This window comes from Argopecten irradians, chromosome 11, assembly GCF_041381155.1.
Source record: "Argopecten irradians isolate NY chromosome 11, Ai_NY, whole genome shotgun sequence".
Taxonomy (NCBI): Eukaryota; Metazoa; Mollusca; class Bivalvia; order Pectinida; family Pectinidae; genus Argopecten; species Argopecten irradians.
In genome coordinates this window covers 19313454-19385542 of record NC_091144.1, presented here as the reverse complement: position 1 = coordinate 19385542, position 72089 = coordinate 19313454, and the positions used below count along the sequence as shown (strand labels likewise).

Sequence of the window (72089 nt, the reverse complement as noted above, 5' to 3'; positions counted from 1 at the left end):
TAAAATTTCAAGGAATGCCGACTTCCGCCAGGTTGTTCTGTAATAAAAATTAACTTTTGGAAGTCACGCATGCATGAAGAGTTGCGTTGATACTGACATCTGTTTCCGTGTATTGAATCACTCTTACATTTCTACGAGACGTTTGGTGGCGCGGACGATAACCCATGCCTTGTCCGATAGAACGTCGACCACCTCTTTATTCTTGGTGTACAAAAATCGCCCCAGGTGCCAAAAATAAGACTGGCTGCCGGCGGGAATATCAATACCTGTAAAACAAGCAGAGGTCACGACAGGTGGGTTTAAACAGGCCAGGAACACGTGTTCATGTGAACTCTACTCAACATAGAACACGAAAAAGTTCATAAAGATCGCGGAAAACGGATATTTATGATCTGAGAAGTTGTACAATGTGGACATTCGCCTTGTACAGACATCAGTGGGAACATAGAAAAGACGTCACCGTAGATAATCTTATCTGGTGTGTTTGATGTGTTTCACCAGATCTGTTGATGATATATCCTTTTAAACAACGGGAAATGAGATTTATTTTAAGGTTTTATCTTTAAACCAATCAAACATCTAGTGAATCAGTATTTTTTAATACTTTTACTAATTGACAACAGGGATTTCTAGATATTATAGCCAAAACTAAAGATACAAATATTTCATGTATGATAAAAAAATTATATTTAAAAATACACCTTAACAAAATTATTAAAATTCATTTATCTCAAATTTGAATACTATAAATTCGAAAATAATTCAAAGTAATGACAAAAACCCAGATGGTAAAACATTCAAAATAAAATATTTCACACCAACTGTTAAAAGATGTGTGTATAAAAGAGCTACACGATTCTGTATAGGTGTCGATACTCGCGTGGGTTTTAATTTCGCAAAACTTGCGGATTAATCCTATCTCTCGAAATTTAAAACCTCGCGAAAATATTCAAAATCATGGCTTTACATAACACATCATTTTACGTGAATGACGCTTTTAAAAAAATGCTTAAAGGTGATTCACGAAAATAAACCACCAAGAATAAGCAGTAAATCGCGAAATGTTCACCCACGAAATCGAACAACTATACAGTATACCATGTTTACCTTGCTCTAACATCAATCTATCCAGATTTTTCTGATAAAGTAACTCAGCATTAGCCTCCGTAAGGGCCTGTGTGATATACCCCGCCAGACGAGGGTCATTTGCTTGTCTTTTCTCCCTGGCTCCCTCGGGCTCTGTTTCCACACCCTCGGTGTAAGGTATCGGACTGGCAGGGAAGGCAAAGGACAGAAACACTGCCACCTGAAGGACGTTCGTCATCATCCTAAAATATAAACTCACAATTATTGTTCATTCTATTATTATGCAATTTACTCAAGAATTGATGTCATTATTTTTAATGTTATCCACATATGAGAGAAATTTTAATTTGCAAAGTGTGTGAAATTCTCAAATAGGTTTTCAAACAATTTATTTCATAACCCGATGAAATAAAAACATAGTGATATCAATGCTTATACATTTGTAATTAATTGTCCATATGCTTGATAAGTAAGATAAAATATGTTTACATGTACGATTCCATTGATTATTTTTCCAAGTCAATGTCTCTATTGTGACGTCACGATAAAGTAAATTGGTGTACGTCTTGCTGTCTGCATTGCACGATGAAATAACTCTACCCCAGTATCATATCGGCATGTGATGATTGGGATGATTATGACGACTGATTTGTCCGTTGCCAGTATGTGGCGTGTTGGATGACTTTAGTGGCATGGTTTAATGATCAGTATAAATGCCAAGAGTTACGCTATTACAAGGGGACACCACTAATTATACTGCAGCCTCCCAAAACAGAGATTCAGACACACAACTCCTCGCATATGTCATTAAATGGCCTTAGATGTTAATAGGACGGTATTAGGACCTTAAGCTTAAACAAACAACCAACCGATCCATTTGTGCTAATCGCTTAACCGTACCTGCTGTCCCCATTGTATGATCGTAAAAGGCAACTAAATTTAGGATCTGATCTTTTCTCGTCTTCCTTACTGACTTTGTTCTTCCTAGCGTCTCTCTTAACACCACCTCACTTTTAGCCTTTTGTTGAGCGCTCGCACGTGTGAGGTAGGCCCTGGGTTCTGTCCCTTGCCAAGACACCGAAGTCTATAAAACGGGAAGTTTCTACTCAAGCTTAGCGTTCAGCATACAGGTAGTAGGACGACTGGTTCGGCCGTTGTCAGTAGAAGGGGGGGGGGTTTGTTCATTCATATAGAACTTTAAAATGGGCAACAGTTCCACTATACAAGAAGACACAACACGAACATACCGCAGTATCACAAAACATGCACCTCGCACTTCACACACGCTACACACCGCATACATTGAAGACCGTTCTTACATGACCATGGGTGTTAATGGGCGTGTCTGGGCCAGGGGAAATAACTCAAAAGCCTTCCACACAAGGGCAAACGTACAACTCAAGGCCAAAAGAGAGACGGCGTCAAGAGAAACGTTAGGAAGAATAAAGTCAATTAGGAATAAGATCCGAATTTAGTCGCCTTTTCGAATATGTAATGGGTATTCTAACGCTTTACCTATAGGGAGAATAATGAATGATTTTACATTTACCCATTGGATAACATATACTTATACTTTACATGTCAAATGATATCATTCTCAATTAAATATTTCCCCCTTCCTAAGTACTGTGCGTATTTATACAATTCCACTTTTTTATTTTTGTAAATAACTTGTTGGGAAGTGATGTAACAAATGTATTCAACTAATATCTCTCTAATGTGGTGTTGAGACTTGTCATATCTTGAACAGATGTTTTATATTCTGAAACAATTAAGTACTAGTATGCAGCTACATCGATTTGAGAAAATAGACGAACATGTTTTATTTCGTACTGTAAGCTTATTTCCGCGGCGAGGTAAGTTCGCGTTATCATACCTGAGGACTTTTTCACGGTGATTTGATTTCGCGAGAAAGATTCTCAATGTTCTACATATACTGAACTATTTCCGCGGCAATTGATTTTCGTGATTTCTAATAGAGCGCGAAATCAATCACATGGAAAAGTGTAATATAACTTTCCATAGCGTATATATTACTCTCAAAGGTCATCAAATGTGATTATCAAAATGTTACAGATTTTTGCACTTTAACAGAATTTAATAAATTAATAGATATAACACAAAATATCTTTTACAGTTGTTATGATATATGTAAATGTTTTATGTTTTTGCAAAAGCTTGTGAGCAAAATTAAATTCAAAAGCTTAATAAATGAAATTCTATTCTATGTACATGTTTCTGTAATGAATAGAAAATGTCTTCTCAAAATTATTACATAAAAATCATATATATTGACAAAATGCAAAGCTCCTATTTTCTTACCTGTACTATTTGGTGGCACGATGTTAGGCAGTAAATCCCCAACAATGGATGATAGAACTTCTGACTTTGGAAGACGGGGGCGTCGACGTCCGGAGCGCCGCACGTATACGGGATGTGGAGGTCGTAACGTCAGATGTAAAAAGTAACTGGAAGTTCTTACCTTGACAAATACACGGCAAACATCAAAGGACAAACATGTACAGGTGAAATCGACTACTCGTAAATGTTGTGTCGAAATCTAATTCCTCATTACGCATTAGATTATTTTTAGATTATGAAAATGTTTCGTGTGTTTCATGAAGTTTTAAAAGTAATTCACTGTCTAAAGAATGAGTACGATAATGTCTATGTGATTTGTAATCACGAAAAAAATATGATACTACTAAATTTTCAAGAAAAATATCTAGAGTTCAAAACTTATCAAAATAGAATGTATTATATATCCTATATTTAATTTACATGTAAATAATCTTCATCTTGTAATATATAAAAGAGAGTAGATATCCATTTTAATTAATTCTTTGAGGACCATAATATGAAAAACAGCATAGTAGTTTAAGTATAAATACAAAATTTCAAATTTCTTTATTGTACAATGTATATGTACTTTTAACGGACAAATATATAAATCTCACCATGACAGAAGGTACTATACATAGATTGATATCAGAATTCTCCAGAACGAAGGTAGTGTAATGCTGTGATTGACATTTATTGTTTATATCGATTATCTAACAAGAATCACACAGGCATTAACGGTGTCAACTGACTACATAGATACATATAAGTAGTATTTTTGTTAATGATCATCCACCTGTTAACAGCTAAGGTCACTTTTAGCACGCCATCCTCTCTACTCTATGTAGAATGCATTTGTTTTCCCTCTGATTCACAAGTTAATGATAAAGAAGAATCAATATAGATTTACTTTATGAAATTTCCTGATCAATTCATTATCAATCATTCCAAATCTGATATGGCTTGGCCATGATTTTGCTTGATTTGGTTCGATTGCTACTTCAGTAACAGCCAGGGATTTGAAAAGTTCTGGTTGATTAGATATGATGTCCTCTCAACAGCTAATGTCATTTAAGGACCTGTATGTATTGTTTTGCACGTGTGAATGTCTATATGTTTTGGAATGTTTAACAAACCGAATAAAACAAAACAATCGAGAAACTGTGGTATTTTCATCTTGTGTTTTTTGTAATTTTGGGACTCTTGCACTTTTATAGTGTTACAATTATCTCACTGAAGCATGCCGTCAAGGGCGTGTTCAGGATCGAGCGCTCGGTTTACAAGATATTTCCTGAGCGGCAGGTTTGCTTGGACACGCATTTGCTCTGGCACTATTATCAGAATATCATATTCCGTTCATGTCCGCCCGCGAACGCTCGTCATCCTAAAACACACCTCCGGTCATATTATCCACTCCTTTGATGCTGAGCACCAAGCAGAAGCAGACGCTACCACTTTATAGACTAAGGTTTGTTTCGTCAATTGGACAGGATACATTGCCTCATTTACAGGCGCGGTGTTAATGGAAACGCTCGGAAGAAAGTCAGAAAGAGAAGTGAAAATATAATGTGCCAACCCAACAACAACAACAACGTGAGGTTCACGAAAAACAAGAGGCCCAAGGGTGTCCCCTTAACGGTCCATCTATACTAGAAGTAAACAATACAAACATAAGTTCCGTTTAAAAGAGTATTAATTGCCTAAATTGAAACCTAATTGTGACCTTGAATGACAGGTCAAAGGGTAAGAATTTCATATAGTATGAAGACACTGGTAGTACCCCTTTCATCCCAGCAAAGTGCTCAACATGGCTTCAACTATTGCAGATACCATGTGTGGCCACTCTGGTTATTCTTTGAGAAGAGGTCATATTAAAAGATCATTAGTCTTTTAGGCCGAGCCGCAATGTACGCTAAAAAGAACGAATCAAGGTCAATTCATTTTGAATAAACTTGATAAGGCCCTTCATCCCAGCATGCTACAGCCCAATATGAAACAGGATACTATGTGCCTTCTGGGTCTTGAAAATTAAGTTGTTTAAAGATTTTATCCTTTTTGACCCCCATTGACCTTGAATAAAGATCAAGGCCATTCATTTGAACAAATTTGATGATAGCCCTTCATCCAAGCATGTCAAAGGCCCAATATCAGGTCTCTAGGCCTCTTAGTTATTCACAAGAAATTGTTTAAAGGATTTTATATGAAGGTCAAGGTCCTTTATTCGAACAAAACTTGGTAGCCCTTCATCCCCAGCACGCTGTAGGCCCAATATGAGTATCCTGGGCCATTTAGTTCTTGAGAAGAAGTCATTTAAAGATTTTAGCCTATCTGGACCCCTGTTTACCTTGAATGAAGATCAAGGTCATTCATTTGAATAAAATTGATAGCCCTCCATCCAAGCATGCTACATGCCCAATATCAGTACCCTTGGCCTTCTAGTTCTTGAGAAAAAGTCATTTAAAGATTTTTAGCCTATTTGACCCCTGTGACCTTGAATGAAGATCAAGGTCATTCATTGGAACAAACTTGGTAGCACTTCATCCCAGCATGCCACAGGTCCAATATCAGGTCTCTAGGCCTCTTAGTTATTCACAAGATGTTGTTTAAATGGTTATAGCCTAATTGACCCCTGTGACCTTGAATGACGGTCAAGGTCATTTATTTTGAACAAACTTGGTAGCCTTTCATCCCAGCATCCTACGGGCCCAATATCAGTACCCTGGGCCGTCTGGTTCTTGAGAAGAAAGTTGTTTAAAGATTTTTAGCCTTTTTGACCCCCGTGACCTTGAATGTAGGTCAGTACCCTGGGCCTTCCGGTTATTGAGAAGAAGTCGTTTGAATGAATGAAAGTTTACGCACGGCGCACGGCGCCGTCACGGCGCACACGGTGCATGATGGACAATAGGTCATCCTGACCCTTCGGGTCAGATGACCTAAAAATAGGCAGACCTGTCGTCACAGTCTTTTTATTTTAGACTATGGAGGTACCAACCAATGGGAGAGTTAGAATTATACCCGGTTGCCCCCATTGTATGATAGTAAATGGCGACTAAAGGATTTTAGCTCTCGTTTTCCTTTCTTACGTCTTCCTCATTTTGTCCTATTGATCGAGCGTTTACCGCTGTAATAACAAACGCCTCCCCAAATACTCTAGTCAGTACTTCATAAAGTACAGTGTAGACAGACGAGACCGTTCTTGAATGGCCCAAGATGTTAATATGAAATGTTACGCAAAAAGGCCAAAACTGAAGCAGTGTCGAGGGAGGCATGTGAAAAATCTCGCTTTTTACAAACAAAGAAGTAGGCCAGTGTACATGCAAATTCCAACACTCAAACTGCATGAATGCTACATGTGACAACACAAGTTGACACTATAATTAATAGATGGGCTACCGTAAATTGTAAGTTACTTGCCAAAGCAAATTTTTACTATTCGTCTTCATTTGTATATTTCCAAGAGACCCACGGTTAACCACGAGAAGGGATATTTCCCTAATATAGTTAAGGTACTCCAGAAATACAACCTTCTTGCTTATTTGGAGTCTTATCTACGATCTTACACTTTTCCTTCCAATATCCAATGGAAACGTATAATAAATTCCAATATCAGATTACGTGAAAATTCGGCGCTCGAGGATCGTATGGCAAACGATAATGACTTATCCTTTTTTAAAACTGACATTCCTCATACGGACCCATATATACTGTGGCTTGCTGCTGAATCTTTGTCCGATATTAAGTATCCATCTACTGATTTATGTAAAGTTTTGGCAGTACCGAGAGTGTTTGCCGGGTAACCAGTGGTCCGCTCCTGCTCTCTGACTTTTGACAACGCTGTAGTTCATCTTTGTTCTGAATGTACATTCTACGACACCCTAAGACAAACTTTCATGGAAGATATTCAATCTGAACTTGACCTTTCTTTTTTCAATTTCATTGAAAATTTGGATCATTCCTCCTTCACCCGTAGCCTTTTAGGAGCCAGTACAGGATCCCCTTCACCAAGTGTTGCAGACCAAAGACAATTCTTTATAAAGTCAATTCAATATGTTGTACGCGTTACGCGATGCCTTTTGTGAACTATTGAAGTTATCCAACGTTACTGAAACCGCGCGGCTATATAACTTATCCATAAGTTGTATATTCCAGCAGCGAGCTCCGTGACCTATTTAACTTTTATTTTTCATTACTCTTTTCTTTATTTTTGTGTGGATTTGATTGTATTCAATATTCCTCTAACGGGGGAAATAAAGCTTGATGATGATGATAATTATACCGAATGAAAATTACTTAAATGAAGCAGCAAATTAGTCATACAGACCTCATCATAAGCTCAGAGCAAATACTATTATAATGATATTATCAACTGATGAAACGGAATATTAAAGAAAGGAAATCGATATGTTTCGGTTATCTTGTACTGGAGAAATTGACGTATTTTGTGTTTTTATAAGAGTCAGGCAAGGATATTTGGTATAACAAGTTCCACTGGTAGGTTTCGAAATCAAATATAGAGGTGGAGGGTTAGTGGTAGAGTGTCGATTACTTTAGACACCAATCTGATTGAAATACAGATCCTTATAACCACTCCGTTAAATAAAGGATCTGACAATATCCCATAGGGAGTCACGTCCAGATGACCTTTACACCACGTGGTCTTCATATCAGATACATTTTCTACACTTGTCACATCAATTAAAAACGTAGTGATAATAAGGATCTGTATTTTAATCAGATTGTTTAGACACCTGACCATCGCGGCTAAACAGATTGCTCTGTCTTATCAAGAGCAAGATAAGGTTGTTCATATTTATGATTTTTGTTTAGCTGGTGTTCATAAGTATAATATTGCAGCTGTGCAGCACTATGGATTAGGAAAGTGTTTCTGCTGTACCCGTAACGTTAACGTTCTCAAACATCTGTGTGTAGTCTGTTGATAGCACAGCAAAGCCAGGCAGCATGAACAACTTTTTTAAGGATAAATAACACATAGAAACTAGGTACAAATGGTAAATTTCACATGAATATCTCCAATGGTACATGTGCCGATATAGTTTTACCGCAATACACGTTTGTACAAATCAAAGGGAGTTATACAGGGCTCATAATTTCGTCCATAACTAATATCGATTTTTGTTAATTTTATTTCATGTTCCATATTTGGTGTAGTTATGCAAGGCTCTTTACTTGGAAATACTTTTTCTTTTTCTAACTTCTTGCTATTCTGGGAGTCAACAGGTCTCATGACTATCCTTATTGGTCTTTACAATGTATTAACTATTATGATCTGCAGTTATAAATGTATGTGTATTGTTTTAGGATCTTTTGCTGAAAACATATAAATATTAGAAGTTTGACAAGAATCTCCAATATAGTTAATGTTATTTTCGGTGAACTTTAGAAGTACTACACTGATAATGTTAATGTTATTTTTGTCGAATACATTCGCTCTGTATACTGTAGCCAAGCACAATCCAATTATTAATAGTTAACCAGTTTTGCCAATACATTTCAACTATACAATCACGGCAATGACTCTTGAATATTGATTATATTTCAAAAGCTTTTCTGGTCTGCTTTAATACATACCGAATAGTCAGAAACAACACCAAGACAAATAACAGCAAATAGTATAATTTAATGTTTAGAACATCAAGCAATGGCATCCTTATCTATACAAATGTATGAATGTTTTTGTGATTCATTTACTTTCAATATCTATGCTTATTTAAGGATTTTCCAGGATTTAGCAGTGTTGTTAGCAGAGGCTCCCATTAAATAAAGACGCACTGTTTTAGTGAGGATTCGCATTAGCCACCTTAACCAATTGTTCGCCATTCTCCATTTAAAAGCTAATTGTTATAAAAAAAGCAGCATGTGTACATCTCAATTATTCTTAAACGCAATTGTACATCTCAATTATTCTTAAACGCAACTTTGAATTCTTTGGTTTAGCTATAAATAATTTCTTCTAAGTTCATGTGTCAAATAACCTGTCGTGCACATAACTAATGTCTATTGCACAAGTGCCTGGATAACATACTAATTTTGACATTACAATTGTTATGTGTAGGATATTTGCTGCAATGTAATGTCATAGAAAACAGTGTCCTAAAAAGGGAAACCAAAGAGAAAGAAGCATAACATTTCCAGCAGATACAAATGTACATATATAAAAAAAATAATAATTTTTCATAAACTGCATGGGCATAACAGATAAGAGATTTTCCTCCCTAACTTCAAATTTAAATTAAGAAAACTCTCAGCACTATGAACGATCTTATAAACAGCTATACAACCATTTAAGACAACCTCTACTACAACTTCGCTAGCAAAGGGTATTTAGTAGCAGAGAATCGGCTAAATACCCTTGGCTAGCGAAGTATCCTCTACTACAATGTATTTAATATACAATTTGTACATATTTTTTTTCCTGGTAATATTCTATGTTTCACTGTCAAGTTAGAGATTAACATTGTAAATGAAGGAAGCAATATGCATTATTTTTATTTTTTTTTAAACTTAAAAAAAGTGAAATGATATTAATGAAAATATGAAAAAAACTTTTGTAAATTTAGCACCTTTACCAACTACGCATGACAATATCAGAATACAAATGTTTCTATCATTATTTGGACATTGTTTTACAATTTTTGGCTTTACAAATGATAATAGATTCTGATCATAAATGTTTGTTATATTTAAATGAACTTTGAAAATAATAAGATGTGAAATAAAATATCTTATCATTACACCTTTCAAAATAACAACATTGGAAATATTAGATTTATTGAAGAGTTGAGTTATCAATCTTATTCTTCAATTTAAAGAATAATATTAATGCTAAATATCTATGAATGCTGACTTTATTGTACAAATGTCATTGATATTGTAACAGCATAAGTATACATCATCACAGATTAATTTTTTAAACTGTATAGCTGACTTCAATTAAAGATGCTCCACCGCTGACAAATGGTATTTTTTTACTGTCAAAAACATGAGCAGATGATTTAGTATTTTTCTTCAGGTACAAAAGTTACTTACTTTACACCATTACCACCATTGAAAAGTTTCAGCTTCTAATTTTACTTCAAGTTAAAAATATGAAAAATAATTAATTGCATCCCGAAAAAATTCCGTGTCACTATATCCTATATGGAATAAAGTACTGATTGCGCATGCACTTAAGGCAAAATAAATTATTTTATATAATTTTTTGTGTTAATTAGACATATATATACACGAGTAAATACCAATTATTGTTCAAATGATGAATATCTTTTATGCTAGGTCAGCGGTGGAGCATCTTTAAAGAAATAAAATCTTCACATATCACTTATGAAATTAACATTAATTTTATGAACACAAAATATGTTTGTTTACAAAGCTCTAAAAAGTTCACTTTGAGAGAGTGAATTTTAAACCATGTTAAAACTGTAAATGTCTGAATGACATAAATGTCCCAGACTTACAATGTTATAAGTTGTACAGATAAAGACATGATAGAATGCAACAGTGGTAACGTAGGATATAAGCTTCCAATTTCATGGTAGTGGCATATAAAGCAGATGTTTTCTTCTAAAATGAAACGCTGTTAATTGGTTTGATTAGGTTTGCGTTTTATCAAAAGCTGTATAATTTAAGGACCTGCCAGACTTTGATGGCAGAGTAAATCGTGAACACCTGGAGAAAAACCATCAACCAGCAGTCAGTACCTCACAACTGCTCCGCATGGGATTTGAACTCGCTATCTAGAGGTACAGGGCTTGTGGTAATATGTCAGGACATCTTACCCATTTGCCCCTCACTTCCTATAATTTCCATTTCTTGATTTTACACTAGTCATGAGACACTGGTGACCATTCTCTGTACTTGGCTAAGCCTAACTGATTCGCCCTCTTCTACTTCCAGAATATAACTTCCGTTGGCTCGATTGTAGGTCATCTTTTTCTGGAAGCTCTTTCACCTATAGGCTAGAAGATCTTCTGAGAAGACTTCTCTTCTTAGAAGAGCGCAAATTGAGTTGAGCTAAGATATAACTACTTTACATTGAAAAGAAGGGAAGTAACTCTAATTGATCACAATGACTAGTGAGATTCTATAATTGCTTTTTTTTCCTGTTTATATTTTATACATAGGATTTCTTCAGCAAAACGTCAATCATTCTGGTATCACAAATACATCTAGTGCAGACTATGGGAATACACATTAATATTGATATATAAAGTCAAGTATAACTCTTAATATCACCAACATCTACGACTGTCAACTGTGTGATCATTACAAGTTTTTCTTCTTCAAAAACACGTCCTTTGACCTAATAAAATGAATGAAACAATTCAATTTCTTGGTAATTTGATACACAAAATATGCATGTGTAAATCTCAGGAATACTTCAATGCTGTTATCGGATGTGTATTATCTAGATTACTGGATAAGTGAAACAGAATTGTGTATCTACCACAGATTTCTTGTGGTTGTGAAACTAAGACTAAAAATTTAAATACTGAATTTCATTCTATCAATGTGAAATATATTGCAAATCTGAAGGATTAAAAAAGGCGATACAAACTTTAGAGAAAAGAGGATAAAAAAATTACCCCATGGGCCTTAACGGTCACCTGAGTTAGAATTTATAATGAAACAAATAACGAAACAAATTAAAGACATATAAACACCATATGCTGGGCCTTGAAGTTGGTCAGTGATTTATAAATTTGACTTTTTAGACTATGAAGAGTATTTGCTTCCATCAAACCTGTGAACTTAGAGGTATTTTTTGAAATTTTAATCATTTTTACCCCTTTTTAGCCCCGCCCCTCTGCCCCCAGGAGGTCGGCCAGGACCAATGTGGATATGATATTAAAATGCTATCTCAGGCTAATAATTCTAACCAAGTTTGACTCATTTCCTATGAAAATTGAGCAAAAAAAATGCTCATTAATGTGTTTTTCCTATATAAACTATAGTAAACTTGACCCTCTCCCCAAGGGGAAACAGGAGACCCCAGGGTCATATAATTTACAATTTTTATAAACAAACTTTAAGACCTTTTCATCTATAAAGTGTATTTGATTATACCATTTCCAGAATTTTAAAAGAATATTTTTGAAGTTTTAGCCTATTTGACCTTTTTTGGCCCCGCCCCTCTGCCCCCAGGGGGTCGGCCTGGACCAATATGGATATGATATTAAAATGCTATCTCAGGCTAATAATTCTAACCAAGTTTGACTCGTTTCCAATGAAAATTGAGCAAAAAATGCTCATAAATGTGTTTTCCCTATATAAACTATAGTAAACTTGACCCCCTCCCCAGGGGGAAACGTGAGACCCCAGGGTCATATAATTCACAATTTTTGTAAAGGACCTTAAGACCTTTCTATTTATGAAAAGTATTTGATTCTACCATTTCCAGAATTTCAGAAGAAGATTTTTGAAGTTTTAGCCTATTTGACCCATTTTGACCCCGCCCCTAAGGCCCCTGGGGGTCAGTCATTGAAAATTTGTTAATAGGATTAAATGGCCTTCTCATACTGATAATTCTGACAACATTTGACTCATTTCCTATTACAAATGACCAAATAATGCGCAAAAATGTGTTTTCCCAATATAAACTACAGTAAAATTAACCCCCTCCCCAGGGGGAAACTAGAGACCCCAGGGTCATATAATTCACAATTTTTGTAAAGGACCTTAAGACCTTTCTATTTATGAAAAGTATTTGATTCTACCACATCTGTGAGTAGAGAAGAAGATTTTTGAAATTTTACTCAATTTTACCCCTTTTGGCCCCTCCCACAGCCCCCTGGGGGGTGGGGACCATATAATTCACAATTTTGATTGGCCTTATACCTTAAAAGGTTTGTGCAAAATTTCATTGAAATTGCTTCAGCAGTTTTGGAGAAGAAGTCGAAAATGTAAATTGTTTACGGACATACGACGGACGACGGACGACGCACGACGACGGACAAAAGGCGATTAGAATAGGTCACTTGAGACTTCGTCTCAGAGAAAAGAGGATAAAAAAATTACCCTTAAAATAAGAGATACTAATTATGCTTGAATAAGTATACAACTTGGTGCTACAGTGACATAAATATGAAGCATTAATCTGTGAACAGGATATGACATAATATACAATGGAACAACATGGTGGGATGACAATTACAACAGCATGTGCCATTGAAACAATGGCAGTGACTTAAACAGCATTCTCACTGTTTCTGATCAATTTGTTAAAATGGCTAAAGTATCACAGACAATATTATGTAATTTGTTTTTCAACACAATTCAGTTATTCATGATTGAACTTGCAGCTGATCTGTAAAGCTTTTCATGGTCCTCCTTCTTCAAACACCATTTGGTTTTCTCTAGATCACATTTTAAGCGTACATTAAGCATTGTCACAGGTGCCCCTTCAATTGCAAGGTTAACCCGGCGGTCAACACTGTACTTCACCGTACTCACACCAGTCTCACGATCCAGACGACTAGTTAACTGGGGAAAGAAAAACTCTGATTAAGTGAACAGGAATCTCATTGGTCTTAAATCTATATCAATATTATCTAGAAAGTTTTTAACTTTTGAATATAACTCACTTCGATGCATGTACACTGTATATTGATAAGAGGGAAAAACAACTTGTTTAAAGCTATGTAGATCAATACAAAATCAAACAACTCTCGCTTCTGGTTTACCTCAGCATGACCCCTGGAGTAGAATCAGAATATACTTCCAAAAAAATCAACCACACAGAAGATTTCATTGGCAACATGCTGCGGTCATGCTGATGTTACCCAAACAGAGAGTTGTTAGATCTTGTATTGGAGCTTGATGTAGAGCATCATATTTGAGTGGAATTACAAGTCTAATTTTAAATTGCAATGTCACTCAACTTTTAAAAGATTTGATTATGACCATCAGGTGAAATTGCATGACAAAATCAAAGTGAACAGAATGTCCATGTTTACCGGCACTTGTGTATACCTAGATAGTTTCAGTTTGATATTTCCAGGAACTTACCCGTGTCTGATTAAAATATCTCTTGTTATCTCTCGCCCTCATTGTACTGTGATTATGTAGAAATGTGTCTTTTCTTCCTGTCCTCAGTCCAACTGGTCGTTTGATCTTAAAACAACAATAAACCAAAATGCAAATTAAAAATTAATCTACCAATCTTTATCAAATATTATGGCAGTTATAATTCAAGAGAACCCTTATGATCAATTTAGTATACTAAGAGTTATTTAACTTCCATTGATATTCATATCATCTTGGTGAAAGTAGCAAAGCAAATCATGATTTTACCACTTTTTAATATTTTTTTCAAACTAACTGTCACCATGAGCTTTACAGTTGAACACACTACAAAAGTGATCTAAGAAATACACACCTGTAGTCGAGCCTTTAACAATCTCACATAAAGTTCATCATCTTCACGGCCCCAGCCCCAGTATCTGTTGGACATCCCATTCACCTGTCAATCAGATAAATTATAGAGTCAAAGATTTAGCTTAACTTCTGTTTTCTTTTTTCTTTTTTGATATTTAGTATTTGACCAATGGATGAAAAATGTTGTTGTATACAGATATGATCAGGTGTAAACATTTAGCAATATTAATATTGTTTCCCCATGTTTGGCCATTGGGATTCAAAAGTATGAACTTATCGGCCATAAATCGTAGTTATTCATGTCCATGGCCTGGCCAATCATGAAAGAAGAATGTGAACATTTCTACATATTATCAATAAACAAAGATATGTTTTTAATACAAATAGAGAACATTACAATCCTCTTTATCAAAAATATTCATTGACATATGAAAAATTTAATAATACCTGAATAAAATTATCTTTGTTCATCAGCAATATTCCTCCCACAAACTTGGAGTAGTTATATTTAGGGTGGTACTCTGGGGAGGCGACATGGAATGGTCCATCCTCTGGGTAGCCATAATCTAAATCAGGGTTTAAAGGTAACAAGTCGACATCATGCATGGCAATATAATCACAGTCTGATCGGCTCTCCAGAAAACCAACATTGATCAAGGAAGCCCTGTTGAACCTGAAAAGAAATAAGCATGTTGAGATGTTGAGTTTTTTTTTTTAATATTAATTACATGTTTCTTTAATCATTGCATGAGCACATTCATAGAAAGCTTATATATACATTTATAGGACTTAAACTTTCATTAAATTATAATTCAATTTATTCTTCCAATAGAAAATTACTGCAAAAACAGCAAATCAATCCATTTAAAGGATACTTTAAAAAAGGCATACAAAATAGATTTATTTTATATATTTTCCTAAAATAATAGTTTTTTTTTTAGAAAGTCAGACAAAAAATCTGCAAACTTACCTAAAATTGTCCACCTGATTAACAACATAGATCCGGTGAGCTATGTGTTTTTCATTAAGATAATTATGCATGTAAGGTACAAATTCCAATAACTCCTCAAGTCTATCACGGTATGGAACTATAAGTGCCATCTTATGAGAAGATTGACCTACATCATTTGAGTCTGAATGTTCACCACCTGGCGGGTGACCAGGCGGGTTAACCTGTGGATTTACATGATGTAGCTGAGATTCGCCACTTTTAAGGTTGAGATTGCATTTCCTCTTTGCTTCCTGACATAACATAGAAATGTCAACTACCGGAGAAGGGATGGAACATCCAGCAATGTCCTGTAGAGGGTATGATAGAGAAAGTACAACTATGCATAACAGACATCCAACAAGTCCAAGAACAAGGCATTGTCCCCTTCGGCACCTCAGTCTTTGTAAATCCATCCATATAGAGATACACTGCCTTGAACCATTCGGCTAGGACACTGTCATAGTATTCAGATATGTCTGAAAAAAGCAATATTACTCAGTTATTAAAAAGAGCTGTAGTACGTCAAATATATCTTACTTCATTCATCAATCCCCTCTCAGAAGAAATTAACAGGTCGGGGAGAAGTCCTGATTTGAAAAAAAACATCAATAAAACAATAAAAGACAATGGGTATACTGTATATGATTTTTTTTCTTTAATTTCTTTTTTTTCGTTCCTGATAAACTGAACAGTAACAATTATATATTCAATGTAAGCAGTACACGTTATAATAAAAATCATTTTGTGTTAATGCTACTGTGTGTGTATTTATCAATACAATATTTATAAATCTTTACATTGAACTATAGGAAGTGATAATTATATATATATATATATATATGACTTTTAAAAAGCAAAAGTAAGAGAATGTCTCCAAAATAAAACAAACATCGTGAATTACTTAAATAAATATGACGAAGAAAAGTGCTTAAGTATGATACCAACGCAGTGTTCCAGCTAGGATTTGAAAAGGGCAGGGCGCTGGGCAAAAAAAGGGCATTTTTTTTCCGCGACATAAAACTTTTAGGGCATTTTATATATGACATACAGCTAATATCAGAAACAACTGTATAATATGTATATCATTGCATCATAATCGTCAATGATTGTAATATCAATACCTATATTTATGGCATGAAGTAGACTTTGGGAGTGTTTTGTGGATTCTCCAAAATGTCTGAGACATAGAAAGAAAATGTTGACTGTTTTGATAATAATTTGTTTATTTTTTATTTGGATTAACAGGATGCCACAAAATCTGCTTTGTTTCAGTTCTGTAGTTGTCTCTGTACTCTCTGTTGATTCCTTAAGTCTTACTTTAAGAACATCTTCCATATATTTGTTTTTGCAATGTGTGTTGTCATTTACAAAATCCATTCAGTCTTGCATCAAGTAACATTTACCAAATAAGTACATGCATTATAAATTGCCACAATTTGTCTTTAAGTGATCATGTGTTTACCATTTTGTTTCAGAATTTAGTTCTATCCATGAGCTTGAATGTATTTACAGAATGAAAAGAGAAGAAACAAAATTCTTTCAATTAAATTCAATTTATTTAACAACTATATAGCTAGTAAATGTTGAAAACAATGTATCCACAGCTCCCTGTAATCTCACCATGCACTCAGTAGACATACCTACACATCTCTCAGACATTACAAGTTATCAATATTAAAACAAAAACACTTTCATCCATGATATCAAGAAGTTAATAAATTGAAATTAAAAAATATATACAAATTGTAACAAAGTTGCATGTCCAAATTAAGTAGTTAACAACAATTGTAATTGACTTCAAAAAGAGTTCTTTGATAAAAGTATGTGTATATATAACCTAGGAAATTTGTCACACATCACTAAATCACTGACACACAATAAAATAAGGCTGGTTGTGAGGTGTTCAAATGTGTCAGCTAGCGCTGGACATCAGGAGTACTAGTACTAGTCCTCAGCATCAGATTTGTCATCTATGGAGTAGAAGGAAGCTCTACAAATTAAAAAGAAACCCAAAATATTAAACAATTGGACCATTCTTCAAATTTTATTCTCAATGTTAATTATTTGAAATTGCATGTCTCTGAATTAACGTTTGTGAACGAAAAATACGGCTTATAGTAATACTTTTTGTTCAAATTAAGTTTAAATAAATGTATAGAATTAAATGAGAAATTCGATGACTGAAATAACTCCGTGTATTTTGATGATTTGTGCCTGGACTTAACGAAGCCATGCCTCACGGCTCAGACTACCATAAAATCTATAATTAAACGACAAATTACACAATATATCTATTCCAAAGTGTTATCGGTGGCCTAGAATAATAATTGCCAATTCAAAATCTCGCTTCTTGACCGATAAAGCTTCTTATTTTGTGAATTTATTTACTTTTTGCACATCAAAGAAAAGCCGACACGCGAAAATGCCACGCCGATTTTGAAGCAATCGAGGCAAAAATGTATCAAAATATATGACGAAAATTGCATATAACTACATACCTGAACATCCACAAAAGATCGTGACATTTCTTTGCCGATTTGTTGAGTTCTTGGCGAGATAAAAACATTGTAAATTTGTTTATTGTAAGTCGGAAGTTGAAGACATCAATGATATGCGCGAGCAAACAGGAAGCAGGAAGTTGTGTTAGCTAGACTTGCTAAGTCCGGAATTTGGGCCGACGATATCGGGACAGTATGGGGAAATCGAAAAAAGGGCAGGGCGATGGGGGAAAAGGGCAGGGCGTTAGGAAAAAGGGCAGGGCGCTGGAAATTAAGGGCAGGGCGCCGCGCCCTGCTAAACCGACCTAGCTGGAACACTGTCATGATACCAACGTGAAATAACTTCTGCTACAGCTGCTGTGTATCTGTTTGACACGTTCACTGTGCTCATAATCTGAACAGGAAATGCGTGAAATGAGTATAATAAAATGACCCGGACATAGCTTTTACGGAATTATCATGCGATTGGTTCGGTTAATATAATCCTGCTCCATAATGTACTGTTCAGCATTCTTTATTGATATCATAGAATCGACGTCTTCAATAAAACGAACGAATAATAACATCAAAAAATAATATAAACGTTTAATGGAAAAAAAATAATTCCGGTTTCCGTTCTACCTGAAGTTTAGAATTTCAACAATAACTTCCGCTATGGCAGCCTTCATGGATTTACACGTGAAATATTGCAACAATGACAAAAAGTCTCTTAAAGAAAAACTTTGTCAAGCAGAAAGATGTAAGTATACCTTCTTTGTTTGTCGAACATTACAAACTGATGTTTCATCATTTGTCTACAAAAGATACGAGTAGGAAGGATGCCAAACAGGTTAAAAGGTCGTAGTCTACTTTCACTTTCAACAGGTTGGGCACAACCCTGCATATGGGTAACCGTTACCCATTTGAGTAACAGTTACCTGTTTGCAGTAATCAATAAGTTACCCAATAGAGTAATTATGTGAAAAGAAAACGCATAATGTTGTTTTAAAATTTATTATAAAAAGGGCGTCATAATTTTTTTAATGCCTTACAACTGATCAAAGACTCTATGTTTCTGTGGGTGAAATATCAAATTCTGTTGTCTAACTTTGTTGTAAGACGACAATTTAGGTGCTCTCCATTGACTTCAGTGTATAGCTATCAGAGCAATTCAGTGCAAATGTCATGGTTGAATAAGTTTTACCTGTGTTCCATTTTTAGCACCATAGTAAGCAATGAAGGTGGTTTATTTTGTGACTTTTACCAAAATTGAGACAATGAAGTTTGTCCCATTTTAATCAATAAAGTACTGTGTTATGTTAGTAATGGTGCCATGTCAAAATTATTATGACCTTTTTTGATAAAAAAGTTTAAAACAACTCCATGCATTTTTCTTACACAATATTTCTCATTTGGGTAACTTATTGAATTCTCAAACAGGTAACTGTTACTCAAATGGGTAACTGTTACCCATATGCAGGGTTGTGCCCAACCTGTTCAACAGACTTTTACCGATGTAATGATATTTCACATACTTTTTTTAACTAAGCCCATATTTGTTATGACTAAGTACTACTATTTTTTTATTTCAAATACAAAATTTATTTTCTTACTAGTTGATACATGTACATTTTTAAGTATATTGATTGATTTACAAAGTTTTGTTCCATGATATACAGGTAGGGCACATGTAAATTTATTGCTATTATAGCAATATATTTACACTTGCTAGGCTAGTTCACTATACGCAAATACTAGCCGATTTTGTTTACCATAATTATTACTGCATGGTAACATTGAACTTTGAACTTGCGTATGAAAATGTTCAATGCAACATAAAGGGGCTACTTTTTTTAAAAGAAACACATGACTTTGTTTACATTTTGACGCAACATTACGTGTATATTGTTGTTTTTCATTGAATTTTGAAAAAATGTAAACAATACATATATGATACAAACATTTTTTAAATTAACAATTGTATAAAGAAACAGCAAAAAATATCCCGACCGGGGCATCGTGCAGTGCTTTCATTTTTGTTAAAAATGATGGATGTCAAATGTAAATATTACCTCTGTGTATGTGTCCTACGATCGAGTCTTTGGGGTTGATGGGCGTGAGACCCTCTGACAGAGGTCAGTTATAAACATATTCTCTTGTCTTTGTTCTTTGAGAATTTAATCATGTGTATTATAAAATATAAAACATGCACCGCTAGTAATCCACATGTTGACAGTTACGTGTCACCACAAATACATTGTATCCATCGAACACAAGTAAAGTTGTTCAATCTATCGATGGCGATGGATCTAAGTGTAGATTATATAATCACATGGCTCCTATCCTCAAGTCAGACGACAATCGCAAACACATAGAGCTACTTGAACATCGGTGTTTTGACAACTTCGGCAAACTCCAGTGTGTAAGCGTGCATCAGCTTCGCCTCGCTGCACAATAACGGTCAATGATCGCGAGTTCACACATGTGGCCAAGTTAAGATACTTTATGTTATTACGCAATATCTGAACTTTTAGCAAAATTGAATATATATTTAAAGTTTTGAGGTGATTAAAGGGACAATTCACTCAGGGACAATTCACTCAGGCTAATACTGGCTAATTCTTTTACATAACCAAGAAGCAAAATATGGCATAAATGTATTGTTTTACATTTCTTATGAAACATATGACATAAATTATTGACAAATTCCACGTCAATGTTTAGTATTTTTGAGCCCACCATCATCAGATGGTGGGCTATTCAAATCGCCTTTCGTCCGTGGTCCGTCGTCCGTCCTTCCGTCCGTCCGTCCGTCCGTTAACAATTCTTGTTACCGCTATTTCTCTAAAAGTACTGAAGGGATCTTTCTCAAATTTCATATGTAGGTTCCCCTAGGACCCTAGTTGTGCATATTGTATTTTGGGACTGATCGGTCAACAAGATGGCCGCCAGGCAGCCATCTTGGATTTTGATAGTTAAAGTTTGTTACCGCTATTTCTCAGAAAGTACTGAAGGGATCTTTCTCAAATTTCATATGTAGGTTCCCCTAGGACCCTAGTTGTGCATATTGCATTTTGGGACTGATCGGTCAACAAGATGGCCGACCAGCCGCCATCTTGGATTTTGATAGTTAAAGTTTGTTACGGCTAATTCTCAGAAAGTACTGAAGGGATCTTTCTCAAATTTCATATGTAGGTTCCCCTAGGACCCTAGTAGTGCATATTGCATTTTGGGACTGATCGGTCAACAAGATGGCCGCCAGGTAGCCATCTTGGATTTTGATAGTTAAAGTTTGTTACCGCTATTTCTCAGAAAGCACTGAAGGGATCTTTCTCAAATTTCATATGTAGGTTCCCCTAGGACCCTAGTTGTGCATATTGCATTTTGGGACTGATCGGTCAACAAGATGGCCGACCAGCCGCCATCTTGGATTTTGATAGTTAAAGTTTGTTACGGCTAATTCTCAGAAAGTACTGAAGGGATCTTTCTCAAATTTCATATGTAGGTTCCCCTAGGACCCTAGTAGTGCATATTGCATTTTGGGACTGATCGGTCAACAAGATGGCCGCCAGGTAGCCATCTTGGATTTTGATAGTTAAAGTTTGTTACCGCTATTTCTCAGAAAGCACTGAAGGGATCTTTCTCAAATTTCATATGTAGGTTCCCCTAGGACCCTTGTTGTGCATATTGTATTTTGGGACTGATCGGTCAACAAGATGGCCGCCAGGCAGCCATCTTGGATTTTGATAGTTAAAGTTTGTTACCGCTATTTCTCATAAAGTATTGAAGGGATCTTTCTCAAATTTCATATGTAGGTTCCCGTAGGACCCTAGTTGTGCATATTGCATTTTGGGACTGATCGGTCAACAAGATGGCCGACCAGCCGCCATCTTGGATTTTGATAGTTAAAGTTTGTTACCGCTAATTCTCAGAAAGTACTGAAGGGATCTTTCTCAAATTTCATATGTAGGTTCCCCTAGGACCCCAGTTGTGCATATTGCATTTTGGGACTGATCGGTCAACAAGATGGCCGACTGGTGGCCATCTTGGTTTTTGATAGTTAAAGTTTGTTACCGCTATTTCTCAGAAAGTATTGAAGGGATTGTTCTCAAATTTCATATGTAGGTTCCTCTAGGACCCTAGTTCTGCATATAACATTTTGGGACTGATCGGTCAACAAGATGGCCGACAAGCAGCCATCTTGGATTTTGATAGTTAAAGTTTGTTACGGCTATTTCTTAGAAAGAATTGAAGGGATTGTTCTCAAATTTCATATGTAGGTTCCCCTAGGACCCTTGTAGTGCATATTGCATTTTGGGACTGATCAGTCAACAAGATGGCCGCCAGGTAGCCATCTTGGATTTTGATAGTTAAAGTTTGTTACCGCTATTTCTCAGAAAGCACTGAAGGGATCTTTCTCAAATTTCATATGTAGGTTCCCCTAGGACCCCAGTTGTGCATATTGCATTTTGGGACTGATCGGTCAACAAGATGGCCGCCAGGTAGCCATCTTGGATTTTGATAGTTAAAGTTTGTTACCGCTATTTCTCAGAAAGCACTGAAGGGATCTTTCTCAAATTTTATATGTAGGTTCCCCTAGGACCCCAGTTGTGCATATTGGATTTTGGGACTGATCGGTCAACAAGATGGCCGACCGGTGGCCATCTTGGATTTTGATAGTTAAAGTTTGTTACCGCTATTTCTCAGAAAGTACTGAAGGGATTTTTCTCAAATTTCATATGTAGGTTCCCCTAGGACCCCAGTTGTGCATATTGCATTTTGGGACTGATCGGTCAACAAGATGGCCGACCGGTGGCCATCTTGGATTTTGATAGTTAAAGTTTGTTACCGCTATTTCTCAGAAAGCACTGAAGGGATCTTTCTCAAATTTCATATGTAGGTTCCCCTAGGACCCCAGTTGTGCATATTGCATTTTGGGACTGATCGGTCAACAAGATGGCCGACCGGTGGCCATCTTGGATTTTGATAGTTAAAGTTTGTTACCGCTGTTTCTCAGAAAGTATTGAAGGGATTGTTCTCAAATATCATATGTAGGTTCCTCTAGGACCTTAGTTCTGCCTATTGCATTTTGCGACCACCATCTTGGATTTTGATAGTTTAAAGTTTGAAAAGCAGAAAAAAGAATTGTAAGTTTGAAAAGCAGAGAAAAGATCCCTCTTTCATTTGTCAGACATAGATCAATCTTTGGTGGGCGCCAAGATCCCTCTGGGATCTCTTGTTATTTTTATATTGTAATTGCAAATCGTTGATCAACACGATTAAGCAGGCCTACAACAAGATGTACGCCGCTGTACCCATATCCAAGCCAAAGTCAAATGCGTTAAGCAAATGGACTACATAGCCACGTTTGAGGTGATAAAATGATTTTTAGGCAAGATAATTCACCTAATAAGGTAAACACACTACTGTCAGAGCGATTCGAGCAGTTCTAGACAAAAGTAGCATTACTCTACGAGCAAGGGACAGGGTTCGGCATACAAGATGTTTGACCACAATTAGAATGGCGGACAGCGAGCGAGTTTGCACATTTCACACGCATTTCACCACCATGGGCTTTTCTGGCATATCACAGTAAAACTGACTGATCTAATTTCCATTAGAACTGGATTTTTTCTGATATATGTACAAATTTTAATGTTCTCTTAGACTGAATTGTCCCTTTAAATAAAATTATCTCTGAAATTTACTTTATTTGTTATGTTTATTTTACACTAAAATATTGCACTTTTTTGTTGCCACGGATGAATAATTCTACCTTACGTGAAGAGTCATATAAGCTCCTCCCACTTTTGACCGACTTTTATTGAATAATTAAGTCACTTTAAAATGACGATTTTATTGCATAAAATATAAATAAAAAGTCGTGTGAGTGTAAATATGGGGATTTGTTTTTGTTTTTATGTTAACCATGCTTGTATGGAGCAATTCCTCTAAGAATATATTCAATAGAATAATGCCATAAAAACGAAATCAAATCCCTATATATAGCTATAATAGCTATTTATAGCAATACAAAACTAACGATAAACAATATTTTAGAAGATAAAAATGCTTCCGCTCAAAACCGACTCCTGACACTTGTAGTGGTTGGTTATAACGATCATTCAAACATATAGAAAGCAGTTTTGATAAGGTATGATTAAGCTTATTAATTAATTATTGCTCTATTGTTTCGAAAGAAAAGTGGTTGCTTATGCTGTTCAAATGATCCTTAAACACATTCCCTGCAAGTTTCAGGAGTCGGTTTTGAGCGCAAGCACTTTTATCTTCAGAAATGTTGTTTTTTGCTAGTTTTGTATAGCTATAAATAGATACTATAGCTATATGTATGCATGTACATCTTCATTATGTACATGTACTTGACATTGTATTTGTGCCAGGTACTTAAGCATACAATGATAAACAATATGATTTGACATATACTATTGTATGTTAATTGAAGTACATGGAAGAAATTTATTTGTTAAAAAAATGAAATGTTTCCCGCCTCGTAGTACTTTCAAAATAACAGGTTTTCTACTAAATGTGACAGATAAATTGAAGGATGATAGCGACACATTTAAACTGTTGAAAATGTTCCTCACACGCTTTCTCGCGCATTGTATTTGTCTTTTATAATCATCGAATGAAATATATTTTCTTCCAGTGGGATATGATGTAGTGGCCATAAGCTGTTTTGTTGAGGAATTACAATCCACATCTAAAGGGAAGAAGAAGCAGAATGTGAGAATAAATTATTTGTTTCATATTCAACAAAAAGAAACCAGACTAACAAATAATGACACATATGAATAATGTAACTAATTTTAGCTTAATCTTAATAGATATCTGTAATTAACTAATTAGATATGACTTCATATGATTTATTGAATACATTATAGTCAATATAAAATATAAGAGGAACAGAAAATGTTTAATGTAATCCGAAAGGTAGAAAATTCAGCTGGATATAAATAGATAAATAGATACTTCTAGAATTCCTGATTTTGTTTCCCTGATTCTATATCAACCTTTTTTCAGCAATCTAACATTCCATTGCCAGTAACATTGAGTGAGGATGACCTTAAAGATATTAAGGTAAATGTTCCTGCCATGTTTGTATTAGTTTCTTTTCTGTTTTAAAATAATAGCTTGATTTTTACCCTTAATATTCTTTGATTTCAACTACAAGAGTCAGTTATGTTAAGAATTGTCCTAGGACAAGGCAATCAATACTTTCTTTCTTCATTGAGTAAATTAACCTACCATTAACCATCAGGGAATCATAAGATGATATGACTTTTGTTGTTTATCGACCAATAAACCCTAATTTTTTCATTGCAGTGGGTTAGGAAAGCACCTCGTCAGCTGTCTAGAATCTCCACAGTTATAAGTGATGCTTCACAGACGCATAAATTGGTAAGTAAACAAGTAATGACACACATTTATGACTGTATTCATATGAACATTAAAAAAAGAAAAATTATGTATAGATTTTTGACTGCATGTTGACACTCCTAATTAATAGTTCAATGTCGATGTGAAAACTTTTTAGATTTAGCTGCCCAAACATTCTTCTTTTGGAGTTGTAATTCTGAAGATTTTCAGGTTGCATAAGGAGATTAGAAGAAATTATAGAACAATAAGATTGGAAATAATCTTACATAGATACAAGTGAATGTATTGAAATAAAGAAAAAATATAATTCAATTTTAGATTTAATGTATTGTGTACCATAGCTGGTTTGTTCTGCTGTCTTCAATTTCATACTATGACCCAAAAGAGAAATACAGAAAACAGGAGGATTTTGTGATGAAAAGTTAGATATATATATATACTGTACAAATAAATGTAAATATAATAAACAAAGAAACACAATTTAGCAAAGGATGCCAATTTGTTGACTTGTGCCCTATCCCGGCCTTGAACTCACAAGCTACAGCACCCAATATTGCCTAGCCATACATGTGCCTTCTACCAACACACCAAATCCACGTGCCCAAATAAGGACGTTTCTATGATGGAGTTAAAGTCGGTTCGATATGCTGACATGATTACTGTGGAAATTGTCAAATTATACCTTTGGATCAACAATACATGGTACATATGATGTATTGTTTAGTAATACTGACATATCAAAGCATTGTGTTTCTTTGATATTTTATTTAAATGTACATTTATATATACATATATACATACTTAAATTGTCATTCATGTCATTTATAAACATTTTTATTTGGTACATGTATCCATCAAAATTTTAAAAACAAATTCTAGCTAATATCTATAGAAAGATTACAGAGATCGTTAATATGGTACAGTACACTGAGATTAGTGAAATGGTTTATGGCACACTTTTTGTTATGCATTTTGTACTAGATGATATTTTATAGACATTTTTAGCCCACCATCATCAGATGGTGGGCTATTTAAATCGCCTTTCGTCCGCAGTCCGTCCGTCCGTCCCTCACTCCGGCCATCTGTCTCGTCCGTTTACAACTCTTGTTACCGCTATTTCTCAGAAAATACCAAAGGGATCTTTTTCAAATTTCATTTGTAGGTTCCCCTAGGGCCTTAGTTATGCATATTGGCATTTTGGGATCAATCAGTCAACGAGATGGCCGCCAGGCAGCCATCTTGGATTTTGATACTTATAGTTTGTTATCACTATTTCTCAGAAAGTGCTGAAGGGATCTTTCTCAAATTTCATATGTAGGTTCCTCTAGGGCCCTAGTTGTGCATAATGCCTTTTGGGACTGATCGGTCAACAATATGACCAACCGGCCGCCATCATGGATTTCATTGTTGAAGTTTGTTACCGCTATTTCTTAGAAAGTACTTAAGTGATCTGTCTGAAATTTTATATGTAGTATGTTTGAAAAAGTTTGAAAAGCTGGGAAAAGATCCCTAGTTCCATTGTCAAACATAGATCATTCTTTGGTGGGCGCCATGATCCCTCTGGGATCTCTTTTTAGTATGGAGTATGACATTAATATTTAAGATGCTCAACCGCTGACAGATCATAAACGATAACTATATGCATCATTTGAACAATAATTGGTTTTTAATAGTGAAAATATATGTCTCTTTAAAAAATGATATGAAATTTGCTTTTGGTGCATGTGCAATCAGTACTTCATTTATATAGGACATAGTGCCACGTAATCTTTTTTGACACTATTCATTAATTTTGCTTTTTTTTATCTGGAAGTAAAATTAAAAACTCAAACTTTTCATTGCCAATGGTGTAAAAGAAGCTTAAGTAACTTTTATAACTGAAGAAAAATACTTATTCGCCTGCTTCTGTTTTGATAGAGAAAAAACCCCAGCATTTATCAGCTCTGGAGCATCTTTAATGTTTGCTTTGATTAATTGATATTGGTATTCACAAGAAGCCCAGTTATTGATGTTTTTGACACTGGGTGTAAACAAAACACTTGGATATGTAATAAAATGTGCTGATAGTCATGACTGTCAGTAAGAGTGATCTCCCTTCTACCCAGTGTTCGTGTTGCCACCAACCAGTGGATAGAAGTAAAAAAAATATTTGATAGTACAACGATATATTTTTGGTTCAAAGAAAAAAGCAAAATGTATTGGTAAAATGGGAAAAATCAAATGACGAATCCATGAAGGGTTATTGTTATATATTAACGTCTTTTGTATTTGACTTTTATTTGTGAAGTAAAGATACTTATTCTATAGAAGAACACATTCCTGTCAAGTGCCTATAGGCTAGCTACAAGGCCAAGTCTCCAGCATGGAGACTTGGCCTTGTAGCAGTCTAACAGATTCAAAGAACTATACACTGTCACATGAATGACAAACACATCACTACATTTAACACTATGCACCAACCACGTAAACCTGACCCGCTCTTTTCATAAAGTTAATAAAGTGGAAATTAATCTGTAGCCCCTACTTCAGGATTGAAAGTTCCAAAACTTACCAGGGTCGGGAGTTTCCAATAATATTGGTCTAATTTTTCAAAAGTTCTTCCTGGAATTTATTCGTTTTCTGTACCACTCTGCTTCATATCAACAAGTTGGCAGTAGTCACGTAGTTAATATACAGTGTTAAAAATAAATGTTTGGATCAATAATAGGTTCTTGTTTGCTCTTTATCATATATTTCATACGTTCTTTGAATAACACCTCCTCTGCCGATCATATCCCATTCCAATCCAATTAACAATTAAACAGAATCAAATGAAAGTAAAGAATATAAACTATAAAACCAATATTGTACTATATCTCCCAAAACATATACCGCACTTCATTCGACCTACACACCGCCAGAGATTTAAATACTATTTAAATCTCTGACACCGCATTCAAATTCGTAAAAAACATTTCCTATTTATTCTGAAATTCATACGCATATGTGTAGTCTTTCATCAAACTGATCAGGGTTCGATTCCATAGATTTTCCATTGTATCTGTTTCATTCAAGCCAATAGGTGTCAAAGTATAACATCGTTTGCTTTGCTGTCATTGCACAAATAAAGTGTGTTTAGAGTATCTATACAAAACATGTGTGTATGCAATATTGAATAATAGTGATAAATAAAATCATTCATACAAACGTTAATGTTAATCTTAACCTACTTTTATAACCACAGTCAAATTTAAGCGTAAATGCGAAAATCTGTAAATTTTGATTTATTAGTGCGGATATAAATTACCGCAGTTCGGTGGTTCAATACCTGGAATACCCTTTTACAAAATTCACCGCTGTACATGAATTAGCGATTCAAAGTCAGCGCGAGAAGCGTTAAAAATAAATCTACCACTGAAATCAGTACGTTTACGGTAGTTTTCGGTATGGAAACTCCTGAAACGGTTGTTAATCTCTGACCTATTCGCACAATGACAAATCCTTGGGAACACTTCTCACCAGTTAGCGGGTTGTTGATATCGCGGCCAGCAGCTGAAGACTGACGTGTGCTTTATGGTTCATTTCAGAGTCAAGAGGAAGTCCAGAAGTTTGATTTGGTGGCCGTTCAACCTACTTCAGAGAAAACGTTCCATGTGAGTTACTGGTTATGGGCGTTGGTAGCATGTCCAGCCGCCTAGTAATAGTTATCAACTAAAGCCTAGAAGAGTTATATGTTAATTAAGTGTAGTTCCCATTGAAGAAGCCGTTCTGCCGACGAACAAAATTAATTATTGGGTTGGTTTCATGATTGGTATAGAATAAGTGCCATTGAAGATACAGAAATAAATCGTATATGTGGTCACTATGAATTTAGACTAAATAACACACCTTTGTTGTTTCAAGATTCTGAATTTAAAATGCATTTGACACTCGGTAAACATATTCCCAAGTACGCATCACAACTCGTGATCAGTTATCTGATACATGTAACTACCGTAGGTTGTTTATTTGAGGTGAAGTACGTTATTTGGTAGGCTGCGGTATATACGTGTTGTTTCTCCTTGTAATAGTTGAACTCCTGCCAATTTTATAGTTTGTATCTCTATGTGAAAAGGTGTGATTCTATTTTAGCTAGCGTGTCTTACTCTTGATATCGACATCATCATCATTGACGTGACTCAGAAATTACCATACTTCTTCAAGCGACCTTCAGTGAATACGGTAAGATGTATTTTATGATATGTTCTCCACAAATTAAATCTACTAATGCCATTGTCTCGAACGTAAAAAGAAAGAAGATAAAGTACAAATGTGACTAATTAGATTTCCATGTGTAGTGTCCTCGGCGCCTCCTTGTATTCCTACGAAGGCCGTCTTGGTCGGATAAATGTGGGAACTCTTTATAGGTTTTTACATCTCGTTGGTGTAGAAGTAATGATGCTTACATATTTAGCTTGATCACACGCTATACTACATGACACCTTCTACATAGTGTAATAGTGTATATTTCACCTTGACATGAACAAAAAATGTACAAAAATACTCATTTTGAAATAGATGGTGATCTTGAAATAGTATGTTCATCATGCAAGTAAATCGATATGGTTATGAAAAAGAAATTATTTTTCGGTCATGCTTAAAATATTTAGAGCTTTTGTAGTTTAGACTTTGAATTTCAGGTTAAGGTTATGTGTTGTCATGTTATGTAAAGTTTGTAATAACCCTGTCATTGAAGCTCGGTTCTTTATTCATTATATTAAATCAAATGAACAAAATATCATGATTTTGTAAAGATGTTCAGGAAATTGGCAAATGACAATCCTTTAACGACAGCTAGCTACCGCTCCGGGTACTAATTACCGGATCCAAATATGATGTATTGTTGTAGTTACATCATTATTCGCATAAGTTAATGTTACCTTGGTGAATATTAGCTGTAATATATATACCTCTCAGGTAGAGAAAACGTCAGTTTTGTTCGATCGGTTGAGCATAAGCTTGAGGTCGATATAGAGCGTAGACACGGATTGAATTTATAATAATGATAATAAATTTCATTAATGAACGTACCTCGCATTTAAAAAATACATACATACTAATGTTGAAGTCCCACTATGTTTTTAAAAGCATAACTTAATAAGCTTGTTCCCCATTTTATGTCCATTATCTTCCATGTCTTAGTAAACCACATTTGTTCATCTGATTTCAAAAACAATTTTCATGATATCAAACATAACTGCTTTCGAAACGTCGGATTATCTCCAGATGGTTTGGTCCATTTTGTAATGTTTTGCTAATTTCATGGCGTTAGCGTTCCAGGACTTCTCTTCCCTTGCTGAGCATCTTATATAATTGCATGCACTTTATTAGATACGTGTTCTGCAGTAGTAGAAATAGCAAGGAAGATATTTGTTGAGTTTGTTCATTTGTTCACTTATCATAGGCATTCCAAATTGCAACTGACAACGTTTCTTTAATCCTCAGTAATTCCAGTTTTATTTCATGTTTCCGTTGTAAAGTAAATGGCCACCAAAGGCCTACTTAGATTTTTTATCTGTTGTTTGAAACGTTTACTTCCAGATTAGAGGGAGCGGAGGTGAAGTGGGAATAATAAAGAATATCATTACTAATATGAATGTTTGTCAAATTAACCATTGTATTTTAATGCTATCGGGAATGGTTTAAGGATGGGAGTGATTTTACTGTAAACGAGACGAGAATACAGTGTATCCACCGGTATCATTTTTATCGTATCCACCTTTATTATTTGTTACACAGTTTGTGAGTGACCATATACGGAAATTTATTGGGTATATCATAAACTTGTATCGAGCGAGGTGAAACCTCATATTTATAGTAAACATGTACCCAATATTTTTCCTATCAGGTCACTTACAGACTGTGTAACGAATTAATCCCGTCGAAGGCCCTTTTCATTAAATAACCGCATAACGCATTATATATGTATGAAACCAAAATTACTCATAACTACGTTGCCATGGTCCTTTCTGTTAAAAAATCCTAAAGCAGGTTGTCGATTTTGTTTTGAATTTGAAAGTGGTAATCAACGTTAACATTCACATGTTTTGTTCCCCCTCTCTGAGTGCCGTCGTCACAAAGCATTACTTTACCGCCATCTTGCTGCCAATGACGTTAGGGGCAAAGAACGATAATTCTATCGGCGAAAACAACTATACCTTGGATATCACGTGACGTCATTTTAACTAATAGAAATACAAAATTCTTATCTGAAGCGGTATAAAATGTTTTTTCGTATCCCACGGTATACGGTATTACCCCTAGAATAATATTTTTCCTATCCACCTGCAAAATATTTTTCGTACCCTTGGTATTATATTTTTTGGATCCACCAATATAATATCTTTGTGTCCACCTGTATACTTTTTCATATCCATCAGGCCATTGAAAGAGGTATCCACTTTGAGATACAATACGGACAGGCCGTCATGGACAAGGGTATCCGGGTAGACATGATCCACAATACACAGTCTTTGGTGTCCGTGTGCAAAGGAAAGGTATGCTGTAGATCTCGGCTGGGAATTTTCAGTTTATTAGTTGGCCCAGTCTGATACGGTAGTAAAAGTAACGTAACACATCACCATTACTCGTCCATATTTTATATTAGCTATTTTACAAAGACCTACTAAACAAAAATAGATAAGTTAAAAGGACTGTTTAAAAAACTACAGAGAAAGATCTTGATAAACGCTTCTGTCATTTTATTCATGAAATAGGAATCGTAGATTCTGACATAAAGCAAACGTTAAATGTTTTGCAAGACACACCAAATATTTATAGTATTAATCAATTTTAGCTCATCTGGTCCGAAGGACCAAGGTGAGCTTATGCGATACCGCGGCGTTAGGCGTCCGGCGTCCGTCCGTCCGTCCTTCAACAATCGACTTCTTCTACATAACCGCTGGCCGGAATTTAACAAGATTTGACTAGTAGCAACCTTATGGACCACTGAAAATTGTACAAATGGTCGGCCTGAGGGACGGAGCCAAAAGGGTCAAATTTGCTATTTTCATAGAAAGGACTTCTTCTTTATTTGAAACTAAGCATGGGATAGCACTCATAATGCAATGATAGCATCTTTATAGGGTGGGGATTCAAAATTGTACAAATGGTAAGGCTGACCCTCCGGGGGCCTTAGGGGCGGGGCCAAAAGGGGAGAAATTGGCTATTTTCATATAAACGACGTCTTCTCTGAAACTAAGCATTGGATATCACTCATATTGTATTGGTAACATTTTTATGGAAAGTGGATTCAAAATTGTACAAATAGTGGGGGGGGGGGGGGGCGGGGCCAGAAGGGTCAATGTGGCTATATTATAATAAATGACATCTCCTCTGAAACTAAGCATTATATTGCACTTGTATTGCATTGTTAACATCCTGATGGGGCGAGGATTTAAAATTGTACAAATCGTGGTGCTGACACCCGGGAGTCTGAGGGGTGTGGCCAAAAGTGTCAATTTGGCTTTTTCCATAAATTCGACTTCTTCTCCATAAACTAAGCACTTGATAGCACTCGTATTGCAGTGTTAGCATCCTTATGGAGTTGAGATTTAAAATTGTACAAATCGTGGTGCCATTTTCCAATTTTGCTATTTCAAATTGTAAAGTTTTTTTTTAATGAAAATTACGAAAGGTGAGGGCCAGGTGAGCGATACAGGCCCTCTGGGTCTCCTGTCTATGAATTAAATGAAACACTTTTTTCTGGTTATATTTACAGAATGTGATCTTATCAAGCGGGTGTGAAAAGGTACTGTACCGGCTTCCGTCGCATGGGTATATCAATTATGGTCTAGTCATTTGTCTTAAACACATGGTGTACTTTATTTTTGGTATACTAGTAATTTAAAGCACTAAGTTGCATTGCCCGAAGGACTTTGCGGACTTAATTTGCCAGTTTATCGAAAGTATCAAGAGCTATGCGCCCAACGAAAACATTCTTCCTTTTCTTTTGCAATAACTGCAGCTTATATTAATATATAACAATTCGTTCAATTTGATTAAATGTTGAAATATCTTAAAGGTATACTCAAGTTTGATTACTTCTTACATTCTATTTCCTTTTGCCTTTTTCGTGAAATTCCCAAGATACATTTTAATATATACCCTACCTCACAAATGTTTATGTACAAAAGTCCTTAAAAACGAATGAGAAAGAAATCTACTAAAATAACGTTGAATTGATCAGACTTTATAAGCGAGACAAACTCTGGTATCACCAAGAGAGTCAGGCGTATGAGATTGTAGTTGATAAGTTTAAGATCAGATATATTTCTATGCGTGCTATTGACAACTTATGAGAACATTTCCCTACTATACCATGTATTTATAAAATGTATGGTGTACAACTTGTACACTTATTGAAATTAGAAAGGAAAGACTTGGACATGGAAACAGTTTTTGTCGTTAATGAGTAACGTCCTTTTGTGCACCCTTCATGTTTGCAATAGTGGCATTCTTTTCTTCGAAACTGTGGTGTATTTGTACTGTGTTCTGCATGATAGTAGTACACATTAGTTCGATAGAACAAGGAATATGCTCGGATCGGGAAATATTTACTGTTCACATAAACCCATTTCGGATTATCATTTCAGAGAAATGTGTATAACTTACAAGATTTAAAAATAAGAAATTCGTGTAATTAAGAATTATTCTTTGCCAGATATGAACCTTTGATAATGACTTTGTTCCTTCTGGTTTTGCAGGCATCTTCTATCCGAGGACCATACGACGTAGCCAACCTGTATCCTTTAATATTATTTGAAATTTGAGACATCCTTATGATAATAAAAAAACAGCATTAATTAACGTCACAATTGTCGAACTTCAATGAGTTCCAGAAATAGCGATTGCAAAAGCGAGAGATTAAAAATGAAGTTTTTGGGCACCGATATTCGAGGTTACATTTAAATTGTGATAATGAGAAAATTGTATCAATTATCAATTAATGACATTACGTGTTATATTTGTTTTGGCTAAAACTTATCATTATTACCACCAAGATTAATAATTTAGGGGTTAATGATATTTATGATTGACCTGTGAGATATTAACTTGCGTTTTTATACCGCCGACTCGTTTTCAATGATTAGGACGCGATCAGATCTTCTCTACACCAGCTTGCATGACGATTTCATTTGATAATCTAAACGGAATGGAATTTAATTACATAACTGTCGCATTAAACGTTGTTTATCAAACAATTGAATTATTATTTTCTTGTTTTGTACGATTTTTAAAGTCCCTCTCCCAAGTAAACATGATTAATGTTTTTTTCACGTGAAAGAATATTTATAAAGACTTAAATTCGTAATACAAGTATCGTGAATCAATTCACAATAGCATGGCGTCGTTGCTCACTAGCTGTTATTAGTAAGTTTAAAAAACCAGTCATAGAATTGTTTGTTTAACCTGATCCTATAACATTACACTTTAAATAGTTTTGTGTGTTAATAAAGCCACACATAAGACACTGAGTATTTGTATATTACACCAAAAAGCCAATGTAATACCTTGCAATCTGCATTAAATTACGAAGCCAATTATTTCAATTAGGCAAAGTTAATGGCAACGACATTAGGAAAATTAACGTGATTTGACAAATTCGTTGGGAACGAATAAACACAAACTCGTTATTGATGATCGTTAAAATCATGTGTGTTCTTTACTGTCATGTCATCCCTTGTTCAGACCCACTCCTTCAGAGTGTGGGAGTACTGTCGATAACGACAATACTAGATGATTCACAACGACTGAATAAAATAACTGCATTAGTCAATCAAGGATTTATTAAATCATGATTGAAAGTTGAATGTTATATCTCCTGACAAGATTATTTGATTTCATTATTGCTGAAAGAAGGTGTATTTAAGGTGAATCTATTTTAGTGTTGTTCGCTAAATTACATTCACATTGTGTTGTTACAAGCTTCTGTATCGGTTTTTGGATAAAGACAGGTGACGTAGTTAAGAATTGATATAGCTGTGTTTATAAACACATTATTCACTAATATTTATTCCGTCTTTGAATGATACAGATTTAGCTCCCTTGCGTATAGGTATCGATGGTTGCGTCATTGGTTTCTGAGCTCAATTAACGTCGTTTTCTCAGAAAAAGTATGACCTCGCAAACACATGACGTCACAATCAATACCTACCCGCAAGGGCAGATAACTGTAATATGCAAATACAGAATTTTAATAGAAACATTACGGAAATGTGTTAAAAATCTAAAGAAAAAAGTAGTTCTTGATATCTATTAATGATGGAAAACAAGGTTACGTTCCATGCATAAGCTCTACCGACCCTTGGGCCTAAACTTGTTCGTTCTTTTTACAATCAAGTAAGCTTTTTAGCATTATTTGTAGTGATGGTAAATGGAGATATTTGTTCGGTTGACAATAGAATAAAAAACTAATTTCAGTATGCAAAACATATTATATTAGCGTTAGAGGGTATCTTACCGACTATTTAAAGTTCCATAGTATTAGAAGTACTGAGACCAATTGTTTACAGCAAATAACACGTCGATTAAACTTTTTAGTTAATACATTTAGCAAATAATGGGAGTAAAATATACACTCTTTATAACTTCTATCCATTCGCAAAATATTAACCTATTCATAGCGTTATTAATGCTAGCCGGGTTTAAATACGGATTGTGTAATAATTCTGGGGCTATCATCAGCAAATCTGCACACTTAACAATGGCTTGCTGTATGTCATTTCTCTGTTTATCATTGGACAAATCATATCGGTAGCATTAGTTTCTCCAAGGATGTATCGTGGATTCTTTATAACCGGCCCAAATCTAGTTTATTCCAGGGATATTTTTTAACAAAAATTGTATTAATATTTCCTTTTTATTGACTCATTCTCTATCTAGTATTCGGTGAAATTTACCATATAAGCGTATTGACCAATATTAGGAAATTTACTTTGTTTAATGACAATCGTACTTTAGGTCATTTTTTTAATTTTGAAAAAAATGTACTGTCAAGAGGTATTTAGTGGAATATATCAGTACGTTTAGGAACATCAGTCCAAAAACATTAAATGTCAAATACCGACAGCCTGTTGTGTTTCATAGATTCGCTGACCGTATTACTACATGTACGAAATTCCAATGTCTTTCGTAAGATAACACGAATGATATAGCTGTTCTATCCAAGATAGAACAACAAGATTTAATAGCACACGAAGCTAGTCGAGTAACATTACATTATCCCAAAGCTAGATTATTTATATCTATATAACGATTTTACATATATAAGTTAAAGATCCTACCATACTGAAAATTCTCCACTATTAATTTTCTGTTTTGAAAGACTATATTGACTACGTACTTAAAAAAAGTAATACTAGTCTATGTTCGTGAAATTCGGAGCTTTGATTGCATATGTTGTGTTATTTCTTTCTAAGCCGGTTATTGTCAAGGAAAATGTTTATACGATATAAAATTTCATATGTAGCACAGCGGTTTAAAAGTCTGTTTTGTAATATTTCACTCCAAATATTACTCGATAGCAATGAAAATATCATTTCCTGCCTAACGATGGTAGAATCGGCGTAACTTTTATGTTGTATAACATTATTGCTAAGCTGTATCATGCTTTGGCAATATATTGACATTTTTGATGAAATCCTCTAGATGAACTCCTCTTTAAGATAGTGACACAGATTGCTAAAAAGTTATATAAAATGGATTGAAAACACCGATGAGACAGCACGTGTAGAACATCGTTACTCCTAGAAGATGATATCGGGTACTTTATGACCATTTAAAAAAGCTAATTACGCTTTGACCTGTTTCCTTATCATCGGTATATCCCACGCTAATTTGTCTTTGGTTGTCAATAAAATGATTGTGTACATATTACACGGTTATGTGTGGGATTAGGTTCCATTATGGTAATGACTGGCTATATGGCAGTATATCGCCTTTAAAGCCATGAATACGCTCTCAAGTGCTCTACGTGCACCGTGATGGACATTGTTTCTGAAACATGTCGTCATTTCTATTGTGATACGGTTTGATTTGATGAATATCATGTAATGATTATCAGTAAATAAAGGTCGTCTATGAGATATTCGCTTCAAAACTGCATTTCTGTAATACATACAATGTATTAACAACATTTATTTTTTCATATAGAATAATGTTATTTTGTCATTTGTGAAATGTTATATTCTGGTGAGTTTACTTTACCATGGTTTGCGTTTTTTGATGACCAGAATCAACGAATTTACATTCCAAGGAACTCGGGTAAAATTGTTATATTTAATAGGTGCGTGTTTGTAGTATAGTTACTAAAGTGATATTCACAAAATAATATGAGAGATAGTTTTAGATTTTAAATTGTATCACATGAACCGTCAGTTCGGTTTGCTCCGTTAAAATATGCCAACATGGGTTGCCTTCCTTGTATAGATATGGCGATTACGTCGATTTCGAGTGACCAAAACGACATGGATAAAGTACGATTCTCAGTCGATTAGTTCCACCTTATAATGCTTGGATACTTTAGCCTGATATTGACCACGTACTTTACACTCATTGTTTCGGTATCTCCAAACCCCCGTGTTAGTAATTTTGTCTTATTTCCACGTTTTTCAATTAGTAAAATTATGATTATACATATCTTGTTTTGTATGATAAGCATCGAATTTTATTTTCGAACATAACTATCTCTATATACGATTTTGCTGATCACGATTTTATTCCTGTAATAAATGTGTCCTTAACCAGAACAAGAGCTATGCTATTCGGCATGACACAGGCACAGGGGAAATCAGCAGTCTGCAGAAACTGTCGAGCAGTCTTATTCCATGCAGGTAAGAAAAACATAAATAAAAAGAAGCTTCAAATTTTACAATTTTTTATATAATGATATATTTTAATTTCATTCCTTTATTTCAAAAATGGAATAATTGTAAATAATTCAATTTATTTTGATAGTATATGGGCTGTAATACACTGTATCAAATAATGTTTAAAAGTGAGTGTGACAGAAATTAAAGCTGTTTTATTACCATGTAGCAGAAACAAAATAGAGTTGTTGGGTGCGATGCACTAGTCAAAACCACATGTACGATGTTATGCAATTAAAAACTTATCTCTCAATTTCTAGTAATTTTTTACTCGGTACGTAAGATAAAAGACGATAAGACGATGTTAAGTACTTAGATATCTTCAGAATGTTCTAACAGGTAGATCCAATCGCAATTCTATGCAGTCTATTTTTAATGATGTACATTTGTCCCGTTTGTATTTTTGACATTTTTTTGACAAACACTTTCAATTCAATGTGTTATACGTGTCAAAATTAAAGGATAAGTTTTTGAATTTTAGGATTTCTAAAACGTAATTCTATTGCCCGTCCAGTAGAACCGTTTTTGAACAAAGACATTCTTCGTTGAAATAACATTTAAATGCCTTATGTATTGCCCTAGATGAAAGAATAGGCAAAATTCACTTTACATAACAAGGGGGCTTGAAATCAGCACTACTTGAAATATCGAATTTCTCAATAGAGTGATGAATTTGAAAAAAGATAATGATAAATTTTGTAAGGTGTGGTTAATTTGTACATTATTTCCTAGCCCTATCCTGGAAGTGGGAAATTACAATACCATAAATTGGTACTTCATATCCTTTCCTTTATTGATGGCATGGGTCTCTTTCAAATAAGAGTCCGTTGGATACCTCTTGTCAACTTAATACCATTTATTTATAACTTTGGATCGTGCAAGAGGCCATTCTATCACTGGTACTGAAACTTTGATATATCGGCCATTGTTTTAGTTCCTTACTCGTTCAGCCTTTGGTATTGAAGTCGTTCGGTACAGCTCCCTTGGATCTCTATAACTGTTTTTTTATCAGCGTATCATCAGTTCACCGTATGATTGATTTGGTTATGTTATGTATATAAAGATAATTTGATTTTCACATTCAAGTGTCGAACTGTTCTGTAACTTACAACTGTCAACAATACAAACATAAAATAAGTAAAATTAATGTTAGATATTTAAATCGTGCTAATAACGTCATGGATATTTATATCGGGCTACTAACGATGATAAAAATCAATCTCTTCATAGGTTAACTTTTACATCTCTTCATAGGTTTACTTTTACAACAACCTATGAAAACTGCTATGATAGCGAGCACACAAGTTAATCAGTAAGGAAAACTCTCAACGATAGGTATTACGTACGCTTTGTTTAAAAAACTACAAAGACGCGAAGACCAGGTGTTTCTGAATGTCACGTGCTTTAGATGTTGCATTCAAACAACTAGGTAGGCATGTCTGCAATCATAAAATGTCCGTGTTTATTAAGCATTGATGTCACTATTTTTTAATTTTATCGGGGTATGAAAAAAAAATTGTTTGCAAAATGTGTGAATCCGCGTAGCGGATTCTTATATATATATATATATATTCTTATATATATATATATATATATATATATATTCTTATATTTTTCAAATAGAGTATAATTAATTTTATACTCTATTTGATAAAATGAAGTATGTTTAAATGTAACATTACAGTGTTTTTTCAAGGGACTCTTTTTTCCGAATCAATACGCAACGTCAATGTCTCTATTGTGACGTCACGATAACGTCGGGGTTTCGCGCCATTCTCGGATTTTTTTTTCATAGTGGTATGCAAAAAAAATATTGGCCAATCAGAAAGCCAGATTTGGTATGAAAACAAAGAAAAATTAATTATTGTAATATAAGATCGTGTTTTGTTATAGAAAGATTTATTTGGGACATAAAACACAAGAATAATATCGCTTCCGTCCCAAAAAAGGTGAGCGGGAACTTAATTCCTCAACGACACCTGTCGTGTACCGTGAAGTATCAGGTTGTTGCTTTCTCATAATAGCATCAGGATGAATGAAATGAAACTGTTGACACTTGTACATCAACGAACATGAAATGTGTCTTAATTTACATTACGCAAGGGCATGCAATAGATCTTAACGAGAACATGGTGCCGACAGTATAACAATCACAGAGTCTTCATTAGCCTCCGCCCTTCTAAATCTCCGTTCTTAGTTCTTTTGGCAGCATTTGCAGAAATTTTAATTGCTTGCCATGATAGTTAGAATTCGTTTGTGTTTATTGTACCAAAATCGGATTACCTATCCTTGAATTAAAGGAATTAAGAGAAATCTGATGAATCGTAATTATAATGTGTTTATTCAGCACTTCTCAATCAAACAGTCCACTTTTACAAAGAGGACGTTGACAGCACCGTACCCAGCATTATGTTTAATTGACATTAACATGATTTTAGTGCATGTATTGCTGTCAATCAGGTTTTCTTAACCTGGGAGGGTCCGTTTAGGAGAAATCTCTGTTTTTCTGTTATCTGCCCTCAGTCCGTGTTATTTCCATCTTCTATCTCACGTTCCATTTCCATGGTGTTATCAATTCTTTTCCTTAAGCAGTGATTGATGATATTTGGTATCCGTTATGGATGTTTACTATGTGACCTGAAAATCAATCCGAATAATTACATCTCGATATTTGTTCATGTTGGCGTCTTAAATTAAACACGACAGGAAACATGGCGACGTCTTATTCCGTTTTCCTTTCATGTTCTCACCTGAATTGAACATATTTTTATTGTCAAGATTAATATTGAGTCCAACCTTGGCAGCCCTTTAAATATTGATAAATTTCAAAATGAATAAATGTAGTTTAATCCAGGAATACTTTATCCAATAGAAATCAGTAAGAGGTTGAAGCTTTTCTAGTTTGATTTTAGTGTTTGTAAATAATGACATTAACAATTTTCAGTGTTTCATTTTCTTACGTGAAGCTGACACTGAAGGATGTATTGTTTACCAGGATAGACAACTTAGTCCATAATACAGTGTATATAACTGATTGAATCTATAATGATTACCTTGATCAAAATAAAACAGTAAATACTAAACTTCTCTTGTTGTATTATATACTCACACAAACTTCTGATAATCTTTGTGATATAAATTAATGAAGATATTCAAAGATATGCGAGTCGTTTCATTTACTAATTAGTCGGACATTGAGATTTCGATTATGAAAACAAACGTTGCACTAGATTGAATCTTGTAACAAATATGTGTGATGTCGATAGCAAGGATAGGTCGTATTTTATAGGTATTTGTTTGTTTGTTGATTATTTTAACGTCCTATTAACAGTCAGGGTCATGTAAGGACGGCCTCCCATGTATGCAGTGTGTGAAGTGCGAGGTGCGTGTTTTGGGAGACCGCGGTATGTTCGTGTTGTGTCTTGTATAATGGAACTGTTGCCCTTTTTAGTGCCATATCACTGAAGCAATTTTATAGGTAACCTATTGTGAAGGCTTAAGAAGTTGTTGCACAACAGGAATTATGAAATCCGTGTTGTGTTCTTTATTACTGTTCATCGTCTACTCATAACAGTGTGAAGTCATCTGACATTATACGCCACCGACATGTTTATTTAATTTACCAGATAAAAGGATAATTATAATGCTGTCGCCCGTCGGCGTCGGATTTCCACCAAAAGATATATATGTTTTAAGGCTTAGAAGACCATAAGTAAAGATATAAAAACTTTCTAATTTGGTTTGTAAAATTTTAATAGGTTTAGGAGTGATATTATGACAAAAATAATGTGGAAATTGCGTCTTGGCTTCTCGCTGACCGTGTTTTAACTTGTGTGTTTTGCACGGAAACTCACTTAAATCAAAGCTTTCGGGGAAAGATTTTTAAAGGCTTATAAGTCAGTAAGTACTACGCGCGCATTAATACCTCAATCCACCTGTATGGGTTATATCCATTAGCTGATAAGGAGTGTTGTTATATAAGGCAAAAAGAATGTGCAAAAAAACTTTAGGTTTTTTCAATCTTAATTGTATTCTGGACGGAGGCAATTGAGCATATAAAATCATTTTATTGTTTTAAAGACAACGATCATAAGTCACCTAACGCGATATGAAAATTAACATTTGATTTGTTTTAATTAACTTGTCGAGAAGGTGATGATAGTGTAGTATTAATGATAAATTAATAACTTTTGCGATTCTACCAAATGACCAATCTCGTTTTACATTACCATTTTAAAAATTAAGTCTTTTCGGAAAGGTAATGGGCCTTTAACTTGTCCCTGATGATATTTCTTTAAGTTTTCTTGGGTTTTTTAAAAATTAAATTTCGTGTTTCGAGTACTGTAAACCAACTTATTTTCGCTGTGTCGGAATTTCTTGCTACATGCCTAACAACATATGCACGCCGATTTCACTGAACGATTTAGAATAATATGATTCCGTTCTAGCATTGCTTGAAATATTTTCATGGTATACGCGTTTCCCAATCGTCCCTTTAACTCACGAAATTGAGCTTCTTTCGAAAGTTGACTTTACAGTATTTTGACTATCTGTCGGATCTGTATAGTGTTATTCTGTATTTCAGAATCGAGACGAGCTTGCAAGTCAACGATGAGTTCTCTCCCTATCACGAGTGTTGCAACCACACCCAATTATACAGGCAGTGACAAACAACCTTCTGAAAAGGCAGTGAAAGCCAAGGAACAATTTACCAAAATACATCAGGATACATCAGATGTGACGTCAGTTAAAGCCAAAAGAATAGACAGTCTTGTGGAAGATGGCCCTCCTGGGAAGAAGCTGAAAACATAAGTTTAAATTTTGTTATAGAAGAAATAAAAAAAAAATACATTTTACAGCAATTTTCTTTTTGTGTCATGAAGTATTTTATGTTGAAGTTTGTAGCTCCAAAAGAGTTCATAACTGTACAGCGATATTAACGTTATATTTTATTGTCTATCTGTCCGGATGTTGTTTCCAGACGAAAACTTTAGATCCGAAATGGATGTTGATGAAATTCAAACAATGGTAGCTCATGTAGAAACACAGCTGGTGATTGAACTAGGGTCAAAACGTCCAAAGGTCACTTTCAAAAGATGCATCTTTTCGGAAAAGTTTTCAGACAAAAATTGGAATTAATGGATTCTGTTTTAATTTCATACAATTGTGCCTTATGGAGTAACTTCCTGGGATAGAATTCGGTGTCAAAAAGTCAATTACAAAGGTCATTGTTACTGAAAATATATTAAAGTTAGTGTAAAAGCATGCGGGGGTCTGCGACAGGCATATAGTACTTGATCAAACTCAGAATGCTTTCTAATATCAATTATGATATCAGAGTATGTATCTCCATGTTCTAAAAATCAGTTACATAACAAACAAGTGTGGGATTCCTGGCGTTGAAATGTGTGAATAATGAATGCTAACGTTTATTTCGCTGATTTGCCGGCAATTAGAGCTTGGCACCGGGAAACAAAAGTTGACCTGCGTTATAAAATTCCAAATTTTAATGAGTTTAAGAATAGTATGTTAACGGTAATGATAACAAGTAATGATTTATCTGTCAGGAAACAAATGTCACCAATAGAAACATGATCTGTGATATTGAATAAACGTTGTCATGGAACAGCGTAGGCTGGAATACAATTTTACGACTACCTATAAATGAGAAGAAAAAGCGTTGCGATATCAATGTCATGATAACGAAACTTATTATCTATCAATGATTCGCATTTTCCATAATGTAAACAATTAATTTTAATTCGAAAAGAAGAACCTACAAATTCAGCATGGAGGTCTCGTAAGCATTGTACGTGTTTTAATGAATCAATATCATATATATGTACTTCGGTCATTGTTCATGTAGAAGTCACTAAAGTGTATATGATAGAGTAGGCTCAATTTGAGGTTGAAGGTTAAATGTCAATCGTCATGGAACACCTTAATTAATCTGCAACTATGAAATGTTACCAAATTTTCCATCTTTTTGTCTGGAAACATAAAATTACATCAGATTTCCAAAGGAGTTTGGGATACGTTGACATTTTGTGGTCTAAACAACATGATCATTGATCTCCATGACAACAATTGTATACGGTATAGGCTTCTGAAAAATTTTGGAAGATATTTATTCATACGATGTAATTGTCCTGTTAGGGTTTACTTTACTGTTATTTGTTTTCAGTGCCGCTTTTCTTAAAAATCTTAAGTTTTAATTGCATGCTCATATAGCTTAAAAATGCTTCCAGATTGTGAGTTAAGTTAAAGAAATCGGTCACCAAGACTTGTTCCAAAGATCTACGGTCTATGAAACGAATATTCAAAATAACAATTATTCATCATATCTGATAGAGACGGAATTCAAACAAAAAATGAAGTAAAACATTATATACCAGTTAGTGTATTGACTGAGATATGGCAAATCAATACGTCAGTGCTGGTAAGACACTGAAAATAACAATATAATTCAAAATCATAGCGTCGCTTGGCTTTTAAATCATTTTTCTCGTATATCAAATAACATATGTCATCAGCGTCACTTCCGCGTGAGAGTGATATTGACAAAGAAACAATATATGAACATTTCAAGTTTCAGCAACTATTATGATGTATTATATAATGACGTTACATAATGCATAACATTTCCTAAACATCCCTAAAGGATTCCTAGACATGTGTCTATTATATGAACTGTAAAAATTCTGCCAACAAAGGAAATTGCCTTGATATATATCAATTACGTTTAAAGTATAAATAAAAATAAAATAAATCACTAATGTGTTTCTCCACTGTATGATTTTATTAGACTTTCGGCCCACTAGATTAATGCTTTCTGCAGAAAGATTGTTGGTTGTTACTGATCCGTGAGCCCAGGCGGCCATCTTTGATTTTGAAACTTAAAGTTTGTTTCCGCTATTTCTCAGAAAGAACTGAAGGGATCTTTCTGAAATTTTATATGTATGTACCCCTAGGACCCTAGATATGCGTATTGGATTTTAGGACCGAATGGTCAACAAGATGGCCGACCGTCGGCCATCTTGGATTTTGATACTTAGAGTTTGTTACCGCTATTTCTCAGAAAGTGCTGGAGGGATCTTTCTCAAATTTCATATGTAGATTCCCCTAGGGCCCTAGTTGTGCGTATTGCATTTTGAGACCGATCAGTCAACAAGATGACCGACCAACGGTCATCTTGGATTTTGATAGTTTAAGATTGTTACTGCTATTTCTCAGAAATTAATAATTAGATGATAGAATGAGGGAATGATGCACAATGTATTTAATGTCATTCTTAAGAAGGTTTGTAAACATATTTGTGACAGCAAATGGCTTTATAGAGTGTGTCCTCTCTTAGGTATGTACGAAGAATGTTGGCTTTTTCGCATTGTTTTGGGGGGATATTTTGTGGGTTTTGGGGGGATATTTTGTGGGCTGAAACCTCTTTTTGTGGATTTTAGAATTTCAATGAAACTTGTCTAAAATCTTTATTTGCCCCCTTCACGCATTCAAGGAAGAGGCGCCGGATCAGGCGTGTACATATGTAGCTACCATAGACTCTCGTGCACCCACATCATTTTTATGTTATTTTATACAAAATCTATGAGAACTCATTTCTTTTAACTGAAATGAAATATAAAATCAAAGGCAGTTATGACAAACTTTTAAGTACTACCATATGATTTATTTTGACTTCATTATAAGATATGTCAAAATACATAGACTAGACTATTTGAGTTAAACGTAAGCGTGATTTTTGTCTATCATACCGTAATGAAATGGCTAGTATTGGCTACATGTAGTTATAATTTACTAGAGTGTCAATTAAATTGTCGAGAAATGAAATGCGTTTTCTACACTAGTGTAATGATCCAACTTTATGCAAATTACACTTGCAATATAAAAGTAAGTACATTATAACTTCGTTCTCAGAATACTAGGAAATCGTTAGAGAGAGGTTTGATACCTAATCATAGTTCACTTGGGAGAGAGTAATGGGGTTCAACAGGGAATAAGATTTGCCCTTAATATCTCTATAGAACAACAATGACACACAAAAACAAAAAAGGGTATCATACCTGTATTATGTGAACCAATGTGCATTTTACATTCTAGCTCATACATCATCTGTCTGTCTGAACGAGGGGGGCACCACACTTTTTTTACATATACATAACACGTATCGCTGCATTTCATTCTTATATTATAATTTTTGTACAGTGGTGTTTGAAGAAATTCAAATGCACTTACCGAACATACATATGGCCTACCTGTATGTTGGACTGGCATGCAGTACATATTCATATTTAACAACTAAGTTTTACATGTACTATGCAGACTTGTATCATAAACAATGCCGATATCACTTCGAAATTGTTTGTTAAAATAACATCAGGATGTGGGTCACACATATTTTGGTAACAATACTTTGCATAGCTAAAATATACCGCATGCATGCATGGTCCGTAATTGTTGTAAATCGAAAGTGATCATCCATGCATTGCGGTTGGGCCTACCTCTATAAATAGATATCGCTGGACCGTCAGCATGATATATTTTTTTCTTTCTTTTTTACATATGTCAAAAAATGTTTTTAGTTTAAACATATTTTAATGTATCAAATATGTACAATAGGATTGGGCACAAGTTTTTTCAACTTATATTAAGCCCTTTCCATACAATATTAGGTAACACATTCAAAATTATACAAGATGACATTAACAATAAAATAGTATTTTGTGTGAAAGTGTGGATAAGGGAAGGGTAAAGATAGGATGTAAGAAGGTGCAGGTATATGAAAAGAACGTGACAGAGGCCTTCATTTATATTATTATAAATTATAGTTAAGACATTTTCACTAAAAAAGAAGCATTGTTTAAGACTGCTTGAATGATCTTTCTCGACCCAGATGACATAAGTACACAATCCACAACGCACAACTTTCGGCTTATCAATGTTCATCATATCTCCTTCCATGGTTTTCCTTCACTTTGGTCATTCCTTTCCTTCTGATATTTCCGTTCGCAAGTGCCATATGAGTCGAGAAAGATAAAAGACGCAGTATTTGATAAAGTTAGAGTGGGTAAACAGTTTATATATATATATATATATATATGAATTATTTCAAATACACAATATATCAAATGTATCAAGTACTGAAGAGAGATATGTTGGAAAAAATTAGGAAGGCTTGCACAATTGTAACTTGAATAGAAAGAGGTAGGTGATAGAGAATGTACAGATGTAAAATCAAAATCTTTTTGTATCGTTAATATATTTCTGAGTGTGCAGAAATATTTTTTCATTGTCTGCTTTAGATAATTCTTGACTGCCATGTAAAATTAGCTGAAGGTCCTGTGGGATGAAGTCATTTAACTCACGGTACCACTTTATTCTCTGATCTACATACTTATTGCAATTAAAAAAGGTGAAAAGCTTTTTCAATAGAATGTCCACAATGACAAAGTTGGAAATCAATTAAATTAGCATGAAATAAGTCATCGTTTAGAGTACTTGAATTAGTTCTTAATCTAGCATGCAAAATATTAGTTTTCCTGTCTCTAAACAAATAATACGAGGGACTATTTATGTCATTTAACTTACTAAGAGAGTGTTTAAAAGCTGGGACTGTCATACTCTGTCTTATAACAGGGTCTAAATTGTTCCAAAGTCGAATAGTAGAGGGGAAAAAAGAACTATTAGTAAGTTGAAGGCTGAAGTTATGTAAGGAGTAATGGCTAGCATTACGGAGGTTATATTCTAAATTTTGTGACACTAAAGGAGGTAGTAAAGCTGAAAGATAATTTGGCGTGAGGTTAGCTTGAATTTAAAAAAAAGCTGTAGTTTTCTCTTCTTTCTTCTATTTGCTATTGGTTCGAGTCCACTTTCTGAGTATAATGAAACCCTACTTGCATACGATGGTAAACCAGTTATTATACGAATAGACTCTAACTGTAGTTTTTCTAAATTGTCTGCGTCACCGAGAGTACATCCGTCCCAAGCTTCACAACAGTATTCTAGTATGGAAGAATATATGCTCTGTAAATTTTGTCTAAAGTTCGTCTGTTTAACAAATACTTAAGTTTTCGTAGAACACTTACCTGTTTTGACACATTTTTACAAATATTTTCGATATGTTTACTCCATTTACAATTTTCGCTTATTACCACTCCCAGGTGCTTATGATTTTCTACAAAGTCTACATTTACATTATTAAACTTAATTTCTATTGCATGTTCAAGTTCAGAGTTGGAAAGAAGTAATGCCTCTGTTTTAGAAGGATTAAAATTTACTAGCCATTTACTAGCCCAGTGTTTAATTTTATCTAAATCATTATTTATTTTTGTTTCAATTGTTTGAGGAGATGCATCAGAGTATAATAAGGAGGTATCCTCGGCGAATAATTTACAAAGACTTTCCAAGATATCAGCTATGTCATTAATATATATAATGAATAAAAGAGGGCCTAATACAGAACCTTGAGGAACTCCGGCATTGGTTGATTTAACTAAAGACTTCGTATTTCCCACAAAAACTTGCTGTTGTCTATTACTAATATAATTCTTAAACCACTCTAACAATTTTCCGGAAATGCCATAATTTGCTAGTTTCACTTCCAATCCCCTGTGCCATACACGGTCGAACGCCTTTGAAATATCACAGAAAACTAAACATGAAGGACGTTTTTTTTCTATGTTTTCGCATAAGGTGTGATATAATTCAATAATTTGATGAACTGTCGAATGACCTGGCTGGAAACCTGACTGATATTTATAAATTAAGGAATGATCTAATAAATAGTTATGTAAATATTTCACTACCAATCTTTCAAAAACTTTTCCAACGGTGCTTAATAGTGAAATAGGTCTATAATTTGAAACTTCGTGCTTATCTCCCTTTTTGAATAAAGGCATTACTAATGCTTTTTTTCCATTGTTTGGGAAAGATACCAGTTTCCAAAGAAGATCTAAAGATAAGAGATAGAGGAAGAGCTGATGATAGTGCTGTATTTTTTAACATGTGGTGACTTATGGTATCAATACCTACAGCTTTATTAATATTTAACAAATTTACAAACGTCGCAAAGTCCATAATTTGCGTCATTATAACATATAACTTTACGCTTATATGTCTTAACTATACCAGTGTCAACAGACAAATTTACAAACGTCGCTTGGTGGTCTGAGATGTTGTTATCAATGTCTATTACGTCGGCTAAACTGAAAGTACACGTGTCGGAGAGCAGTATATGGTCAATGAGTGTAGAGGACGTCCGTCCAATGCGCGTCGGTTTGTTTATAACGTTTGTCAAGTGAAATGAGTTAATAATGTCAAAAATTGCATGTGTGTTCTCAACAGTTAAAAGATCAACATTAATGTCTCCTACAACTACTACATTTGGAGTTTCTTGCATGGCTGTTTCTAATGAGAGTTTAAAATAATTCCAAAATTAGTGTGCTGTGTTTGGAGGTCTGTATAATGTGCATATGAGGAATTTCTTATCTGGAAACTGGATCTCTGTCCAAACAACTTACCCCACCCGAAATTCTAAATCGGCTCTACGACGGGTACACAGGAGACTGGAAGTGTAAATCGTTATCCCCCACCCGGAGTTCCTCGATCTTTACGGTAAAGCTCATAAGCATCCAGGAGTACATCACATTCAGCTATCTATGAATGAAGATGAGTCTCGGTAACACAGACAATATCATAATCAGAAACAATGTTTTCTAAAAAAGACATCTTATTTCTCAGACTGCGTATATTTAAATGAAAGATAGATGGATCATTTTTATGATTGAGGGGGCCGGGGTTTGGATGAACGTCGTTACAGGAAAGGAGGAGAAGCTGTTGTATAAAGAGGAAGTTTGAGTTGTTCACGATACAAGATAAGATAAAATTTGTGATAAGAGCAATATTATTTAAAATGGACATCACACTGGACCTGCAACACATTAATAATTTTCGAAAATTTATGTAGAATAAAAACTGTTGAGATACATGTATCAATATAGAGTGTGTACGTTGGTAGAGACAGCCGATCGCCGCCCTATACTGAGCTAAATCACTACCCATGATCATCAACAATAAGTACATTTCGTATAGGGTGACGGTCGGGTGTTTATACCATAAAACATTTGTAAATATAAATAACTGGACACTCAGACAAGAAGACAGTTCTGTTGCAGAAGTAAAGACAGAATGGTTGAAAGGTAATGAAGGTGAATAAACAAAAAATGTGAAAGGGAAGAAAGGTGAATGGAAAAGAGGGAAAAAATGAAAGAAAGATAAGTAAACAAAATAGGAACAGAATGACTAAAATTTCATCAAACATGGAAAAAGAACCACATTTGGATGTTTGGCAGGATAGTGCGAACTACATTAATTTAGTAGCATAGGAATGATTTATAAACAAAGAAAACTGTTTTATATACAATCGAGAACCAGGTAACATTTAGCTGATCGTACCGGTGTGTATTGAAAAAAAAATCATAATAAACAACAAATTTGACATTCTTTGAGTATCACACAACATACCGTTTGAATATTTATCACATAAGATTACTTGTATTCAAACTGAAAATGATAATAACAATAAAACTGAACACTCGCAGGATTGTATCTACCAGTGTACATGTATATAGAACAACCGAATGTAAACTGTATGTTTTGTTGTTGTTTTCTTACAGATAAGTTTTTTGAATAATCTCGTGCATTTAATAATCGAAATAAAAGGTAACTTATAATTATGAGACACTTATGTTGTTATTACATGTGCCTTACGATATAACTTCACCATTTATCAATGTAATGGTATGCCTAAATTAACGCTGGACAGATTTGTAATGGTATTCAAACGTTAGTGTAATACTCAAGATCATCTGCATTATATATTTGAAAAATCATGATACATTAATGATAACGTGTCATCACTGTTGATGATCAAAAGTACTGATCAGGTTGTAACTTCCAAACCATGATATACTTTATATACTAATGGACATAATTAAGGTAATCAATACCAATTATCAAGTTATTACGGATTCAAATCACGGTTTTCCATCTAGCCGTATCTACTAAATGGCTACAAAACAAAAAGTAAATAGAACTTTGTTATCATTTATTAAATAGAACTAAAGTTCTTATAAAGAAAAGTGGATTTTTACTGAAACATATGAATTGTTGTATTGCTGTAAAAAACGATATAATATATACAGGTTCATACATTGTGTATACAACTCAATGGAGGAATTAAGTTACTGTCCTTGTTGCGGGCGTTGTGGGGGCAGGTGAGCTAGAAGGTCATGGGATGATTTGATGACAATTTTATTTGGATTTCCATAAAGTTTCAAGAAGATCCTACCGTCGTTGGTCCAGAATGATTCAACTTTACCTAGAGATTTGGCTACAGACAACTCTTTGATAATACTCTGACGGTATCTAGTAAGATCCTCGGTGACGAACACTCTATCCGGATTACCTTTCAGAGATTTTTTCGCGCGGTAAATAGAGTTTTTAGCTCGCCTATTCGAAGAATAGGGGGAGCTAATGTTGTCACCCCGGCGTCGGCGTCGGCGTCGGCGTCGGCGTCAGCGTTGGCGTCCCATTTCACGTTAAAGTTTTTGAGCAAGTTTCTGTTTTGTCAATTGTTTAAGCATTAGTCATCATAAATGTTTATGATTTTATTTTCCTAATGTGTATGGATGCTGAACGTGATAATACAACCAATCTGGGGCCCTTTAGGGGGTTTTTGAGTCTGTTTATTTGTCATATTTCCATGTTAAAGTTTTTGAGCAAGTTTCTATTGTATCTATTGTTTAAGCTTAAGTCATCATAAATGTTTATGATTTTATTTTCCTCATGTGTATGGATGCTGAACGTGATAATACAACCACTTTAGGGCCCTTTAGGGGGTTTTTGAGTCTGTTAATTTGTCATATTTCCATGTTTAAATAGTAAATACTTGAACATCAACTTCTTCTGAATAGGCGAGCTTTGCTGTTCTCCAACAGCTCTTGTATACTTTCCAGTTCCGGAACCTACAGAAAACTTGGTACTTTGCCATTTCTAGGTTTACCAATGATGTGTGATCTAAAAATGTCATCATCAGATATATCTAAGTTCATCTGTCTGCAAATATCTACAACTTTATGGTGGACTCATCACTGGTCATCTTTACATTATGAAATCTGAGTGAATTTCGCCTCCCATATTGTTCAAGTTCTTCTAAACCACTTTCAAGTGATTCGACCCTTTCCTGGAGTGTATGACACTGGATGGAGAGTTCTTTATTTTCATTCTTCAGACTTTGGATTTGCGTGGACTGTTCATTTAATTGAGTTTTTTGGGCACTGATAGTCTGTTTAAGAGGCTCAGTAATTTCCTCGAGAGTTTCTGATATGATGTTTTTGAACATGTCTTTAAAATGGGGAAGCAATGCTTTGACCCAAACAGGAGCAATTGACGAGGCAAAGGCAGGGTTGGAAACGGTACTGTGGATGAGTGAATTAAAGTCTACTACCTTACCTTTGCCAACATCAAGTTTCAAAGATGGCGTCTCGTCTGGAGTTATACTCTCCATGGAATTCCTTCTTCTGTGACTAGGCTGGATAGGTGTACCTGGACTTGGAGTGGTGTTTTCCGGCTCCTTACGCTTTGTAGATATAGGTGTGGTATTTACCTGGTTCATTGTATCAGTTGTATTCATAGCCGTGAGTGCGCGTGAAATACAGGTAACACTACTGTCTACGTATACAGGTAACACACTGACCGTAACAATGGAATGTTCACTACTGGTAAACACATCTAATTTTCAACGTAACGGTGAAACATTTCTCATATATAATGTTCATATACTGACATAAAACGTTTGTAGAGCGACTATGACCATTTCCATACTAATATAAACACATATAGGTGCTAAACCTGCCAAACTTTCTACCTGAGAATTCACCGTACGTTTGATGTCGCCGACATCTTGAATGTTCTAAAATGTTTTAAAATTGATTATTCTATAAGCAATTAATATCCTTTGTAAATGTTCGCTTAAATCTTTGTCCATGTCCATCACACAGGTTCTTATTTTGTACCGATGACGTCAAAGTTAAAATTTGTACCAGACCGCGATTTTCGTTAAATTATTTGCTGATTTGTGTAATCAATCGATAACGTATTTGCGTACGTAATGAATTATAAAATGAAATATTTTTACCAGTGTTTTCTCGGCTTTTATGGTCTGTATAATAAATTGCTATTTTTGGTTATCTTATATTAGAATTTGTTATGTTTAATATGTAGTGCACAGGGTACCTATTGCATGTGCTTATTCTACGAGAAAATCACTTTTAGAGTGTACTTCTTTCTATATAATTGGTCATACATAAAATAGAAATAATCAACTTCTAAACCTGTGACATACAAGCATTGTTTCTCGCTACTTATTAATATTTCGAAACTCAATGTCTTCATGTAATTTCCGCTCCGGCGATTACTTCGCCCAACGTTAACAATTTTCAAATGCTCGGAATTAGATTAAGTTGGCACGATTTTTTTTAACTCACTTTAAGAGAAAGTGGACCTTGCCAAATGATTTTTTTAGAACAAAAGTTCTCCGGTTTTTATCTGTAGTTTTACAACGTGTAAATAGTATTGCGATAAATCCAAAAATGAAGGAGATATGACGAGTTTTCCAACACCGACATGAAAATGCGTAGAAGTTACGACAGGGTAGAGTTGGCTTAAAGTTACACAAGATCTTTGACGTAATTTACGAACGTTCGTAAGTTATGAAGTTTTGTGAACTGCTTAGTAATTCGTAAATATGACTTACGCAAAAGTTACGAAAATTCGTTAGTTCGAAGCTTTGTGAAACGGTACCCTGATTCAGACCAATATGCAAAAACAGAATAGATTTTCTTAGATTGTTTTCATATGCATTCTGTGTTATATATTTGGTAATAAACATTACCTTTATACATCAATAACATTCTCTGGCAATCCGCATCCAGGAATTTATATTATAATATAATATACATATACTAATTTCATATTTTTAAGATTTAATCATGATTAATCATTTGTATTCCTTCTTTAGTTTCCCAGACGTTGTATAGCGTATTTGTTGATAATTTCAGTGATAACGACGACGGCGTATACGTAGAGACGGTCGGGAATATGAAATGAATTAGACTTAATATTCCGGAAGACGTGTCAATAGTTATGATTGAGGAATAACCTGATATTGCAGATATCGGGGCGTAAATGAAATATTTGTATGTCCTTTGTGAGTGATAACAGATCACTGATCAATAACACCATGCAGAAACAGTAATTAATCCGGAGCCGCAATCTTTAATTACTCAAACAAAATCCTCGTTACTATCATGTCTAAATCAAGTTTGACAAATTTATGTCATTGCGTATTATTTGTCCTTTTTATAAATTTGCTCAGTGGTCCTTGAGAATCAATAAAATTTTCTTGGCTATAAACACATGTCAATGTAAATTTCTCCGCTCCTCATTATAATACACCGACGGAATCAAAACGATAATCAAATGTCAATAAACAGGGAGTTTTCTAAAACTTGATTTTCAGAGATTTTGAATATCAATATTGTTAGTGATAATTCTATTTCATTGAACTGTATTTTCTGTAATTTTGAATTGCAATAATCCGCATTGCCATTTTGAGTTTTAAACCATAACAAATATGATTTGAAAGACAATTTTTTGTAAAAATTGTATAATTTAATATTGAGAATGTATCAGTGTTTTTCATTTGCATGAATTCATTTATATGAAAGATAATATTCTCATCTTCGTCACTAATTTTAGTAAGTAATTTTCAGATTAGGCTGCGTGCAGACCGCCCAAGATAAACGAATTTCGACTATTTCTCATCGACGAAATTACAATTACACTCGAATTCATAGAACAATAGATGTTTTGACTCATCATAAAACGTATCGTACATTTCATACTAACCAATACTAACCAATAAAGAGGTTTTTTTTTGTTGATGTTCAAAATCAAATTTTATTCATAATTTATATGATATTACATAAGTGCCCCCACACAGGATGAGATTCATTCCCCGCAAAAGCATATAATTTTGATACTTTTTAATTTCTTTGAACATAAGCTTTTATAAGCGGACGTATATTTTTGTGTGGAAATATATAGATACCTTTCAACTTGAGAGTCTCAACTACAGGATGATTCCGGACAAAGTATTGTGTCTGATGAGATTTGACTAGACTAACCTTTTGCTTATTTTATTAAGCACCAAACGTTTTGTTTAAGTTCTTTAACTTCAGATTCTCTTACAGTAACAGAATCTTAGGTAACCTTTGTAAGTTTAGCAGCTTCTATAATGATTTCCTATGGAGAATATATCGTTAAGGAATGTTGATGAAACTGGACCCAGGGTAGGTATTCACGGGGGATAATTTTGATAAAGGAATCTTAAAGCAGCCCAGCAAGGAATCTCGCAACTGGAATGTACCACAGTCTAGAACTGTATACAGAGGATACAGGCCTGACCTTACCTGTTTATAAGGCGTGAACCAATGTACTTGGTAACTGGCCTATACATATCTAGATTTTGTGATCCAGATGTACATGTAGACAAAAATCATTGGATATCAGAATGACACCTTTACAATATATATTGAAGGCAAATTACCTTGTTATTCAACTCATACATTTACTCGACACTCAAGTATGCATGTCTTCCAACAGCAAATAAGTGGTCTTTGTTAGACATGCATTCTTCATACTTGGTCCTGATTCTGAACTATTGCCAATCTGACCATTACGCCGCTCTCATACCTAAGACTAACAGACTTTAAGGATGTAACATCCTTAAAGTTTCACCGACAGAGGTACATACTTATTTTCTGAACCTACTTGTGTCATCTTCACAAGATAATATACCCGTTGATATTGTCTGCTGTTGTTGTGCACGGAGAGAACGGAATTCTAGAGACCTACTTGAAGGTTGGAACAAGTAAATTAATGGTGACAGTGTGGAACGTTTGGTTGTGTTTATGGTGCCCTTGGATATCGGTGTTCGTATTGATCGTAAAAACACCAGCAACCATTATCATATAACATACCACATGACTACATGTTGATAAAGTTGTAACGTCGTCTAGAGTCAAACAGGTGGAAAAGTTTCATCAGCAAGCCTTACCCTTAAATTCTGTTTAACAAAGTATTACAGGCATGAAACAATTCTATCAGTTAAATAGTGGTTACACAACGAGTGTTTGTTGGATATGGAATTAATTCCACACGAATGAGTTACGAAAGACACGGACTCAAGTGTTTTAGTATCGTTAAGAATAACTAACGAGTGTGGCATAAGTTCCATATTCAACAACCACGAGTCGTGTGACCTATTTATACCACAATTATTTTACTTTTAGGCGATATAAATACGACGAGGATAAGGTACCGTGTATTTACCGTTATATGCAAATAAAGTGTAGTGAGATTTTCATCAGCAAAAAAGGAACTTATTCATATTGAATACCTATTGATATCAGCAATTTCTTCTCTAATTGGGAATATCTTTAGGACGGAATACTTATTTAACGTGTTATTCAGTTTAATTTTTTTGTATTTGCTTCGACAATATACACTCATTTTCGGAATATATAAAAGCATGCGCACAACAGGACCGTACCGTCTATTTCCCGCCAAATAATCATAAGTCATCAATTATTATACACCACGCATAAAAACCATACGTTATTTGACCCAATGACCACGACATGTACACTGTAGCTTTTCAGCAGTATTTTGACATAAAGCAAAGACCACACCATACAAGTGTTGCATAACGTCACTCGATTAGTGATGAGGTTGATTGATTTATTGGTTAAACGTCATATTTACAGCCAAGGTCATGTAAAGACGTGCCAGGTTTGTTGGTAGAGGAAAGCCGGAGTACACGGAGAAAAACCACCTACCAGCGGTCAGTATCTGGCAACTACCCCACATAGGATTCGAACTCGTATATGGGGTAGTTGCCAGGTACTGACTGATGGGGTTGACAAATGATGATGTGGTACTGAGGAATAAGTAGGTCAGTCAAAGTTCATCGTGTCAGCCAATCAGGTTACGTACAGAGTTTTATTCCACATGTGGCAAATTCAAAGTAATTTCCCTTGAATCTGATATTTTATTGATAGAACCACAAAGACCTGGAATAATCTCGTGATATCGGTGTATCTTTTTAATCTTTATCTTTTCTTCCTTTGAAGACAATTGTTTGAAAATAAGAACTTCATCACATCAATATTCAATACGCGATGATATCACTGCATCAGATATGCACCTATGTAATTTAAAGGCAAATTGAATTCGGGGAAAAAGTTAAAAAATATATATATATATATAAAAATCGGCTATCGTGTTCGTTAACATCTAACATTTCTGACATAGTATGCTTTACAAGCAGAATATTTGATCAAAGGATACGAGATCTTAATTACGTAGGCTATAAATAGAACAGATGTGAAATTTGTTCATACGAGAATAAATTGTAAATTGAATTGTTAAATGCAATCAATCAATTAAACAATTTGCAACACCCTTTTATGTCATAATGAGATTGGGCTGTTCTATAACAAATTTCAATTCAAACACAACTTGACGAATACAAACGGATGGGCGTATTGTATCGTATCAATATGATCTAGTTGATTTTAATTACGAAATACATCTGACGATGTTGATAGCATTATTGCCAACATGCCTTTACGTCAATTCAAAATTGAAACTTCAGTTGTAATATTTCAGAGGCGTTCGGGAGGGTTTAGAATCAACCAATGACATTTTCTGTAACAAAGAGGCCTCGGTTCATGTCATTTGAGAGAGGTATTTTGTGGAAATGTTTGTTCCATTTCCATTGTATCCATGTCCGTAGGCATTTCTATTGCATTCTATCTTACACGGAATGGCGAACGTTCAAAGGGGAAAACCATGGACATTACGTGATGTCATTTATGTTTTTAGGCTTATTCAATGTCAGTATCAGTCCGCTTAGTCGCTATTATAGTCATTTACAACATACAATATAAGTATTCAAAATGTTTGTTAAATATTGCGAAGAGACTGCCAGTTTAAGCGTAGTATTATTTCAGATAATTTTATTATGCCATATCACTTAACACGAGGAATCCTTTGAAGGGTTTCATCTGTTCGCAGAACCATTCACAACCTAGCCATTAAAGTATTCTTCCCGGCTCCAAATAAAATTATTTCGAACATTTTATTTTTAGCGAGCCCAAATCCACTATAGTAACAGTTTATTTTTAGTGAATCATTATGGCACTTTGGTTTAGAATATTCATGATTTGTGACGTCTTCTCGTTGTCCCCATTAGTCTCCTGTGTGTGGTTGCGTGCTCGCCTACACCGGACTACCCTGTCTAGCAACTGAGAAGTCGAAAATGATTATCAACAAAACAGTTGTAAATTCAGGCGTTATTTGTAACAATGGTCCCAGAATAAAGCCTACTCATCTCCAAGGAGTTGGATATTTTTTTATGTCCTATGATATTGTGTATAGTAATTGCAGTCCGCCGTATGTGCGACTATAAACGTACGGGAAAGGAAGGATACAAATGTATCAATTCAATTACCAATAAGATACCCACGACACAACCACTGTATATGCCACGCTTTTGTTTTATGTAAGTCACTGGTCTCAAAAAAGATATAATCTTTAGGTTAATTATTTGCGAATATAACAAGGTTAGTAGTAATTCCAATATCTATGTATTAAATCATTCATTCTACATACCACAACCATATTAAAGCTAGGGATGACTGCACTTTTAAACGCGATATCCTTTAGGTAGGGTGTTAGAATTGCACCTGTTGCACCGTTGCATGGATCCAACAGTTGGGATCTTATTTGTTCAGTTTTTCTGTCTTACTAACTGACATTCCTAACGTCTCACTTGACACTATCTTACTTTTGGCCTTGGAAAGAAGGCTGTAGATTATTTTTAATGGTCGAGACACACTTATATATGTGGTAGTTCCGCACTCAGAATTAAAGGAGTTATTAGACATAGTATTATCACAATGATAAGAATTGGGACTGGGTTAGAAGATATTGTATCATTAAAATACGTTTGATTGAATTGATAAAATTATCTAAATTATATATGCATACTAATGGTGTGCTATTGATACTTTATGGAACACTAATGGTGGCATGCTTGAAAGTAGAATAAGTATTTGAAAGAGTGTGTCTCATAAAAGGGTCGCAATTACTCGCAGACATCTTCGTAATTGAATTTGCAATCAATACCGCCACCATTTTGGACTGGACTTTGTGTTACAGAGTGAATACTTGCAGTCAATCCTAGATTAACATCACTGACCTTAGTAACCCGAAAGAAAATAATTAGAAGCAAGGTATTCGATATACGTAGCAGATGTATCTAAAAACAAAATGACCTCGGGAGGTTTTACTTGATATAGAAGTCGTTCCCGTTACACAGTTTAGAGACCAAATGGTAAAAGAAAGTAGTGTAGATTCCATGTTAAAATTACATCATTACCATTGATAATTCACAAAAATTATGAATCCATACTTTGTGATATTTTATTTCAAAACTAAATCGACAGCATTCATTTCATTTGCTATTATATATTATAGTTTGATATTTCAAAGTAGTAACCTTTAGAAATATCATGGGTTTGTGATCTTGAATGAGGTGTTAAATTAATAAATTATAAAGCATGTTAAAGGCAATATGAAAGGGATACTCCTCTATTCGTAGAGGATTATGTAACAATGTAAATTTAGGATGCCCATTCGAGTCTTTCACATTATCAACTAAACCAGACAGTTCATTTACCATTTCTAACCAATGAGATTCACAGTTCCTTGTTGTCATTTTCGTTAACTCGGGTTAAAATTAGAATGCATCAGTAATCGGTTTGTTGTTTAAGCCTATGCAGCCTCATTTACTTTATATTTCTAGTTACATAATGTATATTAACATAACCTGGGACCATACCCAAAATCACAAGGCAAATCAAACCAAGGTCTTGATTGTTTTTAAGGAGATTTGGTTTGGTTTAGTTTGATTAGTTTAACTTCCTATTAACAGCCAGGGTTATTTATAAGGACATGCCAGGTTTGTTGGTGGAGGAAAGCCGGAGTACCCGGAGAAAAACCACCGACTAGCGGTCAGTACCTGGCAACTGCCCCACATGGGATTCGAACTCGCGACCCAGAGGTGGAGGGCATGTGGAAATATGTCGGTACATCTTAACCACTCGGCCACCGCGGCTTTAAGAAGACAAACAAATGTCAACTAAAGATCATTTTAAAGGTAGGTTTCGCCCAATGAAATATAAAGACTACGAAATTGAAATTTATCCTATACATAGATATAATCTTCAGATCATTTTCAATGCATACAGCGAACAATATGGGTGGTCAGTTGCCTAGCTTGACCAGGAAAATACTCCTCTAAAAATAGAGCGAAGTCAAGCTTTTTCCAAAACGAGGCCGCAGCAACAAACGGAAGCGTGCAACAAAATGTCAGATAGAAGTGACAGTCTTGCCACGGCATGTTTAGTTACAAAACAACAACAAATCGAAGTGCGAGGGACTGTTTATACATATCATATCATACGCTCGCTAACTTTGTACACCAAATATACACGTAGTTAGTCTGCGGCTGTTTGTGCGCTGGCATATGTGTTGAAATTTAACTCACCACGTGCAATGCCGTTACACGAGTCCCAACAGATCCCGACAAGTTCCGCTTGAGATGTGGCTTCTGTTACTTCTATTGCTACATGCCATCTCTGAATTTAATTCCCTATAGATATCCTAGGGTGCTACCTAATCCATTATAATTTCCTCCACTTTGTTGCCGATTCAGATATATTTTTTTCATCGCACACACTTTCGTTCAGCCATTTTGTTTACTTTTAGTGCGTGACAATGCGCATGCGCCAAACTTCGACAACACAATCCATCGCAGCTTCATTTGCATATTATTTTGTCTGACGGACACCGTAATAAATCAAGGATTTCCTTCAATTTTGTATTCAAGACACATTTGTTCAATCTCAAACACATTAAGAAATTAAATTGAGATATTTTAATATGTATTTTTTATCTTTTCTTCCGCTTATCGCATTTCACAAAAAATATTTATTTGGTTGGGCGAAACCTACCTTTAATTTGTGTTAAGAATTAACTCAAAGTCTAACCTCAGTATCACAAAATCGAAACATCTGTACAATATAAATGATTACGCCTGGCTATTTTTTAAACAAAATTAGCATCTCGTATCTCTCACAGTGACAGTGTATGGATAGCCAGGTATCAATCTGAGGTCGAGGTGTCTTTTTACATTATTGATGAAGCCTTAGTGCGAAAATGAGAGAGATAATCTCTGGTGATAATTTTTGTCATTTCCCGTCTCTGTCAAATCAGAAAAAGGATGAGAATGGGAGCACTACTTCGAAAGGTTAACGACCCCAGCAAGCGTCGCTTGGCCTACAATTCTAATCAATGTCGCTTAAACGTTTTAATTAAGAAATCCATTGCCGGGAAATCCATTGTGTTGTGCTAAGGACTGAGGTCATATTAATGCTGATTACTTTTCTGTTTGCCGTGTTTCTGACCATTTTCAAATCCATACGGAGTACACTGCGTCTCAGTTATATAGAATGATATTTCATAAGTTCTTCACGGTCTGTGATCAATGTTGCAACGGATTGTTACAAATATCAAACATCGACGACGAAATGTGTTAATTATATTGATAGGATTTATACTGTATTGAAAAAATATATATCTACGATCTTTTGAGATTCTTTGTGACAAGAATTTCGATAACTATTAATTAACTTTAAAGATAAAATGTTTTTCTTGATCTATGAATTCTATCGGTCGTGTTTTGAATTGTTTAACTTACCAGAACAATCGCGAGAAAGACGTTACCAGAAATACGAGTTTCAATACTTAATGTTACTATACTAGTAAGTCCTTCTTAAAATGCCAGTATTGTGAATGATTTAAGTGCCGACTGGCTAATAGTTATATCGTTTGTGATCTTTGTCAATTATACATGTTCGACTTTGTTTTATTTGTATTTAACATACTAATAAAATTTCATGTACTATGTGTGTGTCTTCCCCATGGGCCAAATATTTCTAAAGCGCTATATGTTTGTTCTAAAGACATGTTTGTATCGCAGTGGCATGTTATAATTAATACTTTTTGTGCACAACAAGTCATTACCTGGCACGGAATATTTGTAATCTCCTATTTCTGTTTATGATTTGTTCCTTGATTTCAGATTTAAACTTTTATAGCTATCGTTCCGGTATTTTCTATTCTTGACATTCTTTTAAGAGCTTTAGTTATTGAAGTTTCCTATCAAATGTGAACTGTTTTGGCTTGTGCTTGCGATTGTCATTGGTGAGACTGTAGAGTGCATATTACATTGTAGTGTTTCCTTGTGATATCGGGGATACTTCAATATAGCTCTCTATCGCTCTTAACCTACTAAATACATCTCAGATCAGGATACAGTATTAGTATTGTCAAATGCAATATCAAACGTTTTAATCATTTATGGACGTTAAATGCTTGAGCTAAGTTAATTGGTTTGATATAAAGACAGAGCTATGTGTTATGATGATATACCCGGTAACATCCAACATGATATTACTTTAAACATACATGTATTTCCGGAATCAATTAATCTCCGAGAAATATTTTGAATAAAAAAGTATAATTGTAAAATCATCCAATCAAATTGTCGAGAAAACGCTGTCAATAATAACAATGCGAAATTATTCGACCACTTTAGTGGTCTGTAAAAAATGCCGATCAATCGTCCCATCGGCTGGGTGCTAAACCAGCCTATTTACATGGCGACGTATGTTCGAGTCTTAGCGTGGCAGTTCAATTCCACGATTTCTGACCCAGTGAGAAATTTGTTATAATTTGCGTTCATTGAGAAGATCGCGGTCAGTTGGTTTACGATATTCTTCCTCGTGTGATAAACCTTAAGTGTTCAATTTAAACCCAGACAGTGTAACACCCACATCGCCGCCTATCATTGTTGGTTATACGTAATAGACTTAGGCGGCATTTATAAAACATCAAACGACCTTAATGAGACATAGATAAACCTATGTATGAGTGAAATAGATATCTTAGTTTGACAGCTATTCATTTGAGTAGCTCTATTTATGTTCGACTTGCCTCTAAAAGCCATACAATGTCGCTATATAATGATAAGATCGACTTAAACAGACATTTCAACAAATAAATGTTCGGTTTGTCATAGCATAACTTGACAATATAAGATAAGATGACAATTTTTTTAAATCAATTACAATTTAAATGCATATATCGTGGACGATATTTGTCATTAAATTCCAAACGCATGAGACGATAAGTAAACCCATAATACGTTAAGTGTTAAAACAGTTTTAATCATTTATTGGCATATAATGCAATTTGATGACGTATTACAGAAGTGATAAAAATGGTTTGAAATATGTAGATCACAAAATAATTGAGTTTTGCATGTCAGTCTGTCAATCAATTGCCGGTGTTAACATATGTGTATTCTACCAGACGCGGTATCATAACTAGATACTACTTCTTAGAGATCATCAGCATACTGGGCGTAGGGCGACCGCTTAGTTCGTTGCTTGTTGACTTGGTGAATGTAGTATAGTTAATCGTGATTTTACATGTACTATAAAGACGACAGTTTCCTTGCACTGTCAAACGAAAAAATCAAGAAAAAAAGAAAACATGTCACTCAGAGAGAAAAGACTTGGGTTCATATAACTGCTGAAGAGAGAAAGATAATCTAACCCAAAAAATCTGCGTGGACACCAAGATTTATGAAATATCGAGTTCACAATGGCTATAATTTTAACATTTGGAAATATTTAGCTAAAATTGCACTACCCTTTCCTTTCCACCTAGGTAACAACGATAATTATAGTACCGTTATAGCACCCTAAGGGGTTGATCTGAAATAATTGGATTATAGAAATTCATATATGACCTTAAAGGTGACAAGGGTACCACTTATTGGATCTGTATTTTGGGATCTGACGTTAATATGTCTGACATTTATGATTTAAACTTTTTGGAAGTGTGTAATGAAAATTTTATGCAGGATGAGCATCGCTGTGTGCCTGCAGAGGGAATATGAGTGTGCTGCACGACATGGTGCGTTGTACGTCAGGACAGGAGTTTATAACTCTTTTGTGATTTGCTAACAGTGTATTTTTTATACGGAGAACATGTTACAAAGATCCTAGAACTCTCCACCATCATTGATATTATGCAGGTGATGCCATTAAAAGATAGATTGAACAGAACAATAACATTCTTAGCTGTCAGAAAAAAAACAAAAAAGGAAGAAAACACAAGCCACAAGTAGTGTATATTGTCTAATGATAACTGTTGATGGATTCAGACAAAATGTTAAATCTGTCCATTGATACCATAAAGGTTATTCGAGAGGCCCGTACATGTGCTGTTGTGTCGTACTTTTAGGGCTCGTCCAGACAAAACCAGCCAAATACTGATTCTTTGCTATGCTGATGATTTCATATTTCAGGTTTATCATTTTTCCTTATGTTCAGCTTCTAGTTATAACAAACTCTTTACCAAACTATTTCATTACTTTGTTTAAATGCATTGCATTTATAATTCATTGAAACTCGAAATAGATTCAACGAGGGAGAGAGAGAAAGATAGAAAGAAAAAAAAATGTTCATGGAAATACGAAAAATTTCAATTCAGTAATATTACTTTGAACCATTTGATTCATCAGAAGTGCAAATATATACCATACAGTGCTGACGATAACAGATACACGTACACAACACACTCATACCTTACGTAGTGTAGAAAGGCATCTCACAAAACTAATATATATCTTCATAAATTCAATTACAAATTTATTATTAAACAGGAGAACATTATATTTTTCATTTTCACACCAAAATATTCTCACCACATTATCACAACACATTTATCTAATATTCGAAATTTTCATTAAACTAGCGTTCTCATAGTATACAGTTTTGATATGTATCTGCAATAAAATTTATACAATGTATTATTTTCATCACTTATTTAAGAATTATATATAGATTTTCGCAATATGTTTTCTGTTATCACATTATAAAGTTCGTATTAAATTTTGCGTTCATTCTCACATCTCATATAACTTTCTTCTTCAAACACATGATTTTTTCTGACATATTCATATTAGTATAATTACGTTATTAATGGTAATCTGAATAACCTATACCATCATCTGATGTATTGCTACATTTATATATGTACCATTATTAATAATCAACATTAATCAGTTGTAACAAAAGCAAAAAGTGGAAAACATGATATAAGATAATGAGTTATGTTAACCATCCTGCCTTTCGTTAAAAAGTCTGATATATTTACTTGCTGAATCTTTTTATAGGTAGTTCTCAATAATTGTAAATGTAAAAACATACAGGGATTTTAGCATAATATTTCTTAATAAGTCTGTTTCTAATTTCTTTTATTTTTTCGCATTTGATAAAAGAGTGATATTCTTAATCAATGTCGCCACTATTGAGTGATGATCATATGCTAAAACAACGTTCAGAATTTTTATAACGACCAACCTCAATATTCAACTTATGTGATGACAAACACTTTTTATTATTTCATTTAATTTAAGATTCTTAAAGGTTTTTTCTGTGATATGATTTGAAGCTAAAACCTCCATTAATTTGTAAGTATGATAACAACTTTGTATATAACTCTATCTTTTCACTACAATCTTATTAAAAAACATTCTAAAGATGCTCTACCGCCGACAGAACATATACGATACTCATCGTTTGAACAATAATTGATTATTAATACTGTATATACATTTCTAATTAACACAAAACACATTATAAAATAATCTATTTTGCTTTTGGTACACGCACAATCAGTTCTTCATTCCATATAGGATATCGTGCCACATATTTTTTTCGGGACGCAATGAATTATTTTTAATATTGTTATTTCTTAAAGTACAATTAGAAGTTTAAACTTTTCAATGGTGGTAAAGTAAGTAACTTGATAATTGAAGAAAAAAACTAATTCGTCGGGTCTTGTTTTTTGACAGAGAAAAATAAAATTTGTCAGCAGTGTATCATCTTTAAGTGTTATAGTATCAATACATTCTCCGCTAACATTATCGCTTTGCAATAAATACAGTAGCTTATAACTAAATAGTTAATTCATTACATAAAATTTCATTGACAGTTTCTAGATTACAACTATTGCTGTACCAAATACCGTTATCTCCGAATTTCCTCCGTTTTGGAGCATATTACTTATTGGTTTTATCATTATTATGTATAAGTTCCATTTCTTATTCCATTTCGAAAGTAAATCAATGCCTGCAAATTATGAGTAGTTTCGGCTGATAATGCCATAAGTCTGTCCGGGGTGAGTGAAAAACGAAATAAGTTTTAACAAAGAAATATGTAGCCAAGTTTCTGTATTACGCGATGTTGTGGCTCACAGGAAAACGGAAACATCGCATTCTAAATTACAATGCTTATATTCAAACAAGTGCTCTCTTGCGGTCTTCCAGAGTAATGTCTACTTTTGAATAACATGCCTGGAGGTGATCGTTGTAACTGACATGTATACGTTCATCCTCGATATTCCAGGGGTTCCGATCACTTACGATATCTGCACCCCTGGACTATTCCATAATTAACCAGGAGGCAACAGAACAGGTAATTTAGTCCTTTAATGCACATGAAAAGAGCCATATAACAGTACACTGGTTGTCTGTGGCTTTGAAGTTGAGCGTCGCTCTCTCTGTAATCTTCAAAGGAGTTTTTTGCTGGCCTGTAATTGGTTTAAATTTTTATCTGAGCTGCCTTCAGTTTTACTATGAGATAGCCCAAGGTTATAGAGATCTTAAGTGATCGGAATCCCTGGGGTAACGAGGATGGTATACGTTTGGACTTTGGACAGATAACATAAAATGTATTCTAACAATAATGTACGATGTTGTAAACTACAACGCGAACATGACTTCAGGCGAAAGCAGGAAGTCAAACTCACCATAAAGAGTTTTTTCCTGATAACAATTAAATAGGCATTGAAAGGCAGAAAATTGACAAAGAAATGTACCGCTGAATGTCACATGACTGTATCAAGGTCCCTGACGTCACGGTCAGATCCAGGGGGTGCAATGAGGATTTGATATAGGTAGTTAGACGTCAAAATAGAACTACATGCAAAAGATACAATTATCTGGAACACAGGTCTCCAGGGAGAAATCTAGAGGTTTCAATGGTCTCTGAATAAAGAAACATTTTTGGAGGATATATCCGAAGGGGGTTCGGATAAACAGAACCATTTAAGATCAAATGGACACATGAGGTGAGAAGGTCACGGAATCGAGTTATCTTGCAATCAAAATAACAAATTATCCCCACTGGCGACTCGGAAAGGGATAGTCTCACATATATCCAATTAATAAACCACGACTCTAAAACCTGGTTGAAAACACACACACTGTTCAGAATCGTAAGTCAGTGCCCTGTTTTTTGGAATCTTCTACATCCCTTATGACGTTAAGCATTTTTTTTTTACACTGGTCAACATTTATACAGCTAAATATTTTCAGTTTGCACTGACATTGACTTAATAACCATACGTTTGACAGTTGATATGGTATTACTATATACTGTATGTGTGTGGGCGATTCTGTTGTTATGGAACAATCCAGTTGGCAGGTGATGAAAAAATAACATGACACACATATCAGTGATAAAATACACTACAGTCGGAACGGCTCAGTCTCAGTTAAAAGACAATGCGTTCCGTTTAAAAAGCTTTTGAATCTACATAGCTGACTACATGATACTGGGAAGCACTATTAATTCTGGGGGAATGAAGAAAAAATTTTTTTTAAAATATGTTTTACCATGTAGGCGTTATATAATTATGCCATGTAATACCGCTAGAAAAAATTGTGAAAAAAATAGAAATTGTAATTAATATTCTTATACTAGACTAGATGACAGATAGATAATCTGGAAAATGAAGTTGTGAACAAACCCTAAAAACACGGTGTGAAACAACGACTTTCTACATCAATATACACAGGCAATATTTCACGTAAAATTTACGTGAACATCACGTGAAGAAATTTTGCCTGTGTAGGGTTTGAAAGGACGTTGGCCAGCTCCAATAAAAAAGCATGCACAAACATTTCTGTATTGATTAAAACTTATTTGAACAAAAATTATCTAAATAAACTGAATTGAAGAGGTAATTTAAATAAACCTTGTATATTTAGATGTTCTCTAGTAATCTATAAACTGATTGCAATTCTAAATTGTAAACAAAATACGAAATGATGCGGAAGATATTTTCACAAAAAAAAGGCGTTTCAAGTTAAGAACCCTCCCTTTATCGGTCATTTTTGAATGGCTCTCTTTATTTACCTTGTAATTCCATAGATATGATACATGTTCTGATTCCACACTAGATGTCAAACGACAGATGAGAGTATCAGTTTCCAAAGAGGAACAGGTACATGAGACATGTTATAGGCTTTCTATAGCCGGTCACTGCTGACGACATGACATCCTTCATCTGTCAAGTGACATTGCGATTTCCTTTACCCCTTTTATTACGTATTGTATCTGCTTTAATGAATACTGTGAATCATCAATGGTGAAGGCTTTATGAAAGGTACAATCATTTATTATGTATAAGATATAAACTTACCTGATACAGGGGATACCGTGATCATCAGGGCGGTTCCTTCAGTTCGAGGCCCTTCCATTGCATTCCGGTCGGGCTTAATACTGCGATAATCCCAGATGCGGATTACTAAGGTACGTTAATTTTAAGTGTGGGAATCTGCGATCTCGCTAACACATGAAGAAAGATGTATGTATACGGTGTCGTGTGGGTCAAGAGTTGTATCTGATTACTTATTATTCGACGTTAATATCATGTATTTAGTATACCGTATAGTCACTTATTTTAGGACAATTGCGAAATTTCGCAGGATATTGGCATTATCGCGAAATTTGTCAAATCCGTGAAAAATAGGGGTCATACGTGCACTTCAGATCAAATACATTTTCTACACCTCGCTACATCAATCGAAATCGCCATTTTGGCTCAATATACATATATATTTACAATTATTTTGTGGTGCTCTATTTGCGAGATTACTACGTAGTCGATACTAATTCTGACGTTTTTTCAAACTATTTCATCCCCTGAAAATTACCGTCAAGATTTCCAAAGGTCACCTGGACATGACCACTAATGAAATTTTCTCAGATACTCTTATCAAGCGTAGTGAAATAAGGATCTGTAATTTGATAGATTGACCGATGGAGCAAATGTAACAATAATATAACAATAAAGTTAGCTGTTTTTAAATTCGTTGTTTCACAGCCACACAAATTTTATGCATCTTTATCAAAGTAAAAGCATATATTCAGTTGCAGACACCAGGACCAAAAAGTTTACAAAAAGAAAATGTCAAGTAAAAACTCTATGGATTTATTCCACTGGGTTCATTATAACGACTGAGCATTACACCGAAGCTAAAAGCCTATTTTTTGTTTTAAAGAAGAGTGATGAATTAGGATCCAATCTGAACCCCATTACAAATGTTTCTGCCTAAACAATAGTGTTTTAACTATGGGTCATTACGGTGCGGTATAGAGTGAATGATTGATTTAAACGACACACCGGCACTTGGAAATGTGGGCCATGTGCGTTAAGCGAATAAAGGGATGAAAATAGGTACACTAAAGAAAGCAGATGAAATTTAAGATTTCAAACGTGTAAATATGTTATTGCAAGAAACCCAACATTTACAATATTTAAGCTGTACCTTTATGTATAATAAAACAACCATATGTCGGTCATCACAATGGAAAAAGAAATATTTCGGGAATAAATTGTATACTGACATAGGAAATCTTAAATTGGAACTGAACAATAAATTCGATTAGTTTATATTGCTTTGCCCTATTTTCAGCCACGATCATTTAATTGAAGTTATCCCGCATCTGTTGTATATGAATGTTCTTGTGGTTCAATGTATTTCACGAGGACCCGATTTTGTTGAAGGAATAGATAAGATAACTTGTTGAACAAATCATCCATTCATCTTTAAATGACCTGGTTTTGAAGATGGATACCAAATCTCATAATCGGAATGGTTTATAATGGGGTATGGAAACAAATGTCCCCCTGAAAGCTTGGGAATACGCATTGCATTTATACATAAAAAAAACACAGTAAAAAAAACAACAAAAGAGTCATTATACGTCTTGCACCAAACCAAGTTCTTATTGAAGAAATTGAAATGGTTAACATGTTCAATACAACATCCATGCACAGGTATTTTTAAATACAATTGGCTTCGAAGAAACACACTCACAATTGGAATGGTTTGTAATAGGGTATAGAAACAATTGTCCTTTAAACGCTTGGAAATAAGAAATACATTTCTATACAAAAAATCATTATACGTCATACATCAAAATAAATAGGTTTCTTTTTTAAGAAATAGAAACGATGAACATGATTAATATATCATTCATGTACGTGTATCTTTAAATGGCCTTAGCGTTGAAGATAAACACAATTGGAATGATTTGTAACGTTGTATTGGACCTTTTTAAAGCTTAGAAATACATTTCTACATAAAAATCACAACATAACTATTTTGTTATACTCCATACACCAAAACAGCAGATAGGGAAGCAGGTATCTAGGGACTGATCTGTTGTGGAGTGGGCACTGGAGTCTTCTGATGGTTAATGTGTTGAGAAGAGACCCGGCGGTCCATGCAGGGATATGAAAATGACCATGAACGATTGCATGTTTTAAGGTAACGATAATTTGATATTGGTGTTATCTGCGTTAAATCACTCTGTATTGAATGTGCACGTCATGTCCCGGCGATGTGTAATTAAAGAATTAATTACAATCTTTCATCCTGATCAACGTATGGTAATATGATGTGACATGCCGGAGTTTTGTCTTCTTTGTAAAGCTTTCTAGTAATCGCTTGAAATCTAACCTTTATGGTGACAACAAAGAGAACAGAGTACTTTCCGATATTGAATTGTTAAATTAATTAAATGGATAAATGAGAAATATGACCTAGTTGAGCATTTTATGCAATATTTCGATTAATTTTTTCCCCTTTTTAATCAACGAAGCTGTAAAAAATAGTTTGCTCCTCTGTGTTAATTATTTTAAAGCCGTTGAAGTACATCACCTGATTTTGTTGTAATTGTTTTCGAAATGTATCTATATATGAGTGGTTATACATTAATTCGTTCCTGTGTTTTAATCATTAAAGACCTTGTTTGTTGTGTGTTAATCATCAAAGAGTGAAGGTATTTTATGTAGTATATAATTATGAAAAACAAATCTACCGGCCTC

General features: G+C 34.5%; 2 protein-coding genes and 1 non-coding gene across 5 annotated transcripts; 2 read left to right on the top strand and 1 right to left on the bottom strand.

Annotated features, from left to right (window-relative positions):
- Positions 1-13442: 13442 nt before the first annotated feature.
- LOC138334915 (beta-1,4-galactosyltransferase 7-like) lies at positions 13443-18719 on the bottom strand. 3 transcript variants are annotated; one of them, XM_069283769.1, is made up of 7 exons: positions 18310-18628; positions 16713-17801; positions 15791-16287; positions 15268-15493; positions 14822-14905; positions 14452-14556; positions 13443-13926 (listed from the first exon to the last, which is right to left on the bottom strand). In XM_069283769.1, exons 3-7 carry the CDS (start codon positions 16222-16224, stop codon positions 13720-13722), a joined length of 1056 nt encoding a protein of 351 aa, XP_069139870.1. In that variant the 5' UTR covers positions 16225-16287; positions 16713-17801; positions 18310-18628; the 3' UTR covers positions 13443-13719. The 3 variants fall into 3 exon arrangements, with proteins under 3 accessions (XP_069139870.1, XP_069139871.1, XP_069139872.1); XM_069283770.1 differs by lacking the exons at positions 16713-17801; positions 18310-18628 and adding an exon at positions 18643-18719; XM_069283771.1 differs by lacking the exons at positions 16713-17801; positions 18310-18628 and adding an exon at positions 18639-18701.
- Positions 18720-18827: 108 nt separating this feature from the next.
- LOC138334916 (ribonuclease P protein subunit p30-like) lies at positions 18828-43437 on the top strand. Its single transcript, XM_069283772.1, has 11 exons — positions 18828-19048; positions 24956-25032; positions 25330-25386; positions 25633-25707; positions 29253-29318; positions 29797-29886; positions 32085-32201; positions 33425-33454; positions 34410-34447; positions 38458-38537; positions 43159-43437. The coding sequence occupies exons 1-11, from the start codon at positions 18964-18966 to the stop codon at positions 43383-43385; spliced, it is 942 nt and encodes a 313-aa protein (XP_069139873.1). The 5' UTR covers positions 18828-18963; the 3' UTR covers positions 43386-43437.
- Positions 43438-69387: 25950 nt separating this feature from the next.
- Positions 69388-69551, top strand: LOC138335818 (U1 spliceosomal RNA). Its single transcript, XR_011210334.1, has one exon. It is a non-coding gene; the product is annotated as a U1 spliceosomal RNA (small nuclear RNA).
- The last annotated feature ends 2538 nt before the right edge of the window (positions 69552-72089 follow it).

Excerpts from the sequence above, each read along its gene's own strand:
- LOC138334915 (XM_069283770.1), bottom strand. The coding sequence starts at position 16,224 with ATGGATTTACAAAGACTGAGGTGCCGAAGGGGACAATGCCTTGTTCTT. Across the intron at positions 15,494-15,790 it reads AATCAGGTGGACAATTTTAG|GTTCAACAGGGCTTCCTTGA; the intron begins GTAAGTTTGCAG and ends ATTTCTTTTCAG. Across the intron at positions 14,557-14,821 it reads TGTTAAAGGCTCGACTACAG|ATCAAACGACCAGTTGGACT; the intron begins GTGTGTATTTCT and ends TGTTGTTTTAAG.
- LOC138334916 (XM_069283772.1), top strand. The coding sequence starts at position 18,964 with ATGGCAGCCTTCATGGATTTACACGTGAAATATTGCAACAATGACAAA. Across the intron at positions 34,448-38,457 it reads CCATACGACGTAGCCAACCT|AGCTATGCTATTCGGCATGA; the intron begins GTATCCTTTAAT and ends AACCAGAACAAG. Across the intron at positions 38,538-43,158 it reads AGCAGTCTTATTCCATGCAG|AATCGAGACGAGCTTGCAAG; the intron begins GTAAGAAAAACA and ends TCTGTATTTCAG.